The sequence below is a fragment of the Populus alba genome, chromosome 1 (assembly GCF_005239225.2).
Source record: "Populus alba chromosome 1, ASM523922v2, whole genome shotgun sequence".
NCBI classification, from domain to species: domain Eukaryota; kingdom Viridiplantae; phylum Streptophyta; class Magnoliopsida; order Malpighiales; family Salicaceae; genus Populus; species Populus alba.
In genome coordinates this window covers 39,050,865-39,122,953 of record NC_133284.1, presented here as the reverse complement: position 1 = coordinate 39,122,953, position 72,089 = coordinate 39,050,865, and the positions used below count along the sequence as shown (strand labels likewise).

The window sequence follows — 72,089 nt, the reverse complement described above, 5'->3', positions numbered from 1 at the left end:
GAGGTGGGATTTGAATCATTCTTTTTCGTTGGGATGCTCATCAGTCAAAATTATACTCAATACATTTGTCTCTTTTGATTTTCCACCAAAAAAAAAAATAAGAAACACAATGAATATAATGTCACATCATCACAAATTGATCCAACTTCCACATATTTAATTAAAACCATTGCTGATAAATAGATTTGATTCCCATATTAAATAAAGAAGCCATAAAAGTTCTTTTTCATTAATGTTAAAATTAATAAATTAAACATGCTTCTCTAAAATATGAGTCCCCGGGACACAAATTGAAAGAGAATTCTCTATGTTTCATCTATAGGATCTATTATATATACGATGCTATGTATGTTGTATTTTTATATTTTTATTGAATTCTTAATCGTAAGGAAAATCAACTTTTAAGAGTCAATTTTAATGTTAATTGAAACAAGTCAAGTTTGGGGACCGAAATTGGATTTTGAAAAGTTTAATTGGTCAAATCAAGGGCTTAATTGCATTAAATTCAAAGTCTGGTGAGCAATTGAAGACTTAATTGAACAATTCATGAACCAAGAACCAACTTGGAAAAACATGCGCAACTTCATGGACAACAATTAGGCGAATCAAGGGTCAAATCAAAGAAAATAGTAGTTTGATAGTCATCTAGGGATTCAATTGAACAAATCAAAGACTAAGGATCAAATTGTAAAAGGCGCTCAAATTTAGGGCTGACAATTGAATATGACAGGGATGTAATTGTATGAAATTAGGAGTTTAGAAGGAAATTAAGGGTAAAATTAAACAAAATTAAAAAAATAAAGATCAAATTAAAAATTGTCAAATCTTAAATCAAAAAACCTAATCTATAGGGATTAGCCAAAACGACGTCGTTTAAGATACTATACATCTTCTTCTTCAACTTTTAATTGATCAGGTAGGCACTTTTAGGCAAATGAATGCGGCGTTTATAACCACTATAGAGAATGCAACAGCCACCATTCAACTGAGAAACACCCTCTCTACAACCCCATGTCTTTAAAATCAAACGTTTATGCCCATATTCTTTATTGATCTCCATAATATTTAATCCCTAATCAGTTAACACCACAATTTCAATTATCAAGCTGATTGAGTGAACATTTTTAAATGTTTGAATATAGAGTTACATACCTCCAAATAAAATAAAAAAATTGGATTGAAAAGTGTGCACCCCCTCTACCAAGTCCAGATGGTCTTAGGTAACGTTGATATCGGAGTTGTTCCAGCGAAGCCATAGAAGTGATCAACCAATTCAGCCTTAACTGATACACTCATTTGCAGAAAATCACTTAACTATTTCTTGTTTTCCATTTCAAAAACCCCAAAGGATTCCTATCAAGGGTCTAAAACCCTTCTCTAAAGACCAAAACACCTCACCTTGATCTCTAAGTTTCTTACAAAACCACCTAAACCCAAAATCATTGCTTCTGTGGAAAAAGAAGCTAGATTTTAGTTTGTTAAAACCCTAACAAACCCATCTAGAAAACCTAAATCCGCTTATAAAAGAAGGGGCATCCAGAAGCAAATGAAGAAGAAAGCAAAGAGGGAAAAAGACAGCAAAAGAGAGAAGAAGAGAGAAACTTTGGCTAAGGTGTAAGTGATTCAATCTAGAAGGACTTGGAAGCTTCAGCTCTGTCTGGTGAGGTTTGAAAATAAAGAAGAAGGAAGGCAATGTTAAAAAAACTTGATTCAAATTTGAAGATTTCTAAGCTAAAAAGGTATATACTTTCAAACCTTGAAAGTGGAATCCATAAGGCATGCTAGATTGATCTCTTGTGTTCAATGCAAAGTTTTGAATGTTGTGACATGTTAATTAATTGCCTTTACACATTATATTACATGTTATTTTGGTTAAATGAATGCAAAAAATGGCAATAAAAGGAGGTTTATTTTCTGTTAATGGAAAGATACTTCTAGGTTTTAAGTTACTGGTTTGGTCCTTAGAAATGACAAAAGTTGGATTTTGAAGCTCATTTTGTCCAAACATGCCTTCTATTTTTTAGTTGCTAGTTTTTTGGATTGAAAATCAATGCATTTTCTGAGTTTTTTTTTTTTTTTCTTTGGTTCCAATTATATTCGTCATTGATAATGTGGTCTATTGAAATAAGAAAAACATGTCTTAGAGGCTCAAAATATTTGTTCTGGGCTTGTTTTGTCATTATGGACTAGGTTGGTTTTTTTTGTGTTTCAGATAGATTCATTTGTTAAATCTTGCATTGTGCACTAAATTTCAAACAAAACCATACCCTTCTTTGTACGAGAGCTAGTCTAGATTGAGGTTTACATTTACAAAATGACAATGGATGTTCATCATTTTTTTGTTTGTCTTTTTTCATTAGATCTGTTTTGACTAAAAGATTTTTTATTTTTTTATGTTTTTGTGAAGTTTGATCTGTTTTGGTTTTGGTTTTTTTTTTTTTTGTTTGTTTTTAGTCAACCCAATCAAGTCAACCAGTCGGGTTTGCCCAACCAGGTAAAAAAAAATTTCAGATTTGTCTTTAGACTTTGGATTTTTTTTTTAATTGAAGTTTTCATTTAACAATGTGTTTGGCAAGACCTATTTAATTTTTGGGTAGTTTTTATTCCACGGAGTCTATATATATAAAATTCTTTTTGTGTGTTGCATACAACCATGTTTTCTCAAAAATAAAATAAAAAATTATATCTTCTTAAAGAAAATAAAATACATGTATGTCTTATTTTTTTTATCATGCATCTTGGATTTAATAATCAATTTATTGAATCTATGATAATGTAGCCAATATTCCAATAATCACTAATTTTTTAATTCATGAGGATTAATGGTTAAATATTATGTTATAAATGTTGGACCTCTACGTAAGGCTGGTATTTAAATATCAAGAGCTGACCAAAAAATTCTCAGAGTTATTCTAAATATTCATCAATTTTAATTAAAAATAATTTTCACCGTAACATACAAATTATTAAAAACCTTTTTCATAAGAATTTATTTGGGTATACGAACCCATAATAAATTCTTAACATCAGATTTATTCATACGAATAAATCTCAATCTTAAGCCACGAATAGACCATCAATCAGAAAATCATTAAAATATCTAAACCACATAAAGCAGCTTACATCAAGTAGGGTGCGTTAGGAGTGTTAATATCTTCTCTAGGCACAATTCGTCTTTTACCCTTTGAATCTCCAATAAAACTAGTATACACAGATTTCCTAGCGACTTTAAACCGAACAACTAGGTGGCGACTCCTTCAAACCCCCCAACACCTATCGGCCATGTGCAATAATATACAAGATCAAATGTATCTTATGCTTTAAGCATAATGAGTAGATATCAGTCTAATCCAAGTAAAAGTTGCTAAAAGATAGTTAAAAGTATTTTAAAGTACTTTAAAAACAACTAAGAATGTTTTTCTGACCTATAGGGCATATGAACTGGAAGTTCATGGTTATTCAGATATTAGTATTCAATCAGATGTTGATGATAGAAAATCTCAGTCAAAATACGTTCTTACTATAAATGGTTTCAAATTGATTTTCTTAACATTTGAGGAATTATAACAGGTTGTTGCACATTGTACTTGATCTTTAAATATAAATTCAATCAATTATTGAATTGATAATAAATTAAATTGTTTAATTTATTTAATATTATTTTATTTAGAATTATATTTTATATTTGGGCCAACTTATTAAATAACTTAATGGGTCATACATATAAGAACCATCGGTCAAAAATTAAAATAGGATGATTAATCAACTATGACTTGATTGTAAATAAATTTTAGAAATTTAAGATAATTAATACATGAGATAACAACTCTAGACCTATAAAAAATTAAGTAGAGATTTGATTGAATAAATTTCTAAAATTATCCTAAAATAATATATGTAATATTATTTAAGGAGAAAATTGATATTTTAAAATTTAAAAGGTTTTTAGATTTATCTATAAATAGAATATTATGCTTCTTTTTTGTACATTAGATGATAGTATAACGGTATAGAAACATCTAAACACAAATAAAAAGGTCTAACACCAAAAGATATATATCTCTCTTTTCTAAAAAAATATAAGAGATTTTTTTATTGATATATCGTATGGATTACTGTTAATGACTAGGTACTTAGACGATTTATAATTTGTAACAATCCAGCCTTGAAATAATTATTCAAAGTTATAAAAAATATATAATCTTTAGATAATTTTTGTATAAGCTTAAACAACTCTAAATATATTTAGAAATATTTCTGAAAAAATTTTAAATTTAGTATTTCTACTCCATGCATATGATTTAGAAAACCGAACAAGGAAAATTCATGGGCAATTATAATTGTTGGCACTGAAACATCGCAAACAAACATCGATGGTAACCCGGGGAAAAGCAAATTGTCGTTGTAAGCTACAACATTGGAAAACGAAGATAAACTATTATCCCAGAAAATATGAAACTGGACTAAAATTGAGAACTCATTCCATTTAAACAATACAGATCCGATACATATGGTTTCATGGGAAAGCAATTTAAAAGACAGCTCCATAAATCCTGATGGAACCTGCTCTAACAAAGCATGCCAGGAAACAGGTGTTGCTGCCAATATGCTGATAGTCCTTTTCTCAACACCATCACTGGCATCATCTTCATCCAAACAAGTTGTGTTACTGAGTTTTCTGCACCATAGAAGAACTACATTCTACCATATGTACATGCAACGATTCTGTGAATCTCTTAAATTTTTATGCTCCTATAAGGAAAAGGCACGCTTGTTCAATGAAAAACAACCAAATAAAGTTCAAAGCACTATCTTATTTTTCTAGCATCATCAGAATTGTGGTGACATAAACGCAGAAGATCAGCCATCAGAGCTCCTCGTCCTGGACCCAGCTCAACTAGGTTAACTTTTTATGGCTGTCCCATTTGCTCCCATAGGCAACATTGCCCACACACCAACCATCTGGCTTTACATTGAAACGGTCAAAGTGAAATTATTTTGTCAGGCAGCAATCCACCAAAAAATGACAATTGAGGTGACCAGAATCCAATATCTAACAAGTACAAATGCTGTTCCAATGCAATAGCTCTCTTGCCGCCTTGATGACCTTAAAAATGACACAAGGTTTCCAAGTTCCATGGAACTCAACCAGACAAGATTCAAAAGCTTAGCGATAACTCATTTACCGCACCAAACAAATGGCTTACTTCAGGAGATGTAATGAAACCTCTTTCTACCCCAAACACATCTCGATTAATATAGAACCCAAATCTAGGATTCATCAAAACTTCTTCCTTATACTCTGCCACTGAGATTGGGCCACCTCGGAACTGAAAAACCATCCATAACTTACAAGCAAGGTTTTTTCAAGGACATCAGCACAAAAACATAGTTTCATTGACAACATTATGAAATTTAGCATCCGCTTCTGCCAAGAGTTTCAAAATCACATGTATCTAAGTTCCAACTACAGCATTTCCTGATATTGTTAGATCTTGAAACTGGACGTCTTTAATAAATCCATCAACGTAACTCTATTTAATTGTAAAATCTGAATCAAACAGAGTATCTCCATTTCAAAAACAATAAAAATAAATTAGTGGGCCACCTTGATAATGCCGTTAAGGTGCTTGACAAGCTCAGACTCTGATGTGGGTTCATGAGAATGCTCTAAAAAACAACAATTACCAATGAGTATAAAAGAAAACTAATTCAAAAAACACCGCAAAATTTTAATTTGAAAAAAGAAAGAAAACAAAAAAAGTGAAGAGAAGAGAAATGGGACCAGGTGGATTATAGAGGGCTGAACGTTCAATGGAGATGGAGGTGCAAGTAGGAGTCTGGTCGAGGTGCAAGTAGGAGTCTGGTCGGTATTCTTGCCCTTCAAGTGTTCGATGAAAGTACTCTTAGCGCTTTGTGATTCTGGAGAAGAAGAGAAAAGAAGACATTTGGCTAGGAAAAGAGTTGAACTTGTTAATGTTGTTCTTGTTTATCGGTATAAAAGAGGAAATGATGGCAGGTTCAAGCTTGCTTTGGTAAGTGGTAACTGTCATGCAAGCATTTTTTGTTGAGCTTTCTTTCTTTGATTTGTTTTTTTTTTTTTTTTTTTTTTGGGTTTTGTATAATTGATGAACAAGAATAACCTTAGAGCGTTCATCTGCGTTCTTCAATATATAATATTTATAAGTAAATATTGAAACCTAAGCATAATGTGGGGATGTAGCTCAGATGGTAGAGCGCTCGCTTAGCATGCGAGAGGTACGGGGATCGATACCCCGCATCTCCATTTTTATTCGACGTGTGATTTATCTCTTATTTGTTAATTGTTGAAACTTGAAAGAGGATCTTCGAGCCAACTAGCTAGTAGAATTTAAACACAATAGCCCGTTGGCACGTGCTCGGGTCGGGTAAAAAACAATTTAAACACAAAAAATGAATCTGCATTTATTGTTAAAGCATTTTCTAGTATAAGAAAATTCTATAACAAAATAGATCCATAGTATCCATTAATAAATGTTAAAAATAAGTTGTAGATGCTCATTAAAATATTTAATATTGTATCTCCGGGAAGTCTTTAATTTTTTATTTATTTATATGGAAATAATATTATATATATATATATATAAAGAGTAATAGTTTAAATTTTATAAAAAAAATACTAATTTGCTAGTATAATTCCTTATTTTCTTATTAATACCTTTTGTCTCTAAAAAAAAAAAATTTCTATGCCATTCATTTAATAATAAAAAAACATTAAAAAATAGACAATTTAAAATAACTATAAAAAAGATATTTTTTAATTAAAACCTATTTATCATATTAACACGCTATACTTTTTTTACATTTTTTATAATAGAATATATGTGTTTTAGACACCATCTTCTTGTAATCATGAAAAAACTTATTGCAGGAATAATATTCTGAATTTTGACATGAATGTATAAAAAAACATAAGAATAGTAAACCACTTCATACGTTGTTGTTGTTGTTGTCGGGGACTATTTGGAAGTATTATTAACCCAAGTCCAACTCCTTGATTAACTTGGGTTTGAAATTAAACCATGTAAAAGTTGATTAAAACGAATTAACAAGCTCAAATGCTACCTAATAGATCAAGTCAAAACTTTGTTTGACTTAAAAAAAATTAAGACAAAATCTATATATATATATATATATATATATATATATTGAGAGAATGATATTTTGGATTAACATGTGTCTTTAAAACACCATTATTTTGATTTTTAAAAAAAATATCGACATAACAATATTTTGAATTGATTTGGGTTAGTTAGAGTTAACCCACCAAACTAACAATCTAGGTCATGAAATAGTTGAGTTTAATAAGTTTTTTCGAAAAAAACTTATTTTTTATTTAATTATACAATAATAACAAAAGGCATGCAAAGGAAAGCCACCAAACTAAATTTAAAAATAATAATCATAAAGGGTTGTATTAAAATAGTGATTGCTAATATTATAAAAAAGAATGTTATAAACTTATGTGAAACTAAAATAAAAATTAAATGGTATTAAATAAAATAATATTCTAAATCTATTTAAATAAGTTTTTATTAAAATCGATAGAGTACATATTAAAAAATAAAGGTTAAAACAAGGCTAGCAACTAGGCTTGGATGGACCTGCATGCTTGGACCATTAAACAAAGGCTAAGCACATGGGCTGCAAGTCCAGGTCTGCATATTTGTCCTTTCTATGTTATTTTTCTTAAAATGATAGTACAACACATCATTCATCTATTTTTGTTTTAAAAAAGAAAAACAAAACAAAAGATGCATTGTCTATAGTGGTATACAACACATCTTTTATAGTGGTCAATGACATGTTTATCAACTAGTTGCATTTTGGCCACCTTAGGTGGCCAAAAAATAGCTAAAAATCTAGTAGCAACTCCTTGCACTCAAAAAACTTGTTTTCAACCTTTTCTGATCTAAAAATCATGAGAAACCCTTATAAACCTCGATAAACTCGTATCTATCCTCAATACAACTTTTAATTAATTTAAAAACCAAACATTTACCAAATTCAAAAACCAATCCTAAACCCTAATATACTTTTTATGGCAAGATAAGTAGTAAAAAACATCATAATAGAGCTTTTATTTTCAAATAGAATTCATTGATACCAATAGCGGGTTTTTTTTATCGTTGAAATATGGTCAACTAACCATTTTATCTCTCCTCCCTTTTTTCCCAGTGAATTCATCTCTCCTCTTTCAAGCTTAGGGATGGAAAAGGGAACAAAATGAAGTTTTGAACCAAAACATAAAAGTCTCAACAAACAGGGATCAAATATAAAACAAAAAAACTTTGGGGACCAAAACTTTTTTTAAAAAAATGTGCCTCATGAATAGTTAAAAAAGGTTGCATATTTGTTTCACATTTATATTTAGTCCTTGAAGTTTCAATTTATTTTAAGCAATAAAATTGAATTTTATCTTGCCAAATCAAGTATAAACTTAATGCTTGAAAGTATTTTTTTTACACTACAAGAATCTGGTTAAAAGCATGCATGGAAAATTAGTATATTCATATTATATGAAAATAACAAGGCCTTCACATTAGCAAATAAGGGTAAAACATTTTTTTATTATTATTATTTCCACTAACAAGTTTTTATAATGGATCACAAGTACAAAAAAATAAAAAACAGAAGGGACTTCTTTGTTGGTAGAGTTGAAAGGGATGTTACATCTTCATTACCATCAAATGAAGAATTATATGATGTTGTGTCATAATACGATGACATTGTGTTTGATTTTCAGTCTGGTTAGCAAAAGTTTTCTGGTTTTAGTGCGACCCATAGTTAGGTAAAGTAAAGTATTTTATGGGAGCTTCCTTATTGGAAGACCAATCTCTTTTGTCATAACCTTGATTTCATGCATATTGAAAATAATATGTTTGAAAATATTTTTAACATGATTTTGGACTTGAAAGGAAAGACAAATAACAACATGAAAGCTATAATAGATTTTTTTTTTTTTTGACACTATAAAAATATGGAGTTGGTATATGATGGGTCACGAGTCGCAAAGTCTAAAGTCGGTTTTGCCTTAAACAAGAATACACAGTTACTTGTCTACCAATAGCTTAAGAGTTTGAGTTTTCATGATGAAAAGGTTTCGAACATATCTAACTTGGTGAATTTGGAGGATTGCATATTACATGCAATGAACAGTCATTATTGCCATACGTTTATACAAACATTCATTCCATTAGCTTACCATACATTTATCATTTGATGCAAAAGTTGAAGGCCCAGTCCGGTATGGATGAATGTGTCCATTCAAGAGGTTAGAGATTAGCATGCATTATAATTAAATTTCTATTGTTTTTTTAATTCAAAACATTCATTTAATTTCATGAAGGTATTTGTTCAATCTTAAGAGAAAAGTGAAAAAACAAAGCATGTGTTAAGGTTTCGATATGTGAGACTTATATTGTTGAAAAAATTTCAACATTTATCTCGTACTATTTTAAGTCTCACTTGAAAACAAAAATCAACTGTGTTCTAAGGCATGAAGATGGTGGGGACGTGCCTCTAAGTGAAAACTTGTCAATATTCTCTCATCTTGGACGACATGTACAAAAAAATGTTATGAGAGGATGTTACTTGACAAAAGTTAAATTTAGACATGCACATAATTATGTGTTATTTAACTACGATGAACTAAGACCTTTTATTCAATAAGTATCATATACTATAATAAACTGATAGATTGAACAATTCCTCATAGGCAACATCATTAATTTTTACTATTTTAAAACTCACAGCTCACTGAATCTCAAATCTTTTGATTACAAAATGAACAATTTTTCACGGGGTTCAGAACACATATAAGGACTGTTTAATCATTCTTATCTCTAGGAATACTAAATTTCATTACATATTTCTTGTTAATTGTTAATAGTTTTAATTTATGTATCAGGTTTATTAATTGGGAGAGAATGATATTGTTACTTTGAATTTACCATGTTTAAGTCTTGAAAAAAAGGTGAAGTGGTATAATGGGTATTTCATCAATTAACATGTTTTTCATACTAAAGAGCATGGTCAAAGTAAAAAGACATATAACAGTGAAGTTTGTATTAAGAGATCAACTTTTAAATATGTCTTAAATATAACATGGAAAAGCACCATCACTCATGCATAGTATATGTTTTAAATATTTATAATGATGTTAAATCAGTTCTTCGGATTTTGTTTAAGTCTTAAAATTGAAATCTAACTAACTAACTACACACACACACACATGCACAAATTATTGTGTTCTAAGTCAAAAGAAATATACATTACCTTTCTTTTTTATATGTTCCAATTTCTTCTTTTAAAAATTACTCTAATCTTCTGAAAACTTGAATATGACAATATATTTCCTCTCGTTTTAAAAAATTACATTATACATTGGTCAATATAAAATTTTAATTTTGATTAAACTATAAAAACACCCTTATAAATAATATAACCTAAAATCCCAATTTAATTTCCATTCTCTCTTTAGGTCTATTGAACAAAGCAAATAATACATCAAAGTCTCTTTCCCCAACTATAATTTCTTTCCATAATGAACAAAAAAAAACCCTTTTAAAAAACAATTATTTCAGACAAAAACCAATATCACCACCAAGTATTAAAAGGGCTGTTACATCACCGCTACCGTCAAATGAAAAATTGTATGATGAAATCAGTTATACAAACAATTGTAATGTATTAGTTTTATTTTGATTTTGATTTCTTGAACTAATAGTGATGATATTTTTAGGTTTACTTTATCTTGAATTAATTTTTAAGAGTAGGGATGTGGAAACAAAGAACTTTAAACTCTTTTTTTAAGAAATAATATGTCAATCTCCTGGAAAACAATGCATTTGTTATAGCTACTATTCAAACATAGCAACTCTTTTCCAAGATCTTGACAAAATAACCATGAATTTGAGGAACTCAATGAACTTTCTTCTAAAGCCAAAAAATCAGTATGAAAAAATGAATGCTACTTTTTTAGAACGTGATCCAGCACTATGTCTAATGATGTTGAATTTTCCCGTTAACCAAATAACAAAAATCCATCGTGCTTATCTTAAAATTGGTCCATTCCAACCTATCCTTTCATAGTATTCTTTTTCAAAATATGAGAATCATCATCATTGATTTCAAGGTTCTTGGTTTAAAGCATATCTAAGTTGGCTAGAGTACTCAAATATAGTGAAAGCTATATTTTATCTACTTTACTATCTTTTTGGAAAGTCAACAAGAAGGTCAGGATCAAATGCTTTTGTATTCAGGGTCAAGGATATAATGATGTAAGCAATATATAGGGTAAGTGGGAAGGACTCCAAGCTTTGTTTCATAAAGATTGTCATTTTGCTTATTATGTACATTGTCTAGCCCATAAGTTATAATTAGCTCTTATTATTGCATTTAAAGAATGACGAGTTACAACTTGCTCAAGCAATTAAAACCAGCTATAGGAATGATCAAGATGAACTAGAGACATGAAAAGGAGTAAACAATACTAGTACCTTACAACAACCTAGTGATACTTGATGAGGTTCTCATTTTCAATCAATTTGTAGCTTGTTAACAATGTTTAGTGCAACTTGTAAATTTATTGATATTGTCTCTAAAGATGGAGCAAATTATTCTTAAAGATGAGATGTGAATACAGCTTATTTGGCATTAACATATTTTGAATTGTTTTTCATATTGCATATGATGAAACAATTATAGGAATTACTGATGTTTTATACCAATCTTTGCATCAACAAGATTAAGATTTTACCAATGCCATAAGTTTAGTTTCAACTATAAAGTCATTGATTCAAGAGTTTTGGAATGATGGATAAGAACTTTTACTTCAAAACGTTAAAAGCATTTCATGCACAAAATGATATTGATATTCTTGATTTGAAAGCACAATATACAAGAGCTCGTGGCAAATTTCATTATCAAATTGAAGTTCTCACAACTTTAGAAAATCATTTTAAAGTTGATATATTTATAAATGCTATTAATTTTCAATTATAAAAGTTTCAATTCCAACATTATAAGCTTGATATACCAAAACATCTAAAGTTTGACTACTATTTATGAGTTGTATAAAGCAATGACAACTTCTAGTAGATTAAAAAAAAAACTATCATTTATTTGATATATTAATTCAACCAATCCTAACTCTTCATATATTTATGACAATTACAAAACTAGCATTTTCTACCATGAAGTTGATGAGAACAAGGCTCTCTAGCAAAATAAATTATGGTTTTCTTGCCAACGATTTAGTTGTTTGTGTATAAAAAGAAATTAGTATAAACTTCACAACATATATTATTATGAATGAGTTTCACTCAATAAAAAATCATCGAAGATGACTTAATTTAGATCTTTTTTTTGTGTTATATATATATATATATATATATATATATATATATATATATATATATATATATATATAATATATTTGCCATCGAAAAAACAGAAGGAGACGACAGAGAAACGCCACCAATTCACAGCTGCGGGTAGCAGGAAACCGTGGGCCTTAACCCTGATTCATCTAATTTCCTAGCTGTGTTGCATGGCTGGATGCCGAGTTAGCCGTTAATTTGGAAACTTCTAGGAACCCCACATGCATGCTCTAGGTGGGACCGCCTGCGCACATGCACATGTCCCCTAATCTTTGCGGTGTAGACTTTAGGACGCTTTTCTTGCATATTTTCTTTGCGGTGCTAGTCTTCTTTCTGATCTGGCCACATGATGGTTGTTAATTTGTGGAATTCAAGGGTTCAAGAAAATTTATTCATTTTCTGATTATTAATTTTTTAGATTTGAATTTTGAAATTAATATTTAGATTAATTTATTCTTCTTAAATCATCAAATCAATATTAAATATACATCGTTTAAGATTATACAGGAAAAAAAAAATCTCAATCAACATATAAAATGACTCAGATATAAACGGACTCGAACATATTTTTTACTAAATCAATAAAAAATAAAATTAAAGAGCCGTGTCCTATGCCTTGTTTTTGTTGCGGCAAAAGAACAACCAGATATCTTCTACCGACATTTTTATATACAAAGCCGTTTTATTTTTTATTTTTTATTTTTTTAAAATCACTAGATATTTTGGAGGAAAGAAAAGAGAGAGAGAGCGCGCAAAGCATGCCAAAACTCCGAGGCCAAACTTGTCCTATTCCATTCCATTGGTAAGACTTATTCAACTAGTCTTTCCAAACCACCTTTTTTTTTTTTCCCTTTAAATCCCATGATATCTCTAGCAATTTAAGAATAAAATTGAATAAAACAAATAATTAATTATTTTTTCTAAAACAAAAATAATTATTTCAAAAAGTCTAAAATCTTTTTTTAACAATAAAATATTGTATTATATTTCTTAGATAAATTAAAATTATGTATTTATTTATTTTTTAAAATAAATAAAACTTATTTTACAACACTTAGCTTATAAAATAAATAATTTAATTAATTTTTTTATCCATGACTTATGAAGTCATGTAAAAAATAATTAATTTATTCTTAAAAAAAATATACCAATAAGGATAATTAATATCTTAAAAAATAAACTGGTTAGTTTTATTTCTTAAACTTATAAATAAAATATAAAAAATTAAATTAATTATTTTAAACATGAATCTCATAGAAATAAAATTATGTATTTTTAGTTATTACTTGACATAGAAAACTAACTAAATCAATGACATGAAAAATTATTATTTTTATTATCAAACAAACAATAACAAATCAATAACATAATTATTTTTCAAATTAATAATTAAATGATTATTTATAATTTATAAGAAATTATATTATCAGTATATCTCTATATAAATAATATAGGATAAGGTATCATTATCATTATAACAAGTTGTTTTGTCCTATTCAACATTAAAAACTAGCTATGTGATCCAGTGTATTTTTTAATATAAAAAATTATTAATTACAAACCGAGATGTTTATACACATATATAATTAAATAAATTGATATTTAATTAATAAATAACTAATATTAAGATATTTGATCATAAAAAACAATAAAACAAGATTCTTAATAATAAAAAATTAGAGAACCTAGGTTGAGATAACCCCACATAAATGAAAGTGAAGAAAAAAGCATGAATATCAATTCAAAAAATTAAATATTGAAGAATAAATTGAAAATAAATAAATTTTATAAAAGAATTTAAAAAATCAAATTCAACTGGGTTAACCTTTAAAATATATAACCCTAGCCATGAGGCAGGAACTAGCCCTATAGAAGGGGAAAAAAACAACATAGAAAATTATCAACAAAAAAAATGCCAATGGATTAAATTGGAAGAAATACAATTAAAACAAAACATTCAAAACAAAACAAACAATAATAAAAAACAATGTAGAACATATTTGACAAAATAATAAATTTAAAATAAATGTTAAGAGATGAAATTGAAAAAATAATAAAGGGAAATAAAATAAGGACCAAACTTGACATGCAAAATGAAGAAAATAATTAATCAAATAAGATAAAAACAACGTATAATAATCCAAAAAATAAGGACTAAACTGGATATAAAAAATAAATGATATGAGACATTTATACTCTAGCATGAAGAAGAGAGAGAAAAAAAAAAGTTCATCAGAGCCGAAACAAAGCTCTATCATGCTCACATGTCACACCACCACATGGAAGACATTAGCATGCTTTCAACACCACCTTTGACGGTGGTGTTTGATAGCAGGACATCACTGCTTGCACTGTCTACTTGCTGGCGCGAGCCGTGCATATACAAACAACCTTTTTTTTTAATATTTTATATTATACTAAAATTCCAAAGGGCTCTTTAGCCCCCGGAGAATAACCAAAAAAAAAAAAAACAAGAAGACAAGATCAAAAGACAAAAAAGTCCCTCCAATACATTAAAAATTGAAATTTCAAAGAAGCTCCTCCACCGACCTATTATTACAAAAACACCATTGTGAAAATACCAAAACACCTCTGACCATTAGTGAAATAAGACTGAACATTTTAGGGGTAATTTAGATATTTTACTATATATATGAAATCAAAAGGATAAAAATGCCTTTTGGCACCAATTTAAAAATTTTTTATTCCTAGGGTAGTGAATTCATTTTGCTATGCATAACATATGTAAAAAGATTGATCTATCTCGTATAAATGTGGTAATGATAAATGAACCCTCGTTAAATGATAAAAAAAAAAATACCCCCAAAAGCTATTTAATCAAGTGTTTTTGATAGGGGTAGAATGAGAAAAACATTGTGGATCATCGATAATGTTTTTCCCACATAATTTAAGGTGTGTTTGAGATTGTGGTAACGATGATGGTTAAAAGTGCTTTTCGTTTAGAAATGCATCCAAATAAAATTTTTTATTTTTAAAAAATTATTTTTGATATCAACACATTAAAACGATCTGAAAACATAAAAAACAATTCAAAATTTGAGCCCTAAAGGGGACCTTAGAATTTCTTATAATAATAAAACAATAACCTTTTAACTTGTGTATGAAAAGTATAATAAAATATTACCTTTTAGTATTTAATCTAGTTATATATATATATATATATATATATATATATATATATATATATATAACCCTTTTTTAGTATTATTTTATATTTTACTAAAAATTCCAAAGGGCATTTTAGCTCTCTTGAGAATAACATAAAAATAAAATAAAAAAAAGTTGAGATCAAAAGATAAAAACATCTGTGCAAAAAAGCTTTAATTTATTTTGTTTTTTTTATCTCGAGGGTAGTTAAGTAACTTTATTTTACATTAAAAATTGAAATTTCAATGCAGTTCCTCCACCGACCTATCATTTTTAAAACACCATTATGAAAAATACCAAAATGCCCCTGATCATTAGTGAAATAAGACTGAATATTTTATGGGTAATTTAGTAATTTTATAGTGTATATAAAATCAAAAGGATAAAAATGCCCCTTGGCACCAATTTGTTTTTAAAAAATATTCCAATTATGGTGAAGTCATTTTAGTATGCATAACATACGTAAAGGCTGATTTATCCCGTATAAATATGGTGATGATAAATAAGTCCCTGTAAAATAATAAAAATACCCCCAAAAACTATTTAACAGGGTGTTTTTGATAGGGGTAGAATGAGAAAAACATCGTGGACCATCAACAATGTTTTTTCCACACATTTTAGTATTTGTTATAATAATAAAACAATTACCTTTTAACTTGTGTATGAAAAATATAATAAAATAATTACCTTTTAGTATTTAATCTAGTTATAAAAAAAAATGTTAATTGTAGTATACATGAATGATATGCATGAAATCAACAACTTAGCTTTGAAACAAACCCAACCCCACCACATGTCCGAGAATCAAATTGATAATCTATTCTTTTCAAGCTTTATTGCAACCTCCATATATAATATATATATATATATATATATATATATATATATATATATATGTTTGTGCTACTAGTTCTATAGAATTAAACAACATGCAGTTAATAAAAGCATGACTCCAACTTTAATTACTCAAGTTTAAAGGGGCAACTCATATTCCTAGGTGATTTATAAATTTGGATAAATTGAGCGGGCTTGAGAAGTATGAAATGTAATGGAGATTGTTTTTAAAGTTTTTTTATAAATAAATTAAAATAATATTTTTTAAAATTTATTTTTAATATTAACTTATTAAAACGATAAAAAATAAATAAAAAATTTTTAAAATCTCCATTGATGCGTGTGTTCACGTAGAAATTCAATAGCAGAGGATACCCATTGGATTACAGATTTATGTATTTGCCTATGGGTGTTGTGTTGGTACAGCTTCACGAACTTCAAGTGTACTGAAACATGGGAGAAAGAGGTGGGAAAGCTTCTTACAGTTTGCAAATTATGTTGATTGTCTCCTCTGCTCCATGCCGCCTTGTAAATGCCCACCGCCGACATCTTGCTCTTTTCACGCTCCACTCTTTCCCAATTATTAAGAGAATAGTCACGTGCTTCTCTCTCTTCTGACTGTCACAGTTCCTCTCCACTTATGGGCCTCGAATCAATCTTCCATTACCAAATAATTGTTTGGGCTTTGTGAGACAAACCCATCAACACAACTCTTACTACTCTCTTGGGCTTGGCCCAACATGGGGTATAACTGCTAGTAAGATTGGATGGAAGGTTTAAATGGCTGGATTGCCCTTTATTGTGATCTTTCTTCTTCTTTTATTATAAACGTGTTTTATATTTTTTTCATAAAGTTTATTTATTTATAAAAAATTAAAAATCTTAAAAGATAAAAAAAAATCCAGCAATAATTCATAATTTTTTTTCTTATTTCTTTACTTTATAAAACAAAACATTTTTCCTGGATAAAAAACCTAAACTGGTAAATAATTATAATATCGGCTAGAAAAGATTAAAAGAATACAATAAAAATATAAAAAATTCAGAAAAAAAAATTTCTCACTAGATTCTTTAATTTTTTTTTTACTTTATAAAATAATGTAGAAAAAATCCTACATAAATAATTTGAAATTAGTGATGTGGGATTTTTTTAAAAATATATTTTAAAAAACTCCAATGATAAGTAAATAATTTTTTTATTAGTTTTTAGAATTTTTAATCAGTTTTCTTTTATATGAAATTAGAATCAATACAAAAATAAAGGAATTCCTGTTTTTAATGAACCAAACCACATGCATGCACGCATCCTTTTACTAAAATTAAAATACATCCGTATATTTATATTTATAAACAAACCTATACCATATGTCACTACAGTGATGAGAAATTATATGGTATTTAAAGAATAATTAATGATAATCTATCTGTAATTTGCTATAAAAAACAGATATAAAAAAATAAAATAAAAATACATTATTCACAAAAAAATAATAAAAACTTAAAAATAAGGTTGGTAATCTAGTTTCATTCAATTATTTTAACAATGATATTGAAAAAGTATTTGAAAATATAGTTGTGATTTTTTTTTTAAATATTTTTTACTTAAAAATATTTTAAGATAATATTAATTATTTTAAAAAATTATTTTTGACATCAATATATTAAAATAATTTAAAAAATATTAAAAAAAAAATTATTTAAAATAAAATAAAAATCTAAAACCCAGAAACACGAATCTCTCTTTTATTTTTATTTAATGAGAGGGAGGCACGCAATTTACTTATCTCAGTTGGCGTACCTAGGAGCATGAACCCCGTGATTGGTGGTGAAGAGAGTGGTGCGTGCTCCCTCTTCTGTCTCTCACTCAAAAGCCAGAAGTAAAAGGTTTAGTAAAATACTGCCATCTACCCCAGTCCCTTGAGTACTTTCCCATTCAGAATAACACTTAGCTGCTTGCTCATTTTGCAGCTAAAAAGCGCCGCCTCACCACCACCAGGCCCGCTTCCTCTCTGGAGAAGGAGTAATTAGCAGCATGGCAATGCCAAAGGAGCAATTCTTCCTTATTCTCATTTCCTTCTCTTCTCTCATATACCCCTCCCAGTCCAGACTCTCCTACGACTACTACTCCAAATCCTGTCCAAACTTCAACAAAATCATTCAAGAAACAGTAACCAGCAAGCAGATCACCAGCCCCAGCACCGCAGCTGGCACTCTCCGCCTCTTCTTCCATGACTGCTTACCCAATGGCTGCGATGCCTCCATCCTAATCTCCTCCACCCCCTTCAACTCCGCCGAGCGTGATGCTGACATCAACCTTTCCTTACCCGGCGACGCCTTCGACCTTGTCACTCGCGCCAAGACCGCCCTCGAGCTCTCCTGCCCCAACACCGTCTCCTGCGCCGACATCCTCGCCACCGCCACCCGTGATCTCGTAACCATGGTCGGTGGCCCGTACTACAATGTCCTCCTCGGGCGCAAAGACTACCGCATCAGTAATACTTCTTATGTTGAAGGAAATCTGCCAAGACCCACCATGCCTATGTCTAAAATTATCAGCTTGTTTGCTGCTAAAGGTTTCAGTGTCCAAGAAATGGTGGCACTGAGCGGTGCTCATACAATTGGTTTCTCTCATTGCAAGGAGTTCAAGAGTTATTTGTATAACGACACACATTATAATCAGAGATTTGCTCAGGCGTTGCGAAATGCTTGTGCAGATTATCCAAAGAACCCAACTCTGTCGGTGTTCAATGATATAATGACACCAAATAACTTTGATAATGTGTATTTCGATAATTTGGGTAAAGGGTTGGGGCTATTAGAGTCAGATCATGGGTTATACAACAACCCAATTACAAATCCTTTTGTGCAGATTTATGCCAAGGATGAGAAGAAATTCTTTCAGGATTTTGCAAGAGCCATGGAGAAGCTAAGTGTTTATGGGATCAAGACTGGGAGGAGAGGCGAGATTAGGCGCAGGTGTGATGCCATTAATTAACTCAGCCCTCTCTTTTCCATATTTTTAATTATTGATTGTGATTGAGAAGAGAGTGATTTTAGATGATGCATGGTGTTTTGTTTTTCCTATTACAATTCTTTCTTTTTCTTGATAATCTATGTATACCAATGTTTGCACCGGTTGGAGGAGCATGATAATTTATATGATATCAAAGCTTCATTATTTATTATTTACCTTGTTTTATTAAACTGCTCAAAAGTTTCAGTCTCTGTGAAAATTGCTTGTGCTTTTGGTTCTGCTTCGTCTCTGTGTTCCAAATATGAGAGTGGCTAGAGTTCTTGCCTGCCATAATTCCTACTCAAGTTAAACTAATTTGAGCAGTATTGATGGATGGTGTGGCCAAAATCTCTGCCCCCGCCCCCCTGCAACTCTTAAGTCCTTTGAATGCTGACGGATTTAAGCCCCGACATGGTGCCCGGAAGCCCTCTCTGGTTAATAATTAGGGAACTGCTATTGGCATATCCGCCGTGCTCTTTCTCTCGATTTGCGTCTTTTAGGGGCTTCATCTATCTGTCATCTTTCAAGTTTAATTCAATAATTTGAACCGTGAAAGAAATAAAATAATGAGTTAAGATGTTATTGTGCATTAAATCATATCTATTCAAGTTGAATTCAAAGATTTAGATTTAATAAACATCATGGCATGATAGGATCTCAATCTTCTCATTAAATTTTGTCCAAATAAAAAATAAATTAACCTATAAAATAATTGCTTTGTTTCAGACCAGATTCCATAAACCCAGAGTGACCTCCCCCCCTCCCTCTCTCCCCCTCACCCACTTCACTTTTTACATGTTCTTTTTTATTTTCTTTTTCTTTGTTCCTTTTCTTGTATCCTTTGAATAATAGGCTTTCTTGTGTCTAGATTGTGTAGGTTTATTTGATGCTATATCTATTTGATTGCTAGTTTGCTAGATGATTTGTTAGTTTTACCATGTTTTTTTTTAGCATGAAATTAATTTGTATGCCCCCATTATGTTGTGGGGGACCTAGTAAAAAAAAAAATATATAGTTCATTGTTGTTAACCTTGAAAATAAAATCCTTTTGAAAAAAATTTTATACGTCAAGAAATTGTTTTAGCATAATCATTAAGCTACAAAATACATTTGTTTTGAAATTTTTTTATGATGATAAATTTTTCTATTAATGTATATCTTGTCTATCTTAACCAATTTAACTAAAATTATTGTTTATGTTGAGAAACAACCATTTTATGATTGTTAAAGTAAGTATCAAAATAGTATGTTTATATTTTGAAAACTTAAAAAATCTTAAATGTGATAAAAATATGTTTAAAATATATTTAAAAATTATAATAATAAAACATCTATTTTAATCAAATTTTCAACATTTTATTATTATTATTATTATTATTATTATTATTATTATTAGTAGTAGTAGTAGTAGTAGTAGTAATAGTAATGGTAATAGTTATAATAGTAGTAGTAGTAGTTTTTATTATTATTATTAAGTAGCAGCAGTAGTATTTTCATGTTAGATAGATAATAATTGGAAAAAATTATTAGAATTCAAATAAAAATTTATAATAGTATTTAAGATTCGGGTAAAAAATAAAGAGTGAGTGATGCTAATAAACATTTTTTGTAGGGTAAAAAAAGACAAAAAACTAAAAAGAAAACGAGTAAAGGGCTAGGTCCGACACTTAGTCCAGTAGTTTCTTTTGAATGTCTCACACACTTACATATATTTGACTTAGTGCCTAACTTTTTATATATAATATGCTTTAGATTATATCAGATTTCCTAATCTTTAAAAATGATAGGTTCGATCTTATACATTTTCATATCTCATAAAGAATCTCATCAATATATTTTATTGGAAACCTAATTTAAAGGTAAGCGGTAAGTTATAGGGCATAACCTCAAAAACTAAAAAAAGATAGAATATCTAAATAGCTCATCACAGACCATGCCATATTTAATAGAATGCAATTTCTCTTTTCAATAACTCCATTTTGTTGTGTTGCTCCAAGACAGGTACATTGTGAAATAATCCTAACTTTGTTTAGATAATTATGAAATTCTTGACTTAAATATTTACCATTTTGATCTAGTCGAAGAATCTTGATATATTTTCTAGTTGATTTTCCAACTTCCCCTTTGAATTCTTTGAATATTTTAAACGATTATGACTTGTGTTTCATCAAATACACATAATCATATCTAAAATGGTCATTAATAAATATAATAAAATACATGTATTTATTTATAACACATTATTATTAGTCCATATACATATGTATGTATTAGATCTAACAATTCTCTAAGTCTTTCATATTTTTTCAGTAAAAAGTATTTTGATTATCTTACTTAATAAACAAGCTTCACAAGTTTCATATTATTCATAATCAATATGACCAAAATATTTTTTTATGTACCTTGATATGATTCTTATTTTATTGATATGACTTAATCTACAATGTCATAAATAAGATGAATATTGATTATCTAATTTGTTTTGTGTTGTTGTTTGTATTGAACATAGATATTTTTCAAAACCAAGTATATATAAATAATTTGTATAAATACCAAATCCTTAATAAACATTATTATTATATAACGAGCAACATTTTCTATTGATAATAAATTGAAATACATCCAAAGTTAAGAAAGAAATGGATATGATATTTATAGAAAGTACTAGAACAAAATAATAATTATCAAGTTATAGTATCAATTCACTTGAAAAAAATTAAAAAATAAGTTCATATAATTAATGCAATAACTCTTGCTCATTGCCAACACATAAGTCTACTTCACCTTTACACAATCGTTTATTTTATTTTAGTTATTGCATATTATTGCAAATATGAAACCATATTTTATATTCAATACCCAAAAACCAAGTATGTGAAGTAAAAAAATAATTTTCAATCATAAACAAAAATGAGTGTTCATAAATAAACTTTTTGTAATCTTAAAGCGAACAATTCTAAAGATATCATTTTGCTATTATAATCCTTTTTTCTCTTATTAAATGATTTTTCTCAATAAAAAAATATAGGCTTTTTTTTAGCAATGTACTTCATCTAATAAAAATCAAAGGCAATTTGAATAAATATCCAAAAGACTTTAGTCGATAATAAAAAAAATACATCTTTTTAATTAAAACTTCATTATCCTGATTCATTTATTGATTATTTGTTTATTAGAATCTTTAGTTTTTTAAGCAAAAAAAATTCAGAATCATGGAAGAAAATTTTAATAAAAAACCTTTTGTTTTCATTATTATGCATGGATGTATTAAGAAATATAAAAATAACACATAAAAAAAAAAAAAAGATAAAATCAATGATAAATCACGAAGGGATGCATAAAATAAGTGATTGATAATTAAAAAAAAAAAATTGCACATAAAACACAAAAGGATAAAATCTAAGAAAAAACAAAGACAAATCACGACGGGATGCACAAGATAAGTGATTGATAATTAAAAAAACACTATAATCTTATTAAAAAAACCAAATATAAATTGAATAACTCTTAATTAAATGAAATCGAACAAAAATCATAATGGGCTTGGTAAACAAATGTCAAGTGACTAGGCTTGTATGGCTTAGCGTACCCAACCATCAAAAGAAGAGGTCACATGTTTGGGATTGCAAGGCCTGATTTTATTTTCTTGCCAAAAATTTCATTTTTAAAAAGCAGAGCTTGCTTGCCCAGTTTTGAAACCATTGAGGTGGTGATTAAAAAATCAAGTTAGTGTTTTTCTATCTAAAAAAAATATTTTTAACTTATTTTCATGCAAAAACACAATAAATATCCTTATAACCACAACTCAAAACACCTCGAATTGTTTTTAAAAATACAAATTCAAACTAGAAAAAAAAATTCTCAACTCCGATTTATTTTTTTCAACATGATAAATAATAAAAAAAAACACCTTAATAAAACTTTTTTTTATCAAATTAAATATATGTTAACACCAAAAATAAATTTTTTTTATTGCAACTTTTTATCTCATTATTCACTTTCTAATGAGTTTCTCTCCTCTTTCAAATAAAAAAATAAATAAAAAATAAACAAAATAAGAATTGAGACCAAAACTAAAATTTTAAAAAAACTTAAGGGATAAGGAATGTAAAACAAAGTCAACGTAGAAAATAAAAACTAAATAAAACTTTTGCAGGTGAATTTTAGATAAGCCACCCAATTTGTTTTTTTTTTTTTCCCAGTTTGATTCTTAATTTTTTTTAATTATATCCTAACAGCACAAATTAAAACCACATCATTAAAAATTGACCTCTAATTAAACTCCAAGATCTTATTTAAACTTTAATATCTCAAGGAAATATAAATAATAGAAATTATCAACAGAAAAAAAAAAAAAAAAAGATGAAATAAAAAAATTGATAATTAAATAAAAAAATAAACCACTGAGAGAAAACTCACTGAAAATAATCACATTAAAAATACTTGAAACGGCTTGACAAGGTTTTAGAAATCATCTTGTAAACAAACTCACAGACTGGCTGGTCTATACTACTGTATGGTTTCTGGGTTTTTACCTCGGGGATTGAAGCAATCTGGATGTGGTTTAGGTCCTTTGATAGGACTACTCTTTCAAATAGCAAAATCATCTGACTACCTTCATCACCTACACACAATATCCCAAAATTTATGGAAGAATAAACCAGGGATGCCATACCTGGAGCTTTCACAGACCCCATACTGAATGCAGCCCCGACTATTCGAATATGTCAACAATTTAGGGCTCATCTCCTATGATAGGCATGCAACTTTCCTATGAACATCCTCTATTCGAATATATGTCAACAAGTCATTGCCATGCAAAAGCTTTTGTGGAATATGTCAGGGGGTACAGATTAAGAACTCAGATCTCTTGTTTGCTCTCCTTTTTTTTCCCTTTTAATTAGCAAGTATAGCATATGATATACATACACATGATAAGTACAGAATGTTTATGTTAAATGCAAAGCGATAACTCATTAAATGAGCAATTCAATACACAAGACGTCACATATTTGCTGTGGTTTCCCTGATTTCTTCCAATGAGATTGTCTGCAAACCAAGAAAACCATCAAATTGCATTAGGAGTGGGAAAATGAAAAACTCAAGTCATTTTTTTGATGAAGAAAGAAATCCTACTAGAAAGAAAGTGTACAAAAAAATTATTGAAACATAAGACATCTTCCAATCCAACAAAACAAACAAAATGGAAGTGGTTAAAAGTCCCTTATAACAAATTGTTATTATGGTGTCGGCTATTTTGTGGTGCACGCAAAAAACTGTGGGTGTTATGTACGCCTGAAATGTTCCTCAATTTTGAGATTCTTATCATGACTCTCACAAATAAGAAAAACAAAGAAACTCCATTCACTTCATAAGGATTACAACAGCCACTTCAAAATTTTCAAAACATTATATTTGAGAGGCTAATTAGTAATAAACCAAAATAAGGTATTTAGAATTACCTGATCCTTTCCAGCAAAATCATTATCCGGAGTGAGAAAGAGCATGCAGTGGCACTCCTTCCTGCAGCATGAAGAACTGGTTAACATTAAAAAAATTCATGCATTGGACAAATAGATGAATGCCAATTTGTAGAAGCTCAAACTACATAAGAACAAAGAAGACATTACCTCTCTCAAGCAAAGTTCAGGCTAGTATAGAGTTCAAAATTATGTCTTGCAAGAATTTAGATGCCCTTTATGCATATGGATAACATGTCAAAGAAGGGCACAATGGAGTTTTTCTTTAGCCAAGACAAAAGATCAGCACTTTAACCCTAGAATGCATTTTTATATCTTAAGCAGTTATGTTTATGAATGGAGTTATTTGTATAAGCATATTACATGTTGAAATTCAACTGTTTTTCAGGGTTTTCTTCTCGTAAGTTCTAGGCTGCAAGAAGTTTTAAGGGGGAAGATCTACACATTTTCCACAGTACTATTAATATCACCAAAACATGATGGTGATTATATAGAGGCTGCTACACTCAGTACCTAATTAAATCATGGAAAGGAGCAGTCCTGCTAACATGAAGTGTCAGCTAAGCATTCAATTCACTTGATTAAAACCTTTTCCTTCATCCCTTTCATTTGGTTAAGACCTTGACCAAAGTACAAAGATGAAAAATTGCAACATATATAATCCAGTACGTCCTTTAAAAGCTATGATCAGTGCTTGGCTTAAATTGCCAGTAGCATCTCAAGGCTGTTTAACAACATGTATCCTCTTTTACTATCTGATCTATCCAAGAATACATAGTTTTAAGGAAAGTTGTTGGTAAATGCCAATTATTGTCAACTTCAACCATATCACTAGTGAGGACCCATTAATGCTCTTGATTGCAAATACAACCCAACCAAACTTCCAGTATGTGATTCCAATCAGTGTATCACAAAATTCCACTCAAATTAGTTTAAAAATCTGTTGGTTGTTCTTGCTATCCTGCTATTGTACTATCCTTGCCACGTGTTGCCTATTGTGATGGGAGATTAGTATGCTTGTTTTTTAGGCGAGCATTTTCTTGAGTTTCTACAAACTAATATTTGATTTCAAGGATAGTGACTTGTAGTAAGCATGCTCTAGATGCCTGGCATAAACATCAATGCTGCTGCTATAATGAAGTGGATTCATGGTATGTACAATAATCACATGTGCTAGTGCCAAATGCCTGATATGTTGTTCTTAGCCCCCCCACGGTTTGCCATCTTCCTTTGGCTTCATCTTGTATTCAGTGCTACTGTCTTTTGGCCATGGGTGTAATTTTTTTTTCCTTGTAAAAAAAATGGTGATTTACCAAAAACAACAAAGAAAAAGAAAAACTGTTCGCCTCAATAAATCACCAAAGGGAAAAATTTTAAATGCTCTCATGCTACTTGTCAGGCAATAGATGGAGAAAAAGGACATTCATGCACAGTTGTTTCCTAAAATGATCTTGGAAGCATTGCAATTACCAACAGTCATCTATTCAAAGATATTCACTACTATTATTAGAATCAGAACAGCCATGATTACTAAATTCTCTAATTAAAAGCAAAATTAGCTGTAACAAGTGTGCAACTTGATGGGTCTAACCCAATATAGGCAGAATATTGAAAACATGCTTCACAGATAACTCCAAACAAGTATCTATATTAAGATGTGCATTATATAGCTCCAGTCTATCCTCCATACTACTCATAACCTAACTATAAGACAGATACTAGTTCACATAGATACAGGTATATCTACCTCTCTCTCATGGGGACACATGGACAGTTCCAAAAGCCCTGCCCAGCCTCTGCAGCTTTGTCATCATAATGCCTGTTCACCGTAAAATCAAGCTTGGACAGTTATGACAGGACATAATCAACCCCGTGAGATCACTAGAAGTACAAATTAAATGCTGATAATTCTGAACCAAATAGCATGATGTAGAAAATATTACCTACAAGGGCAAAGAGGTGCACCCAGTGAATCCTTATGGTCAGCCAACCCCTGTTTACATATCAAAATGGTTTTGCAAATTGTCCGTTTAATCTTATTCAACTAATAAAACAGTAGGGTGGAGAATCAAAAGTCAGCAGAGAAATCATAACACAAAAGGTCAAATTACAGCATCCGCTTTTCACGAGCATAGTTCATTCAAAAATGAAAACTCAACAGGGAAAGCATAACCAAAGAAAATCAACTTACAATATTTCAATAATGCACCAACTAGATTTCAGACGTTCACCAAAATGGCTCAGCCATATCAGAAGAGCACTCAGACAAGTGCACCACAGGGAAGCGATTCATTTTAAAAGCGAACCACAAGCATGATCAATAGAGAGTCATGAATAATCAGTTCCAAATCTCAAGCAAACCATTTTCCAAATTCACGCCATAGAAGTTAGAGATTGACTTAAGCATTGGAGGGATGAGCGGAGGATTTGATTCTAGTGGAAAAGCACTTTTAACGCCCATATAATTAATAGGTAAAAAAGAAGAGGGAAAAACATAATTAGGGAACAAATTAAGTATGTGGTGGTGTAATAAAGAAGAGAGGAATACTGATAATCGTTGTTACCTTAATGACAACAGAAGTGACTCCTTTATCGACGCAGAAATAAGTTCCGGATTTACGAGCATACTGCTCCGAGAACTTCCTCATTATCTCCACCGACTTATCCGACGGTTCCACTGTATATACATCAATAATAGATCAAATTAGCACCACCAGCAGCGGCAGCAGAAAAGAGAGGCAGGTACCTTTAGATGCTCGAATTACGGCGCGGAAAGAAGGGGTTTTGGGCGGGCAAGAAAAGCAGGAGGAGGAAGAAGAAATGCCACAAGTGGTGGCGGTGGAGCAGCTCCAATTCATCTTTGATTTAATCTATTACTTTCTTACGCCTCCTATTTCCCGTTTTTTCTTATTTACTCTCCTCACCTCTGGTTTGAACCTTTATTTCCCGAATCCTGATCCAGTGAGTCTGAGGATATAAATTATATTTGTTTTGTTTTTTTGTTTTGATTTCTCATTACTTGCCCGCCACACGTTGTAAATATCGGCTAGCAAATTACACCAACCACACCCCTCTCAGATGGGCCGCCTCAGTTTTTTTTTTTTTTTTTTCCTAAAAAAAAAAAAAAAGATTTCACTCAATCAAGCATCACAAAGCCATATCCTGTAATCTTTATCAATTATTATTATCAATACTATTTGTGAGGTATAAAACGTCAAACATCTTAATTCTTTTTTTTTTTCATTTAATTTCTCTTTTTTTTTTTTTTTTCAACAACCCCAACTCTATTTTTTTTCATTCAAGTCCTTTTTTATTATATTTTTTTTTATTCAAGTTTTTTTTTTTTTTTTAATTAGTTGCTTTTACTTCTCATTTAACAAACCTCAATCTTTTCTCTTCCTTTCAAGGCTTGAATTTTCAAAGAGTTCGTAAAGACCTCCCTCAATTTCACAAATAGGAGTAACATGATATTAGTAATATAACACCATAAAAGACAAGAACTCAATAGATATTAAAGAAACAATATTAAAGATAAAGATAAAAAAAGAGAAATGATAATTTTCTACAAAGGATTATCCTTACCTATAAGGATTTGCACTATGGCTTAGTGATCATCACAATCCTAAAGAATAATTATTGATTTTCTTAACCATATAATCCATATATGGTGGTTATATAATTGAGATTTCTTAAAAGCATAGCTTTTTCCTGTATTATATGTTATGAATAAAGATGTTCATGTAAAATAATATTCATGATCTAGATAAGAATATAAAAGTATATGATAAATCATTCTCTAAATTCATATTAGTAATTGTTACCCCCAAGTTTGATGGGATTCTTAGCAAAAAAAAAAAAAACTTTAAAACACAAGGGGTTGATCGACCATGATAAATATTGTTAGTTATAAATTTTAGTACTAAGAAAAGATACATAAAGCATGGACAAGCCAAAAGGATGGCATGATAGGCTCAAGATATTCCTTGTAATAAGCTGTATAAATACTTTAGATACCATACAATTCTCCCAAAAAGATGAAGACTTGAGGGGAAAAAGTGAGCAAATAGTAGCTCAGCAACAAACCAAGACATTTAACCTTAAAAAACCAACTAATAATGATTAGGATAAACATCAACCATAATATAAATCTTGTAGGCCCAATGATAAGGAGGATGATGACCTCGTTAATAATCATAAACAACTCCTATATTTTAAAAGGAGATAAAAACTATGATAGTTGCTCAAAGCCTAGTTTAGAAGAATACAAAGCCTAAATACTTTGGTAAGGAAAATTGATGCAAAACTATACATTATGTCAAAGAAACAAGTTTTAAAAGCTGAATTGACCAATAAAATGGTTAGTAACAAACAATCTCAAGCATCATTCAAGCTATTAACAAAAGACACCCAAATCGATCAACTTTATATGGGATTTATCTTTATTTGAACAAACAAATATTATTGTTAATTATAGATCAATTTATATAAAAGTAATTTATATAACAACTAAGAAACTTAATAAAAAAGGTGTAGAGAGTTCTCATATTTATATAATATATATCTTAGAATATTGTAATAGACCATGATCTACTAAAAAGATAGATCATTGAGGAAATCTATTGAGAATTAGTTAAAGTTATTGTTGTGATAATAAAAAAAAAGTCTATAAAGCAACAATCCAAGAGTCATAGAAGTAAGAACTAGGCCAAATACCAAAGTATGACTAGAGGTTCAATAAAAATATGATAAGCTTGTCGAATGTGCTAAACCAATACTTAAAAAGCTTGAATATAGGAAACAAACACTGCAACATTGGCTCAAGTTACTTTTTGTTATATTATAAACCCCTAACCTAAAACTGGTAAATCAATACTAGAAATGGTAAATTTCAATTGAAAAATGATAAATAAGAAGAAAAGTTATTATAGATAGTGATGAAAAAAATTAGTAAAGTAACATAAATTTTGATGAAATAAAATAATAAAATCGATACGTGACATATTAATTAGTGATAAATCATGTAAACTTTTCAATTTGGTAAAATAATTATTTTAATAAAGATTTTTTTTTATAAATTTAGAGTGAAAATTTTTTAGAAGAAAGATAAAAGGAAATTCTAAATAAATTAATGTGTGACTTTCTATGCAAATAAACATTAACTGCTAATATAAACCATGTACAATCGCATAGTTTTTAATAAAAAAATGAATGAAATCTAAAAGAAATTTTTTTATTATGAATAGGGATGAAATTCCTCAATTAGATATTTTGAAAATCCTGATGATTTGAGTAAATAAAACAGTATGCCAAAAATTCAGATTTTTGGTGTTAACTTTTTTATTGTCTAGTCTTACAATTTTGAATATATCTCTCAATTCGATCATTAGATTAAGCTAAACTTTTACAAGGAGTCTCCTAATATATATTTATATCTTAGGTTAAGCTTTCATGTTAATCGGAATTTAATAAGGCTCCATAAAGATACTGATTATAGGACAGAAATATAGAATATAACATATGGACTAAGCAGTGGTATTTTTATAAATAAATGCAAACAACCCCCTTGTTTTTATGATCTGGCCAAATGTATAGTGCTAGAAAAGAAAGAGAAAAGGCTCAAAACTTCTTATATGTTTTTTTTCTCCCTTTTTCTATCTAACATAGATGAAAATTTATGTTAGGAATATAAAAAGTGAAGTTTTATAGAGAAATTAAACCAAAAAAGGAGTAAGATGAGAAGAACAATGGGGACTATAACCTAGAGAGAGAAATGAGCACTGGTTAAGGGAAGAAGAAGACTTGAGGGAAGATTTATAAAATAACTCACAAATTGAGTTCAAATTTCATGGGTAAGTTGATTTTTATGTTGTATTGTCTTGTTTTTCTTGTGTTGTGGATGGAAGGATGAAAATCTTTAATATACATGTCTAGGGTTCTTGTAAAAATTTTAGGGAAATGGTTTTTTTATGCATTTTTTTCCTTATTTGCATTACAATGGTTAGGATAACAATATCTAAAAGGATAGATTTTGATAGAAACTATGAATTTTTATGGTATTTGGCCAGCTATATGAGAAAAATGATGGGAGATTAAAGTTTATCTTATTTTTATGATATTGGTGATTAGAAACTAACGGGAAAGCTCAATATAATGTTTTGATATAGAATTCTTGTTAGCGAATAAAAGTTACATGCATGGAAGTTAAGATATTTGTTAAACCTTATGAAAATATGTGGTTATTCAATAAGTATGAGAAATTGCAATGAAATAAGTAGGGGTGAGCAACAAAATCAAAAAACCAATTAAACTGAGAAAAAAAATAACCAAAAAAATCAAACCATGAAAAAAAAAACTAACCTGGTTCGATTCGATTTTGGTTTTATAAGCTTGAAATCAAAAAAACCAAACCGAACCGAACCGAAACCAGAAAAAACAAGCAAAACAAAAAAAAAAACAAGCCAAACCGGTTTGAATCGGTTTTTGTTCAAAAAAATCGAACCAAACCGAAATCGTTCGGTTTGAACCAGTTTCGGTTCAGTTTTGATTTTTTAAAAAAAATAATTTTGGTTTGATTTCTTTTATATATATATAAAAACCAAACCAAACTGAAAATGATCACTCCTAGAAATAAGCTTAAAGCTAAATATAAAAAATATATGTTTAGTATATGATAGAAGATGATAACCAAGAAATTGTAGGACATAATGTTGATATGTGAAAATGTTAGAAACCAGATGGATTTATGAGTTGGTTATATGTGAATGAATGAGTTGAAAACAAATTGAAGAAAAGAACATGAAAATTTTGACATTTTAAGGCTGACCATAGAGGAGGTCTTAGGGAATGAGATTAATTGATGAGAATTTTTATGAATTGTTATTAATTTTTATGTATTATTGATGTGATAATATTTGGAAGAGTCTTGATTAATATTATTCATTGAATTAAAACTATTAGTATACTTTCAAGTAAAGGTTATAAGTAAGAAAATTGAAAAATGGAGATGTAAGATGATTTCCATATTTGTTTACATATATAGTGTTTATAGTAATTATTTTAAACGTGTAAGTGGTTGTGTAGATGTTAAGGGCGAAACTAATATTATTCATTATAACTTGTTAAGTCACTTAAGATTACTATTAATTGAAAATGTTTAATGATATATAATAGGGTTCTACTTAACTAAACCTATAGGATTTTAAATGACCACTCATGATTATATAAGATTAGAGATAATAATGAATCAAACTATATATGATATATTTAGATAAAGAGTTGTCAACTAATTGATCTAGAAGTTACGTAGAGATATGATTAATAAGTTATGTTATTTATTTAATTTAATTTATTTTGATTTATTGAGTCATTAAAGGTTGGATAAATTAAATGGGATTCTAGCCCATTAAGATACTTAAGCGATAATTTTCAAATTAATATGAGGAGTTGTTAATTTGCAAGAAAATATTAGAAGATCAAATTATGATTAAAATTCTTATCTAAATTTGATTCATGATAGTAAACTCAAAATAGTCAATCAAATATAAAAACATGATTATTTAAGATAATGGATACACAAGCATACAAAGGTTATCTTAAATAACTCTTTCCATAGAATGATGCCAAAGTGATATAATGGAACTAAATAAGGGAAAAAAAAGATTCTAGTGAATAATATTTTATGAATGTGTATGTAGTTATTTAGCTACACTCTTTAGTATTTTGTTAATTCAAATTTTAAATTATTATAAAAGATGGCCAACCTTATATATGTAATTTCAATCTAATTTTTTCTTATTTTAATTTTCATTACTTTCCTTAAAGAGCACTTTTTACTAATTGTTCTTAATTTTTGCACTTTGTAGTTCTTGCTATTAATCTCTCTTTCTTTATATTCTCTTTCCTGATATTAATCAGGACAAATTATCTTCTTCCTTTTCAAGTTGTGAAATCTTAATATTCCATATTCCACTTCATTTTATGAGATTGTTACATGTTTTTTATTAGGGTTGAGTTTTTATTTTGTAGTTTCTTCTCATTACAAGGGAGAAATAATTAACTGGTAGCATAATTTATTAGAAAATTATTTGATAAATTAGTGAAGGGTAGAGATGATAATAGATAAAGCTAGAGCTTATTTTATTCAACCTTCTCTAATTTTAAATATCTAAATCCATTATTTATCTTCGCCCTAATCTAGTCGAATTGAATCAAGTAAAGAGAACTTCTACACCATACAGTACTCTATTTGAGTCTTATTTTTTAAGATTAATTTTATAAAAATAAAACATAAGTTTAATATACACACACACCATCCATGAATTATAAAATCATTAAATATAATTTAAACTTTCAAATCTATGCAAACAACCATAAAAATCCTACATGAATTATATAAAAAACCATGCATTATATTAAAAAAAAAATTATAAATAAAAAAAAAAGTTTAATAACTAGATCACAACTAGTTAAATGAAAATGCATATGAGGATCGAACTCTGGGTTAAACTCAATGGAGTTTTTTTTGTTTTAGTTTGACCTGATCAAATTAGATAATAATTCAATCCAATTAGATCAAATGAAATCAAATAATAAATAAATTATAGCTATATTTTTTTTTCATATATTGAAACATAGAAATAAAAGAATTACACATCATTAAATATCAAAATACTTTTCATTTTTTACTAATGAAAGACTTAATTTAGATACTATAAGGTGTGTAAAACAATTCATGTACTATAAATAAAGTTTTCAAGGTTAAAGTGACCTTAATATTGGTTGACCTAATATTTAATACATTTCGAATGTATATCTTAATCTAAAGCTTATAACATGATTTTTTTTTATTTGATTTAAAGATAAATAAATAACAACTATATTGGAAGAAATTTTCACTCAATGATTTGTTTGAAAAAGAAATTCATTAGTTTTAAGAAAAATAATTAACAACTATATTGGAAGAAATTTTAAGCCTTTTTGAGCGAACGAAACAGATGCAAGGGAATCGAGGGGAAAAAAAAAACTTTTTCCTCTAGCTGTTTAGATTTTAAGATTAAATTGTAAAATATCCCCTAGACTTAAACGAAAACACAAATACTCAAAATTCCTGATTTTAATTATAATTCTTATATACGAACATCATATAAAAAAAATCTGTATATATATATATATATATATATGATCGTAATCTCGAACGAGACTTTCTCGTTTGTTTTTCCTTCCCATCTTATTCTTGAAGCAAAAGTCTATGCAGTAGAAACACAGATGCCTTCATTTTTCTTGATCCAAAGGAATCCGAACATGCGGCTCATTCGTGAAGATGGAAACCAAGTTTCTGTCAAGCATCTTACACGAGCAAAATCATTGTTGCTCTTTGCTGAACTATCCAAAATCATCTGAGAACGAGTACTTTCCACTACGCAGACAGCGTGAAGAGGGATGATCTTTCACCAAGTTGTTAATATGCATTTTGTAGTACAAGCACTGATCATGGCCATGGATGCAATTCTTCAGGCACATTCTCAAATTTATACAGATGAAGTTGGTCTGTTAGCTTGACGGTTGTGCTGTAGCCCACATTCAAGTCTGATTGCTTCCATGAGCTCAAGAGACACAGCATGCCGACTCCTGCCCTTTGCTCTAGATGCCTCCCCAGCATTTTGCTTATTTTCCTTGCCCTTGTGGCCTGGTTCACCTGCACCCCAACCCCGGTAAAGTATGACCTTGCTGGGCTCCTGAGAGACTAGAACTGCACCTGTTGCTTCCTGTGGATTAAACAGAAGCAGAAGATTCTTACCAATTAATTTATTCAGGTTTAAATTAACCAAATGAACATGAAATTAGTGTTCAGACCTCCAACTTGGAAACCACCTCCTGGACAGAAGTTCCTTTGGCTCTGCCTTTGACATGTACAATAGCAAAAGGATGCCTCTGAAAGTGGGCCTTTATTGTTTTTGCAACACCAGTGACAATGTTGCTCCTCCCTAGAAAACAATTGCAGTAGCAGAGATACAAGACTCAGTAAGTTCCTATGTTTAGTTTATGCCTTACGGAAGAAAGAATGTGGGGAGTAGAGGGGCTAAGGTTGGAAACTGGGAGCATATAACATGTTCAGAAAGGAATATGTAACATTTTCCTCATGTATTGTTGTATCGTCCACAAACAAAAGTGGAAAGATCACCAAATTTGAAATGCCACGTTTGGTTGGCAATTTGCCTATTAAACATGCAAAAAGTAGAAAATTGAGGTTCAAAGTTTTCAACATTTTTGGGTCATGCCGAAAGTTCAACAAAAAATACATCAACCCAAGGAAAGAAAGTTAGCACAGTTCAAGTATGCAGCAAAATAACTTCACTAACAACTAAATCCTGGGGTCTTGGTGCATATAAGACAATAATTCACATCCATCACCTATCATGGGGTAGTTTAAAGTTTCTTTTTATCGCAGGACCAGCTCATTAACAGCATGGTTACCCCACTTGACTACTGGAGAAAGTCCCTTAACTTGGGGTCCACTTTTTTTACCAGAAAACAAAGCCATGACTAGCAGATTCAGCTGATGAACAAAAGCACATTTTGGGGCTTCATAAAGCTAGGTTTTTTGGGTTTCATAGTGGCAACAAAAAAGAGTGTACTCGTGGTAGAAGATTATTCTCACTACAGAGGATTTTCTTGCAATGGAAGCTGATTCTTATACATCATTTATTAATAGTTTGAATGGACTACAAAGAATGCTTGTCAGAATGTAAACATACATAAAATGAGAGGGTAAATAAACTGGAAGGTGTCTCCATTGCTTATACTCTAAATTAAGAAGATTGGGATGCTGAACTCCTAATTCTTTGTCTCTATAAAACATGTAATCATTCATAAATTATAAACTTTGTATGTCAAGAGCGAAATGAAGAGTAATTGTATATTAAGACAAGTTAGCCATAGAGAGAATTCAGTCATTGATCCAAGCCCTTCAAAGTTGTCTCAAGAAATTAAAAAAAGGCTTGAAAGAGCGGGGAGAAAGAGCAGGAGTCACTTCATTTAGAATAAACAAACTACAATGATTTGAAGAGTACAGAAAATAAACTAAGGCAAACAAAACTACATTTAACATCTGAAAAGTGGATCACACAAAATTGATGTCCTCCAATAGAATTAAGAGGGTTAAACCATGATGTCAACGAAAATAAGAACCTGTGCTTTAATGGCATTTTTCATCCCCTGACTATTATAATTTTAGCACATTACATCCGGTGGCTTTGAAAAATGCAATATTTTGTCCAATTGTGTTTTTGAAACTGTCAGGTTTAATGTGAGATATTTTACTGGTGGGCGATGGTGTGGCAACAAGTCCTTGTGCTATTGTAACATGGCAACTTTCATCCTTCCATCCACGTCCATTAAAATTCCTATTGACATTTGAATTTGAGATATTTTATGGAAGCAGACAATAGTCATGTTCCAATTTTATTGGGTACTTTAGGAACCATTGCCACACTAGCACCCACTGATAAATACCTAAACCTGATTGTCAAATACTCTAAAAGAATTAAAATTATATTAAGTAATAAATGGATTTGTCAAATATAAAATCTAATAAATCTAAATTGTAAAAAGAAAATTGAAAATATCAACTCAAAGTCTAAACCTTCAATTTTAAGTATAAATAAATTAGAAATGAAAAGGCCATCATCAACTTCACTTCCTCTAAACCAACTCCCCCTCCTCCTTAAACACTTCAAAGGAATGTCTTCACCAGGCATGACTGACTTTCAGTTTCTTCTTTCAAGTGACAACGATCCACTAAAGCTGTATATTTTGTTCCCACACATACATTCCTACAAGAATCTGACCCAAAAGCCAACTAACTTGTTCAGATTTTGACGATTTAAAGAGTTCCTCCATTCCCAAATCTAGCTTCTCTTCAATTTCTACCCTCCACCATCAAACTGTATAGCAAAATTGCTGAACAAAATATAGCCATGGGGAAAAATGGAGGAACAGAGAAACCACCATCAAACACTCCAACAATGTCTCACAAGTTAAACACAGTGAGTACAAAAAACTGTCAGTAATCACACAGCTTAACTGAAACTGTTGTGCTTGCGGAATCTCATAGCATGGGCCGCTTAAGAAGTTTCATGTCTTGCTGCATTGTTAGTTGACTCCCAACAGTTTTTTTTTTTTTTAATATTTTGTTTTTCAATCGTGTGTTAAATAGGGGTTCAATTTGAAACCTAATTTGATGTAGTTGTTCACAGTACTAGATTTAGGTTTGTGTTTTGCTTGTGGAGGGCGTCAGAGGACAAATTTGATACAGTAGTTATGAGCTTCATTTGTTGTTGTTTGATTTTGACTTTTAGTTTTTTTTTCAATTTTTAATGTGTTTTTTTTCAATTTTTAATGAACTTTAGTTAATTTTACAAAATAGCCCAAATTCAAATCTTGGTGGAAATGGATGGTAGACAACTTGTCATGATTATGATAGTACAAAGACCTATTTGTGTTTTTTGGAACCACCAGGTTCATTGTGCCATTATTGCAAATGTTGCAAGACAAAACGCCATTAAACCATCACAGGGTTTGAGAATAGCACCCTTAGAAACCACATTAGTTGAAGGGGAATGCAAACCATGATGTAAAAGAAAGTAGAATAAAAAAAAAATCAGAAAATGAGATGACAGGAATAGAATATCACCTACTGCAAGCACTGGACGGTTTTTCATCTTGAGGGCTTGCTTTCGTAGAAGAAGTCTGTCTCTATTGGAAAGACAAACAACGCTGGAAGGCTTTCTATTGTCCTCTTCCACCGCAATTGGAACTGATTCTCCCGACTGATTTTCAGCTGATTTGACTGATGATCCCATTTCCTCAGTGAAAGAAACACAGTTCTTGGCATTAAGGTGAGACACATTCTTTTCATTTGACTGAAATGTCAATAAGCAATACCAGATTAGAAGCTACAGATATGTATTATAAAACATAGAAGACTATTACAGGTTTCATTTCTCACGAATTCAGGTGAAGAATTAGGTTCATTTTCACCAGTCCTATTCCCATCAAATGTTGGATAAAGATCAGTCCAATTAGACCGCTGAGCAGGTTGAAGTTGCTTATGATTCGCTGATGCACCCAGGCTATCATTTTGATTAACAGCAGTTGAATCAACTCCATGTTCATCCCTAGTCTTAAATAATACAAAATGCCAAACTCCATATTAGATGTTATAATGACAAAAAAAAGGAATGGGAAATTTAAAACCAATGTTATGTAATAAAGAAGAATAGAAGTGCATTAATTAAATGTGATCAGAATGCATATATACTATTATTTGGCCTTCAGTTCAAAATGAATAACATGCAATCTTAAAATGCCAAGCGAAAACGTAAAATTAGCTCTGACAAGGTATGTTTCACTTTCAAATATGTTATTGATATGCTTCTTTTCTCTTTTGAGGTGGATATGTATCTTACCTCAATAATCGCATTACAATCAGCAGGAATGGTTGAATATGAATGACAATCAGGCTTCAGTTCAGAATCTGTTCTTGCAGGTTCTTCTAATTCATCTTTAACCTGAAACAGAAGGCAGATGTGTAATTTAGCCTTTTACAGATGGAAAATGATTTACATGTAAAATATTTTTCAATGGTAGTGATAGTTGAAATAGTTGAATAATATTGTAAGTGGGATTACTTTACGGAAACTTCATAGGCTGAAAAAAATTTCCAGCAAATAAACTAATTTTAAAGGTTGACTATAAAATATTTTTCATTGACCAATTTTTTGTAAAATATTTTACGCAAAACAAACAGAGCCTTAAGTAAAACAATAAAATGTTCAATTTAGTATTGATCAAACAGTGAACATAGTTGGGCAGTGTGTAGACCAAAGCCAGCAGGCACTAAACTAAGAGTTGTGTTAGTGTATGTGCGTGCAAGGTGCACAACATGTTTCTGGGTGCGAGAGGGAGGGAAAGCCAATCACCTGAAGTTTTGATTCATCAAAGCACTGTACATTATAGGCTTCCTTGTCTTTAACCTGCGTCAAACATCATATGCAAATTTTATAAGACAATGTACTTGGCTAATAAAAACCATCAAATGAGTTTAGGAAAGTGAGATACTCACTAATTGAAGTTTCAAGTGGTCTATGTTACTGGTGAGCCGCAAAACATGAAGCTTCAATGACTTCATTAAGAAAACAAGGAAACAAAATCAAACTCTTTAAAAATTAGGTCACTAAGCAGGAATAGTAATCAGCATATTAGGTCAGATATCAGAAGGACCAACTATTTGAATGTTTCAAAAGGCTGCCAGTAATCTTGATCAATGCCAAAATGTCATCACTTGGTTTATAAGATAGGGAAAATGGCAACTTAATTCGACAGGGCATGCAAAGAAAAAAGAAAAAGGAAAAAGAAATCACCACACAATATTTTAATGGGCAAGGTTTTAACATAAAATCTACTCCAACCAAAGCCCAACTCAGAAAATCCAAAGGATAACGTAGATATCATACTGAGTCAAAGGAGATAGAAACGAGTAAAAAACAATGATTGAAAAGCTTGCATAAAGGCAAGCACAACATCATCAAAGGGCTCTCAAGGTTCTCATATCATGGCAAGGGTGATAAGCCAGGACAACTCTTCTCTTTACTTTCCAGATAGTCAACAGACCTTGAAAGCTAAAAATTAATCGTTAATGGATGACCCTTATCATTAATATTCGTTGTGGAAATAGACCAAGAATCAACAATCAAACAAGAACACATAAAAACATATATACGGTTTGGCAACCTTGGCTTACATCCATGAGCAAGCATAGTAAGAAAAATGCAACATGTGAAAACAGAGATTACAAGGAATCGCACATATTATTCTCTCAAACAAAACCCATTTACACCAAAAATCACTCTCTCACACACTATTCTTTTCTCTTACAACTCTACCTCACACATATAAAACAAATCTCTATCCAACTCACTCTTATCTTTAGCAACCAAGCTCTAGAGAATGAGAGCTTGAAAATAAGGCAACCCTGAGATATGACATCCTTGGGCTTTTAGACAAGCTAAACCTCTTGGCTTCTCAAATAAGTTAATTTATTTAGAATTTCTTTGTAAGCTAAATTAACAAGCACATGGGTTATTTCTTTTCTAGCTTGAGCACCCAATTTTAAGACATCACAACAATATGTTCACCTCTAAAATGTATTGATATAAACGTGCACACACAAGGGCGCAGGGAAAAATACATGCACTTTCTATCATACAAGCCAAGTTTACCTCTCGTCGTTGTGCCTCTAAAGAGCGTTTCATTGCTTGCCTTTTACTCAGGAGTGTTGGAGGCCTTAAACATGCAGGTCGTGTATAATTCTTCCCTCGATACAGGATAATAGCATAACCCTTACTGACACCCTCCACTGCCACTAATATTCCACCACTTTCAGCCTCCAAGGTCCGTGCTACTGCTTGAACAGCCTGAAAGCTCTTCTCTTTACATATTATCTTTACAAGCTCCCTATATTTCCAGTGAAGGTGCATGTTTTCAATTGTTCCATCAAAAACCCCCCGTCTACCTGAGAAAAGAAGAGAAAACATTCATCAGGGGCCATCTTGGTGGGATAATTCATTTTGACAAGTTAAAAGCCCTTTAATCTGAAAGAAAGAATATAAAGATACATGCAACAGTGCTTTCTTGCAAAGAACTCACCCATTAAAAGGAAAGGCTTCATTTTCAAGCCAATCTTCCGTAACATATATCTTTCTTCTTCAGTTATCCCCTCTTTATCTATTTCTGGCTGCTGGGACATCTCTGATTTCTCTAGCTCTGAAAGAAGTTTCTCGGCTTTGGCTTTCTTTTCTAGTGCCTGTGATAACATGCCTCGTGTTAATATAAATAAGAGTTTGTGACAAGTGCAAGTCAATTCTTAACAGCTATGGCACCTCCACAACATCATACCATGGACAATTTGATGCTAGTCCTTTTAATTGCTGCATCAGTGGACCTCAAGTCTTTATTTTCAGAGAGATCACATTTCCGGTCATTGGTACCATCAATTTCATCTGTGAATTTAGCATTTGTAGTCCTCCAACTCCTGTCTTTAAGCTCCTCTGAAGTTTCATTTGATGTAATACAGTCTGTCCATCGTTTATCCATATCTCCACGCTTTCTTCGATCTTCAATTGCAGAGGAAACTGCAGATGGTAGGAAATCCTTTCCCCGATACAATACAATAAATTCTCTATCCCGTGAAAGCAAAGTTCCTCCGGTCAGCCACTACAATAAATTGTTTTAAGCTTAGCATGTATCTACAATTAGAGTAATCAACATTCTCTGTGGTGTGATCAAATAAAGGTTTTTAAAATAACAAACTTTGATACTATTTTGCAATGTGTAATTTATGAATAATGCAATGATTAATAAATCCACTTAAGTTGTTGTAAAAACTTCTGCATGGATAGGAGTCCATACAACATATTGAAAATTCCATACCAGGACTGGACCAAAATTTGTCAGAAGAGGGAAAGTGAGATCAAATAGCTGAAACCATAAGCTAATAATTCTAACTTGATAAGATAGCTCAAAAAATAACTAACAGATGGAGGGGGTTTAAAAAGGAAGTATCTTAGATAACCAATGTTTAAGTGCGTAGAGTTTTGAGTTTATGTTCATTGGTTGAAGACAGACATAGTCATCCATCTATCAAGTGTCAATTTATAGAGATTAATACTTGGAGATGCAAGTTGCTCTCACAAGAAGGTATGCATGAGCGAGCCACCAATTAAACAGAGTCATAACAACTTCAAAATTTGTTGTCAAGTTCATCATTGTTAGAATGGTATAATTCTAAATTAGTATCAATTTGATTCAAGAATCAAAGGTTTCATATCTATAATAATTGAAATCATCAGAAACCATAGACAAATTACACAAGTCATAACCCAAACCATACAAGTCCAAAGAGTTTTTTGTCACAAGATGTTGGGTTTGATACTGAGAAGTTAGAAAAGAAGAATTTGAATTTGGTTGTCTTTGCCTCGTGTTGTTGGGTCTTTTAACTAATTATGGAAAGTTGCATTTTGGATGGTAATGTTAAGTCAGTTTTATTTTCCTTTCTGTTTGTATCAGTATTGTAGTGACTGTTCACATTGTCAAAAACCCATCTCAACCCAATAACTTAAGCTATTAGATGAGGTTCTAGAATATGATTTATATTATTTCCTAACAAACCCTCTCAAGTGAAAGCCCTTTAGGCTTAAAACTTGCACAAGCTCACATTAACTTGTGTTTAATTTTTTTATTAAATAAATGGGATGGTGAGATTCGAACTCGCGACCGCTTGGTCATCAAGGCTTTGATACCATGTCAAAGAATCATCTCAACCCAATAACTTAAGTTGTTAGGTGAAGTTCCAAGATATGATTTATATTATTCTCTAACACACATCATAGAGGAGGGTCAGTAGGTTATTTACTTGTGTTCTCTTTTATTCTTTTCTAGAAGGTGGTCCTAATTAGTCTATGTAACCACCTGCACCACTGTAGCTGGCATGAGAAAAGAGAACATAATTCCCAGCTCTCACCAACAACACCCCCCCCCCCTCTCAATCCCCAACCTGTGGACATGCCAGCAGCACCAAATCTCAAGATATCATCAACATAGATGAGTCCATCAAGGCTCTCTTCAAAGAAAGCCAACAAGGTAATTAAGAGATTGGATGTAAACAATGCCAAGTGGGAGGAGACAAACTTAAAGCAGGCTACTAGTTTTGATGAGATAAAAAAGAAAAACTAATCACAGACTTTGCCTACAAGCTACCACAGTAAAGCAACAATCCCAGGGATCTGGAGGTGCTAGAAGCTCCAATTCAGGCAGATCTGCAAAAATCCACCTGTAAAACTACTTCGGGGAATAAAAGGTGGGGATAAAACCCTCTGTCCTTGTTTGGTTCTCACTAAGGAAAGGGTGTGGAAGTCCACAAGTGTAAAGCAGGTTACTAGTTTTGATGAGATAAAATGAACTGATCATAGACTTTGCCTATAAGCCATCACAATAATGCAGCAATCCCAGGAAGCTGCAGGTGCTAGAAGCTCCAGTACAGCCAGATCTGCAATAATCCAGCTCTAAATATACTTAGGGAAAGAAAAGGTTTAGGAGTGTTCAAACCCCTCAAATAATTAAAAATCTTAACACCCCAGATTGGGGTGTTTAGAGGGTTTAAGACTATTAAATGACATAAACATCCTTAACTTAAAATTTTTTAAAAAAAAAAAAAAAAACTTGGACAACATATGCAACATAGAGAGCAGGTTCTTATTATAGCTTGTTTATAGCAGGCTATCTGGGCCATTTAGTTTTCAGAACTTCTATAAGTAGTTGATTTAATAACAGTTGAAGAACAACTGGCAGAAATTATTGCAGCATTAAATGAGATTACAGCACTAGGCTTCAGGCAACTTTGTGAGGAAAAACTGCTTGAATAAAGGGCAAAATTAAGACGGGCACTAAACAAATTAATATTAAGCATAAATTCCTTCCACTCATTAAGGCTATTTTGCAATTTATAATTAATCTCATGTTCTCCTAACCCTCTCATTCTCTTCCCTTCCCTTCTCATCCCTTGCATATCCAAAGAAGAGAAATGTTGAAACACGACCACTCCCTTCCTTTATTTGTCCTTACTAACCCTATTCTTGCTTACCCTTCTTTCAACCAAATATAATGTTAAGGGAGCTTGCGACACAAATGTGAAACACACAGCAAATTCTCTAACTACACCACTTGCTAATAATATTTACTCTCGCAAGAATGAAATCATATGAAAATCACACTACAATATACAACTGGTTTAGTCTTTTAGCAAAACTTAAGAAAAAAGTGGAAAACATTATTTTGGCTACAAAGCCAGAAAAATGTTTTATGAGTGAAAAAATTACTTATTAATATTTAGTGTAAAGTTTCACCAATAAAAGACACTAAATAACAATTTTTTAAATGTTTCTTTGGGTATTATAGGAAGTATAAAAATAAAAGTTGACTAGAAAATTAAAAAAAAAAATTGAACTTATCAGTCTTAAAAAAATCATGATAGAACTTAATGAGATTATAACTCCTCTGTACTTTTTTCAGAAAAGAATAGAATATGTCCTTGCAGAATTTCATTCACTGTGTGTTCAAGTTAATTATGCAGTCTATTTTTAAGAAGAATAGATCTTAGTGTGGCTTAGACACAATCCCAAACAAACAAATTTCCAAGTGGCCTCACAACCACTCAATTAATGTAGTACAAAACTGCATAGAAAACTTTTACCCAATCTTACTATTTGCTCTAATTAATACTCGACTTTCATAATTGGGATCTTAATTCATAAATTCGGATATTAATTTGCCATCCATGGTCCAGGTTCTATAACAGAAGAGGGAATTCAACAAACATAAGAAAGAAGTCCAAATCTAAGAGCACATACCAGAATACAAGTTCAGAGAGAGAGATAGGTGAATATACCACGCTAGAAGGATTTACACTTTGATGATATGCAACTAGAGGTGCTATGATATGATCTAATGGAAATAAAGTAGAACACCGCAATAAGGAAAGCCAATTGCTCAAGAATCTCATTTATGATTTTGTGAGAAAGACCTTAACCTGTTAGCCGCTTCAATCAGTGTAAGAAAGACTTGAGAAATGGGAAATTATTTCCAAAAGATTGGCTAAATAGCTAATTCCTTAGATTTCCAAATATACTAGTCTTCACTCTTAACACCTAAAAGAAATGAAGAATCTATGGATACAAGGACTTAAGCATCGATTGGCGAAGATACATAACAAAGCACCATAATTTATGAACTGAAAATTCATAACAGAAAGAAAAGGCATAAATAGGTGTAATTACTAACTTTTAATTCTTGAGCCATCAACTCACTATTAGTATTCTGCACTCCCCTCTTAACTGCAATTTTAGCAATCTCACATTTTTCCCAAAGCTTGACAATTGCAGCAGCCAATCCTTTATGTTTCGTATTTCGACCTGATATAAAAAAGGAAACAAGTCATCAGATTTCAACCATAAGACTTCAAGATAGAAAATTGAAGAGAAGCCCACCTAAGGCAAAATGGCAAGGCAGGGGTCGACTAAGCCTCTTTAATGTGGTCATTTCATCATTTGTCAGAGTGGGGCTGACACCATATGGAAGAAGACGGAAGGGTCTCCGATATCCAGAAACAACAGCAGGTAAGAGATCAGCATCAACTGGGAGTGGATCATATCCCCACCAGTCATTAAATCGGGGGCCTAGTCCATCCAACAACTGATCAGCTTCTTCTGTAAGTTGTGCCTCCCCCGGCAATTGAAACCGTACTCTATTGGGGGAACCAACCCCTTGGACTAAGCTCGGTCTAACTATTTCATCGGATGATCTTGGTTCAGGTGGAGCTGCGCCATCCACGGCAGACAGGACACTCCCCTCCTCATCAACTTCTTTATCATCCACGTCTATGTTTTGTACAGCATCAGGAGAAGTTTCATTCACTGAACTAGTTTCTGCAAGGAAGTAGGGATACTTATAATCGGCACCTCTATACAACACTATTTTACTGCCAACCCTCCACACAACTAACCCTCCAGTTTTTCTCTGCATAGCAAACCAAAAAGAAAAACGTAGTCAACAAACAAATAATAATAATAGTAATAATAATAATTCACTAAACTAAAGAATATCAATCAAGAAATCCTATCCAACCTCCAATAAATCATGAGTCCTCTTCATGTTCATTCTACACAAATCCTCACAGACAATCTTAACAACCTCGGACCTCCTCCACCTCTCATGAATACCATTCACTATCCCTTCCGTAATTCCTGCTTTCCCGACCTTCAATTTCCTTTTTTCCGCAATCCCAATTGTCCTCAGCCTCCTCAATTCCTCATTGGGTAAACTCAATTCCGCCAATGACGGGACTTTTGCCTCTCCTTTCTTTGCTTCTCTTTCTCTCTTCACCTCTCTTCTCAGTTCATGATACCTAGATATAGCCTTCCCGGACCCCGGAACCGGTACCGGATTCTCCGGCGTGCTCCAGCTCGGGTCGAGAGTTTGCCCGACCCGGTACTTGGGCAATCGATTTGGTAAAGGGATGAAGATTTCTCCAGCAGTGGTTGGCGCTTTGGTTTCGGTTTCTTCGGTGAAGCCCAGGGAGCGGAGCTTGTCGGCAATGCGTTGGATGGCGGAATGAGGGAGGGTTTGGGGGTTGTCGGCACTGGAGCTCCGGACGAGGAATTTGAGTGAGGGATTATTATTACTACTACTGCTATTATGGTACTCGAAAATTAAGGTTTTGGGGATTGGGCAGATGAGAGAAGAAGAGTGTGTTCTAGGTGAAGGACAAGCATAGCTAATGTGGTTAAGGGAAAGCAACATTTCATGGATGATGAGAAATTTTGAGAATGAGAAACTGGATAGAACATCACAAAAAATATACTACAACGAAGGAAAAGCGTGGGAGCGCCAGACTCATTTCGCTTCACAGTGAATTTTAACAGTGAAAGGACGGTTTTACATCCTACTGAAATAACAATTCGCCTATCCTGGGGTAAGAGGGTCTTTTTCTTTTTCATAACAGTAAAAACACCAAAATGCAAATACATGTCCACGGGACGGTTCTTGTTTCTTGGTTGAATATCCATTTAAATTACTTAAATATTCCTCAAGTTAAAAAATAAAAAAATAAAAAAATTGTATGGCACTATGGCTAAGGGGTTTTTTTTTTTTCATCTTATTTTTTGTTATTTGTTATTTTGATGAAGGGGCTGTTTTTTTTTTTTTTCATCTTAGTTTTTGTTATTTGTTATTTTGATGAAGGTATTATGGTATTATAAATTAAATAATATTATAATTTAAAAAGTTATTAATGTGCATATAACACCTAATAATTATCAAAACTACTTTTTGAAGTGTTGCTACATTTTTTTTCTATTGGTGCGGTACATGTTAATGGAAGTTAAGTAGTTTGTTGTCTATCATCTATCTTTTAAATTCTGTTGGTTTTTTATAAAAGTTTTATTTTTTTCAATTTAATTCTTCAATTTTAATTTATCATATATTAATGTTTTCAATCTGGTCTTTATTCCTTTGAATCTGATTTTTTTTCCTTAACTATTTTATAAAAGTTTTATTATTTTTAATTTTATTCTTCAATTCAAGTTTATAGTGTATTATTTTTTTAATATGCTCATCATTTTTTTATTTTTGTTTACCTTATTATTCTTTTCAATTTAGCCCTCAAATTAAAAAATTATTTTTGCCTTCTAATTTATTTTTTATTTTGATTTTAACTCATTCTTTTAACTTTTATTTTTTATTTTGAGTTTTTTTTATAATTATTTTTTCGATTTCATCCTTTAACATTTTATTTCTTAGGGATTGGCCTTTATAGTTTTTTATGTATGGTGTTTCTGGTTTGATGACCCGAGTCATTGTTTTTTCTGTTTCATGTTTGTTTTAAAAATAAATGGCTTTGTGATTTTCTTCAAAAAAAACATTTTTCTATTATATTATCTCGACCTCGTTACCTTGAATGCGGGTTTGAAGGATTAACCCAAACTTATTTACCTTTTAATGTTTAGATTACATGTTTATCATGTTAACTTAAGTCAACTCACAACTAGTGTTTTTTTTTTTTCTCTTCTAATTCAAATAAAACTAGTTTATTTGGTTGTTTGAGACTACAACTTTGGTTATTGCATTTAAAAATATATATATTTGTGACACCCAAATATTTTACTTGAAAAATACATGAGTATTGACGTAATGCGGGCTCATCTAGTTAATTAACAAATAGCGAGCTCAAATTTGATATATTTCATTATTTTTTTTTCTTTTTCGTTTTCTTTTTCTTAGTTTAATTTTAGGTGCTAAAATCCTTATCTGTTTTCTCTCAACTTTTACTAGATTTGGATTAAAATCACCAGATATGTCTTTACTTTAGTAATGCAAACAAACTACTTTATTTCAACTTAATCTGAAAGATCATTTAATAAAATACTATTATTTAAATAAATCCTTTATCATAATTTAAAATTTTATCATTTCCATGAATAAACTTGATTCTGAATTGAAATATTCATAAACATGAAATGTATTTTAAAATAATTATTTTGGAAAAAAATTATTAAAACACAATATTCTGTTACAAAATCTATTACAAAATGAATGCAAATTAACTATAAATATGCATACAAGATGAAGTGCAAAATGGTTTAAATATTCAAATGGAGGTTAATATAATTGCAATAAAGAAATATTTTTTATGAATATTTTATTTGATTTTGTTTTGTTTTGCATGTGAAGAAACTTGAGTTCGATTGATAAATAAAGTAACAGACCATGCTTCAACAATATTTTGGAGCTTGATATGATACTCGAACTCGATTTAATTTATACGAGTCGATCTTGAGCATTATAATACCTGGTGTGTGTTTACAATTCTACATGTACTATGTTGATTTAGTCTAATGTCAACTAAAATGCGCGGGGAATTTATTGTGCAAAATGCATTGTAGATCCTCTTATATGACATTGTGGACAGACTGTTCATGGTGCTATTTTTTTTTATTTTTTTTAAGTTGGCTCTTATTAGATGAATTCTAAATCAATTTATTGTTGGGGTAATGTGATTGAAAGATAAAGGATCTATTTTTCTTTTTTTTTATTCGTTAATGTTAGGTTTTATAAAATTAATTAAAAAGTGCATAAACTAATTCAGATACTTAATAAAACTTAAATTAATAATCTCTATAAAATAAATCTAGAGTATGATAAATTAATCTAAACCCTTCAAAGTTAAATAATCTCAACGATCCTGCCTGCAAGTGGTATGACACTCATGCCCGGGAGAAGCAACATCCCTCTGGAGTGAAGCAGATAAAACATGGTGAAAACTCTCTATTGCTTATTCTTTACCTAGGCAGCTCCATTCTTTTTAACCAGGACTCATTGGTTATTTTTCATCTCCTTCATGAAGTGCTCTTTTCTTCTTCATATACGGTATCTCTTAAACCACCAGACTCGTCAATTTTAAATGTGTTTACGAGTAAGATTGGTTTTTTAAAAAAAAATTTTTATTTGAAAATAAATTAAAATAATATATATTTTTATTTTTAAAAAAAATTATTTTTTATATCAAAATAATATTAGTTTAAAATTAAAAAAAAAATCAATATTTTTTAAAAATACTTTTAAAACATAAAAACAAATAAGCCATTTGTTTTTTCTGTCTTCATCTTGCACCTCTGTTTTTTTTTTTTTATTGAATCTCACTTCTCTATCCACACACTCTTGAATCTACTACTCATATGCCTTTTGAACTTGTCCATTCTTTCTATACACATGCTGCAATCCTTTTATCGCTCCATTAAACCAATCTAGCTCCATTAAGAAAAAAAAAAATGGAGGAGAAAGACGGGAGTGGACTTGGATTGCAACTCTTTCAAGATTAATATTTTTATCAGTCTTTCATTATTGGTAATACTAAAAAATAACCACATCATGAATACATTACACCTGCCGGCACTTGGAAAAATTAAAAAAACTCCCTCGAAAACTCACTTTTACTACATTTTTAAAAAAAATATTTCAATTTAATTCCAACGACCTTACCTGGCATTCTCCCTTTAAGCACCATTTCTAGGTTCCTACTTGTATTTTATATATACAAAGACGTTTAGAATGAAAATAAAACAAGTACATCTCCAAAGATCAACATTGAGAAATTGTCTCCAAGAAAATTTGACAGCCAAACATACAAATTCCTGAATTCTTCAAAGCAAGTTGGAATAGATAAAGCTTCGAGCACCTCGCACGGCACAAACTCCTGGCTTGTACCACAAATAGTTAACAGTCCAAAATAAATAAGTAATGTTCCTAGTTCCAAGTTCCAAATGCAAATGATATTTTGCTCAGAGACGTTCAAGGACAACGATATATACCAGAACCGGGGAAAAATATAAGAGAGGAAGGGAAGGGAAGAATCAGAGGACAGTGAAAGAGTAAGCAATTAGCTAGTGTCTAAAGCAGTCATTCAAAGTTCTTCAGTGGCATATTCATCAGTTAAAAATCAGTACAAATGGATAATGGTAAACTCACCTGTCTAGGTAAGACCGGTATCAAAATTCAGCTTTACTCTTTTGTATAATGGAACTGGAAGGAACTTGGAAAATCCCCAAATGGTCAACAGCTCGTTTGTATGCACAAGAAGCATTGGAATTCAGATGAATCAATGACCAAAAAGAATGAAACAACGTAGCTGTTCTTAATCCATTAAAGCTGTCATACGAGTGCAACAAAATCACCTTGCAGTAAACCTTGTTGCAAAAAGTGATTTCTTAATTAGCACTTCGAGGGTTAAGCTGCTTTCTGAGATGACGAGCCAGCTGATCCAATTTGGATGTCTTTTGTGTATGTGTTTGTGAGTGCAAAAAGTAACAGCACAAACACAACTTGGGCACTCACAATCCCAAAATGGCTGATGCTGTTACCAATTTCCATCCAGCTGCCTGTATTTCTGACCTGTTTCTCATCAAAAACATAAATTTATAAGTTGCCCAGAAAGAGACTAACATATTGGTTGTGTTTCTTAATGCCCAATTCTCTAAAACAGTATAAATCTATTCAGATAGTAATACTTCAATTTCAGTTTTTAAAAAAAAAGAATGGAACTTCTGTTCAAATGCAATATTTCTACATCCATTTTTCCAGATTTTTAAATTTGTATTTGAAAAATACAATTTAGAGATTTTTCACGGTCTTTCTTTACAGGTATTTCTTATGTTATCTATATGAAGAAAAACATGAACACATTTTTTCCCACTTTTTAGCAATTGTAAAAGATTAAAATTATTTTTCTCTTAAACTTTTGTATTTAGTTAGTGTTATAAATTTATTTTTTATTATAAATATAATATAAGGATTTTTTTATATAGCAATACAACTTTTTCATGATAATTATAAATTAAATGAAATAAAATTAATATTCTACAATCAAATGTCACAAGATTAAGATGACTATTATAAATTATGATTTTGAAATTTCTATGAAAGATAAAGAAAAAAACTAGCCGTCTTCTAGCAAGTTGCCAAAAAGTAATATTTTCAACAAGTTCAAAAGGAAGATCAATGTGACCATAACCTCATTAGGTCAAACTTTGTACCTGTACTCTTTTTTTGTTTTTTTCTCAATGCCATCCTTGTACAATTTGTTTAGCCTAATACCATAATATCCAGTACAGATTTGATTTAGCATCCAGCTAAGTATTCAAGGTGAGCTAGGGTTGGAGAAGGAGAGAGTTTAAGTATATGGAATTGGGATGGATTAAGGATGTTAGATTCCAATAAAAATGCAATTTCAAGTATTTTTCAACAAATAAACATATTATAACACTTTCATCAATCTCATAAACATATATCAAAACCACGTTTTCAAACAATCAAAACAACACAAAAATTCAATTTTTTAAGTTTTTTAGATCAAAAACTTCAAATCCACATCTCCGAAACCCCTTGATGAAATTGTATAATTTGTCTATGAATTCATTGAGATGAGAGCTTTCATTTGATGATAGTAAAAACTAGCTAGATTATGTCTCTCCCTCTTTCTTCTTACTACTTTTCATACTTTTATACATTTTTTCTTTTAGATCTTTGAGTTTTCAAATCCAATGATGGGAATTAACTCATGTAAATTAAATGGTTCAGATTTGAAGATAGGGTAGAGATGGGAAATGTTTAAAGAGACATTATTAAAAACAAATAATTCACTTAAACTGTCCTCAAGACATGTCTCTCGTGCTCCATTTTGGAGGGACAACAATTGGCCCCAACCAATCAAGTTCCTATTTCATTTATCCTAAGACAGGAGCAAAACACAACTTTTGGGACAAGTCCACGTAGCTAATGATTGACATGACTCCATTACTAACAAATCATGCAGTATATGATGGCATTCAGGGGAAAAAATTATAAGGATGAGTTTAAGAAAAATAATAAAATGTTATTTAAAGAGTAGAAGATGATCATACCAAGAAGAAAAAGTGGATGGTCATCACATCTGAAAATAGGATAACAAGGAAATAGCATCCAACCCGTGGAACTTGAAGTAATTTGGTTATAGCACTGAATACACATCTGCATTTGAATTCAGAACACCCAGAAATAACAATCAAAAGAGCAGCGGAATCCCATAAAGATTTGATTGCCTATTTATAATGCTCTAGAAATCGATCAGCATACTACAAATGGAAAAAATCCCTCTAGGGGAGTAGCTGAATCTCCAAAGTCAGGGCTTGGATTCATACCCTACAATAGGAATTCTATTGGTGTGGCCAAATCTCTCTAGCATTTTGAAGTGCATGGAATGCACATTATTGTGCTGGAAAAAAGACATAGTATATGATGATGCTATTGCGGAATTGTTATCTTTTAGGCATGCTATTGCCAATCAAAAAATGAAGTTTCGGTGAGATGACTGAGACCTTTATTTAATTTAATCTTGTAAAGTAAACAGCAATCACATTTTAAAAAACTTACATGACAAGCATAAATGGTATGAATAGTTTGAAGATAAGAAGCGTGGCCATCAAAAAAGGCTGCAATTAAGAGGAAATCATATCAATTCAATAACTGATTTTAAACTGTAAACCAGCATGTACTTTAAGAGTTTGAAGTTGAACTTCACTTACACTGAAGACAGTAATAAACCGGTAGACCGATGAAATCTCAAAACTTGCAATACTTGCAAAATTTCCAGTCCCAAAGAAAGCAACATTAAACAAAATCAGCTGAAAAGTGCAAACCATCAAGGCCATATAAATTTCATCACCGCTTAGATTATCAACTAGTACAATAATAAAGTTTCTCGATGAAAAAAATATCACAGTTAAGCTATTCACATTCATTAAAAATCAGAAATCCTTAAACAATTTTACATTTCCTTTAATAAAAGCACAGTAAACTCCTCTCTTGTCATTCTTTTCTTTTTGTTACACCTCTCAGGTTTCTGCCATCATACACTGTTTTCGTTTAACATACCAAAAACAAACAATGGAAGAAACTCCCCTAAACTTTTAATCAATGCAGAGTAGAGGAAAACAATATGAAACAGAAAATAAAGTGAAAGAAAGGCTAGAAAATAAAGCATATTGAAGTTGGAACAAGATAAAAAGGTTTAGGGTCCACCAAGAAACCCCTAAAATCTAAATAAACTGAAAAAATAAGATAGAATGTCTTCATAAATAACCTTAGCAGCGATATAAACTAATTGAAGCCCTAAATACTTGTGAGAAAGGATTCACCAGTCTTGGTCTCCAAGCAAAACAACTTGACCTCCAAGAAAAATAATTAGAAAGTCACATCCTAATCACATGACCTTAAATTAATTAAATAAACCTAATATCAGAAACAAAATAAAATAAACTATAAGGAAAGCTCCTACATCATTCTTTTTAGGGTGGGAGAAACTCATCTTTGAGTCAAAACCATTATTGTCCTGATATCATAGGTGTCAAATCAAGACTCATTAATCCCTCTTTTTAGAACTCTTGTAAGCAACATCATTATCAATGTTGTCAGCATTGTAAGATCATCATCCAAGTGAACATCAAATATTGGTTGAGAATCCCAATCCACATCCACTTCATCATAGATTGACAAAAGATTCCAGCCCATAACTATTTCTTTCCCAACATATAAAGTATCTTGTCATTGGTGCTACACTTCAACTATCTTTCTCCAGCACATCCTACTATAGTTAAGGGTTGAAAACCACATCACAATTTGAAGATCTTATTGCTCAGGTTTAATGCTTTGCACTTGGTTCTTTTGTTAAAAGATCCCTTAATTATTTTGTTATCTTAATATCAATCATGCACATTATGTTTTCATCTGTGTTATATTTTTTCATTAGCTGGTGTCACTAACACAGTTCAAATTTGAAACATGTCACAAGCATGGTCATAGCATGAAATTTTTGCTAATATATATTTCAGTCCTTAAAATTTCTTTAAAATTTACTTTGGTCTCAATATTTCATTTGTTTTACAAAGAAGTACTTAATTGAAATTTTTCGATCATATTTTACAATGAATACAATTTAATTCATTAAGTTTCTACATGATGAATCATAAAATTGATCAAAATTATATATATAAAAAAGTTGATGGACAAGGTAAGGCGGTTTAGATAGGTGGTTTGCGTTACGCCGCAGGTTGGGTCATAAAAAACCAGGAAAAAAAATGTCAATGACTAATAAAAAAAAATAAACACTAGCCAATATTATGAAAAAATACCTTCTAAATATTTTTAAAAGTTCTCAACAATTTTTAATTGATAACAAAGCAAAAATTAAACAAGAATGGGATAATCTCATAAAGAGAAAAATAAAAGAAATCTGAAGTTCAATTAAAAAAAAATCAATTTTAAGAAATGACCAAAAAATATCTTGAGTCAGTGAGCCAAATTCATAACTCAATTATGAGACTAGGATAACCCGCACAAAAGAAATTGAATAAAACAATGGAGGTCAACTCTCAAGCTAACTAAATGATGAAAGACAAAACTAAAAAAAAAAAAAAAAGTTAATTTGAAAATCCAAGTTAACCCGTGTTAACTCAACTAACTGACCTCCCAGGATATGAGATCAGGATAACCCCACAGGGAAAAAAAAAAAAAAAAAAAACCACAAAGCTCAAGACCCAATAACCTAATATTGAAAGATAAAATTGAAAAAAAAATCAATTTAAAAAAAAAACTACATAAAATGAAGTTGAATAACTAACTTTGGAACTTATGACTCGAGTCATGAGATTAAATTGCCTCAGAGAAGGCAAACATGGAAAAACCATGAAGCAAAATTTTTAATCATCCAAATTTAAAAACAAAATAAATAGCAATCAGAACAATCAAGACCAAATCTAAGTATAAAAATCAAATTCATGAAAATAATGAGGGACTAAATTGAAAAACAAATCAAGAAAATGATAAAAATACAAAAAAAAATAGCAATCAAAAGAATGAGAACCAAATTGGATAAAAAAAAATTAAATGAAATAAAATGCTAAGAGACTAACTTGAAAAACAAATAAATCAAGAAAAAGATTAAAAAACTAGCAATCAAAATAATAAGAAGGATCCAATTGAATAAGAAAATTAAATGAAATAAAATACTGCGAGACGAAATTGAAAAAATAAATCAAATTAAAAAAAAAATTATAAGCAAATCAAATAACAATCAACAATCGTAAGAATTGAGAAATAAAATTGATACAAATACAAACTAACAAGACACATTTAATTTTTGAAAGAGCTAGCCCAACACGGAAAAGAAAAACAATTCATCGCAACCCAACCACTGCTCTATCATGCATAAGTGCCTAACCACTAGGAAAAGGATGGCGCAATGCATCCAAGCCATCGAGGAAGATAGTGTTTGATTGTTGAGAAACGCCACACGCTCTCAAAGAGCATGGACACCTCCCACTCGTTGCACAAGCCAATTACTTTTAGTTTTTGAATTATATTTATATTTTTTAAAAGACTAAATTGTCTCTCATTCAAATTAATTATAACTAAAAAAAATGATGAAAATATGAAAATGCTCATGGACATCAGTTATAATTTTTTATCTTTTAAGAGCAATGTAGTCATTTCATTGTGCAATCAAAGCATTAAAGACCTAAAAGCCCTTGGACCATAGTTTTAGTTTTTTTTGCTTTTAAAGGTATTTAAGTCATTTCATTGTGCATCTAAAATGTTAAAAGACTGATTTGACATTGATCAATATGATAACCCTAAAGTAAAAGGCTGATCTCTTTGAGCTTTTGTTTTCATACCCATTTAAATTTTTTGTTATCTATCATTATAAAAAAAAAAATATTAATTTTTTTTTCTAATTTAAACCTAAAAAATCAAGACAAATTATAAAAAAATAAAAGAAAAACAATTCTTGAAATAGATATATGATACCATGGGAAACAAAGTTTTCTTAAAAACAATATATGTATGATAATATGAGAAAAAAAGTCAAAATCAAAGTAATAACACTTCAAAATACATCAATCTATCTAAATTATTTTAACTAATTTTGACCAAGTTTACAATTTGACATGAACTTAATTGGAAAAAAAAATTCATTTAAGGACTAAATTATATTTACTGTATAGTACAATGACCAAAAAACTTTCAATGAAAGTCTTAATGAAAAAAAAATACAAGGATCAAATTGAATTTTCAAGAAATTTTAGAATCAAATGTATATCAATGAAAAATTCCATGCTATAGCCACATGACACAAGTCACATGTCAATAACACCAACTGATATAAGAGGGTAACAATGGTTTAAATGTAATGTATAAGATTGATATTTAGACAAAATTGTAGTGGGACCTTTAAGGAATATTAAGAGTATAGGGGCGTACGAAAACATTAACCATTTTTGCCTTGCTCTGCTGCCAATTTGTGTAGTGCGGGAAGAGGTTAACAATCCAAACAGCAAATAAAGGAAAATCAAGGCTAAAACATGAATAATATTGAAGTTGGAAAAAGATAAACCTGTTTAGAGTTCACCAAGAAACCTCTAAAATCTAAATAGATTGATAAATTCTTTGAAATAATTTTGTCGGCCTATTTATACTAGTTTAGGCTCTAGATCCTAATAGCAAGAGGATTCACTAGTCTTGATCACCAAGTAAAACAACTTAACCTCCAAGAAAAATATTCAAAAAGTCAAATGCTAACCAAATGACCTAAATTAATTAAATACCCCTAATATGAGAAATAATAAAAATAAATTCTAAGGAAAGCACCAACTTCACTAATCTACTACGTTCCTACAAATTATGCACCACTCTAAATTAAACCCATAAACTAAATCTCAATTTTTGTATACTAATTGTTAAGGGCTTTGCTTAAATCAATAAACATAATTTGCGGAATTATAAAGATTTAAGATATTCACAATGAGCATATATGGCATCATACCATACACATTGCATGAATTGGAATATCTACTTCATGTTTATTCACCATATCAATCCCAATTATGGAAGAAATTTGGAAGAGGAAGTCAAGGTGAAATGGGATGAGACTTACAAAAATTAATGGAATTCTCACATCAGAAAGCTGCAAGTATCTAACATCATTTTCAAGCATGGTTTTTTCACCAGTTCTTTTCATGGAAGCTGACAATTTCGAGACCTTCGTCAAATGGAGAATTGTGTTCTCAAATAGTATCCATGCCACAAGCACAAGTGCAAGTGCACCATAAAAGACAGCTTCATATCTGCTTGGATTTCAAGAAAAAGCACCCAGTGAAAGAAAATCATAAATGTGTATTTTAACTTTTTGCATATAACAAAAGTGCTATATTAGAATCGAAGCTTAAAATCTTTGGACATACCCAATAGATAGAAGCAGGAATGTGGGTGCAAAACCAAGAAATATAGAAGTCAACCGTGATAAAAGGCTCTTCTCTGAGAAAAGTGGGAGAACCATTGAGAAACCTGTAATAAGACAATTCCAAGAAGTAACAAATGACATGTCATTTAAATGGTTTAAGTATGGCATCACAGCCTTTACCTTTATAAAAGGCAATAAAAAGAAAACTGATATGTATTATACACAGTGAGTTGGGTTTGATGTTCCCTATACATGAGTCGTCACCAGCAAATGCAGATCATTCACTAAAAAATAACCGTAGATGACATTAAAATACATTGGCTCTGTGGTACAAACTTTTTCCCTAGGTAAACACAGAGGCTTGAGTTATAAACATACATTATATATTCAAAGGACGAGAAAACACCATAATAATTGGTAGGGGTTGAGTTGTAAGAAGGATATGGTGTTTTTAAAAAAACATAAAAGGAAAATGGAATTTTTGCATACAAATTTGAAGAAACTTTACACAAAAGCCTGAATAACACTAGAGAAAAGCAGAAATGAGTCAAAAGTATACCGGAAATAGACCAATTTATTAATTGGTGTATGGCATGCAATTCTTGTTTCTCTTTTCTGTGAGATGTTGATAATGACACCATCACTGATGATAATCCAACCAAAAGAACCTAATTTTCATGTAAAACATGAGATGACCTTCAGAGATGTTAGGCAATTGAATTATGGAACATCTGTTTCAAAAAAAAATTAAAGACATGTTATACCTGCAAGAAAAATAGAACTGGGGACCTGGGTTTCTCCATTTTGTGGTAGCAGATCCGCAGCCAATACTTATTCCCTTCAGAATGCTGATCTAGCCACCTTGCAGCTGCTCCTATAATGACAATAATAGCTCCACTCGCAATCCTACATACAAGGTGATTAACATCCATACAGCATGACCACCTCAAATGAAAGTAATAAACCTGATAAAAATGATTTACCATTTTTCAACTTTTCACACGTTTCAATTTTTAAGACTTTTCTGACATAGTAGACAATCAATCAAATAACATGTTTGATACATTTACATTACTCATATTGAGCAGAAGTCTTTGGAGATATTTTTTTTCCTTTTGATAGTAAGATCAGAGTTGTTGATTGCAGTAGGAATTTCAATACAGAATTTATGTTCAATTATAAGCTTATCATTAATAAGAACATTTGTTTATCAAAATTGCAAGAACTTTACCATCATATCAATATAGAAGTTCACCCCTCTTTTCCACTACAATAATTAATCATCAAGGAAATCAAAGGAGACAAATTTTAGACGACTCAAAGATTATTGATATGCAGATAATGTTATAATTCCTTTGAAAACATTTTGACCAAAGCAAGACTTCATAACTAACCAACCAAATGAAGAAACTCAAAAGGGCTTACACTAGTCCATTATTATCAGGAATGTCCGCTGGCATCAAAGTAAAAACAGACAGAAACCAGCACGCACAGCAGACATAAATCGGTATCCCAGATCTCCAGGGAATTGCATGAAAAAGATAAAAAGCAGCTATAATCCCCATAATAAAAAAACACCATGTGTAGAGCTTCCTCTCTGTGAAACTATTCACCTGAACAAAATACAAATAATGTAGCCTCAGAAAACTGAACTTACAACCTACACATGGTTAGATAGGAAATAGCATGATCGATGCCCTTACCAGGAATTCAAGGATGAATATTGATACAGCAGAAGCAGCCAAAATCTTAATTATATAATTATACTTTCCCCAACTTAACCATCGGCACAAAGTTTTTATAAACTGATATTCACCCACTATCTGGGTCCACAGAAAAACTGTCATGGAAAAGTATGCATGGTACAAGGGAGGAGAGTGCTCCATGAATAATAAAACAGAAATTGCTCCCATCAACAGACATCCAAACAGATATACCTGCTAAAAAGAATTTGATAAGCCAGAAACATAATGCATAATCTCAAGAAACAAAACTTAGTGACAGTTAAACCAACACTTGGCATAAATAGATCCCACTAGAGAGCCTTGCAACAAAAACAAGAAATTTTATGCAACAAAAACCACATGTTGGAATAAGACTTGCAGACCATAATACTCATTGTCAAATAAGAAGAGGAAAGTGTTTTCAACATTTGAAGTTGAAAAAAAAAAATGATTACAAAGATAAGAAAAGAGGGATGACGAATGATGACTGCATTTCTTCACTCTCATTCAGTTTTGTGCTGACATTAATGTATATTATTAGGTATATTTACATCTTTCTGTGAATTAAGATAACAAAAAACAATATTTTCTATTTTCTCCACTGAAATGCTTGTGACCATTCAAAAACATTTTTCAGCTAGCATCATCGACAGGGAAACAGGTTGAAAAATGACCAAGAACCCAGAGTGTTTAATGTTCAAGGATTATTGCATTCTTGATGAAAAACCATTGATATCAAACAAACAAACTTCCTTTGCTAGCCAAGTAGTGATGAAAATAGTGATATTAGGATTGGTAAACAAGCCAACAGAAATGAAACAAGAAATATTCATCATTTTCTCTTATTCTTTTAACATAACATACACTTTATAAGAGGTTAAGCTTTTTTAGATATTACCTTCGTTTTATTATTTCTCTGCCATGCATCATGAGGATTCTTAAATACATCTGCCAATGAAGTGTAAGATTGCAGAATATGGAGAAGAAGACAGATTATCCAACCAATGTACCCAAGAGTAATTACAGTCATCAGCATAAGCCAGTCATAGGTTTGAAAATATTGAAGTCCTTTGAGAGCCAAGGTTCTGAGGTTCTGAGCCAGCATCATTGCACTTCCATAGTCTTTGATAGATATCAGATGCTCAATGTGTTCTAATGCAGCAGAATGATGAGCCAGTAGTTTAAAAGGCTTGAAATATAAGGAGTTTGACTGTTTTATTTCTAAGTTTGTTAAGAAATCACATAGCAAACTCAATTGCACCATTGGACAATTTTTTGCAAGCACCTAAGGACAATATGTTGAAGATACTATGGACAGCACAGATTATAAAGTTTTGCAGGGGACTGTTCAATAAGTTTCAGCAACACATGAATTTTACAACTTCAGTTTGATTATTTTAGTAATTTGGGATCAAAGTACAAGAAGAAAAATTTCATTCAAATAAACTTCTAACTAGTTGGTTTCGAAATATTCAAACTGAGAAGAATCAACCAATTGTTTTTTTCTTCTTTTTTCCAAGTATATATTTTCCCTAAAATGCCATGAGCACAAAACTTACTAGGACACAGTCTATTAAAAGTTGTACTGATACGTAATTAGAGAAGTGTTACTATATACAAACTAGAAAAGTATGGGTGCACATGGAAACAATACAACAGATGAAGGAAACAAACTCAGTTCAAAAGCCAAAGCTGTATCCCATTAAAAAGAAAAAAAAAAAACTAAGAGATGTGAGGCCATTTAATTACCATCATGGCACTGCCTTGCATTTTAGAGTTCAAAATCAAGGTAACTGAAAAGAAGATTCAAAAAACAAGCATAAGCTACCTGCTTTTTGTGATGCAAAATAACATATTCAAAATTTCTTTAGTTTGATAGTAACAGAAAACCAAACCAAAACACTTTGAGAAAAACTGGTTCAATTACTTTCAAATGTTAGTTCGTATTTGTCTTTTGATGTAAAACCACCATCAAGAACACAAGGACAAAGAATTAGGAGAAACAATTCTCCATAAAACTATTCATAGCATTACTTGAATTTCTAGGTAGGGTTGTTGGAATCTAAACAAATAGAAATACAAAAAGTAAATCCCAATAACAGCAGAAAAAGTAAAATCCTAATCTGAATAGGAAAACCTACCAAAATAATAAATCCACTACATTCTTATTTTATCCAATAAATAATAAATACTAATATTCCTGAATAACAATAAAATTCTAAATAAATAAAATCCTTAAATAATCAAATATTAATTCACATTTTTGTCTTTCTTCACTCCTCATCATTTTGCAATGTATATCTGAATATAAAATGCATGCCACTGAACCAAAAAAAATTGCACTCCTAATTACCAAAAGCACACAAATATTTTGAGTTTTTGGTAAGAACTGAAAGATATTGAGTTTAAGGCTGCATGCAATGTGCTTGTAATGTCAATGACAAGTAAAACTGATAAAGGATACTTGATTTGCAAAGAAACTGGTTGAGGATTTGCTTTGTATTAGCTAGAACAGCTTCAACTTCTTCATCCTGGATTTTAGAAGTAGAAAATGTCAATTTAAGTGTTGTATTTAGTTTGACAAGTTCAATTCATAAATGAAATTCTCATAAATGATGCTGCATTCTTCTCCCTGGAAATTATAGCAAATAAATAACATCCTTCACTTTTCTATTCACTTGCAGTCACTATGGTTTCGATCTATAGTACAATGCATCCAATGCAAAAATAACATTCTAGCACCCTTAAGATAACAATGACTTCTTTTCATCATCACTCATTTAAGGCATGCTGACCTCAATCATATCCACATAACCAAGCGGCAGATTTCCAACTGAGTTTACAGGACATGGCAGGCCAAGAAGTGTTGACTGGCAGAAAAGATGATCAGTATATCAGACAGGTAACAAACAAGGAGATATAAAGAATTAAATAACGCTCAAACATGACATTTCAAAGAGGAAAATGTAAAACCATGAGGGGTGCAATATCAGCTTGATTCACATCCACCCTTTCAATGCCATTCAAGCCCCAGTCTACAGGAGTTGGCATGTCATGTGCATGTTCATCAACAAAAACACCATGATCAGAATTGTTGCTACTGGAGATTGGCTTGGGAAATTTGACACCTGCCCCCCAGACAACAAGGGGAGTATCTGTATTCGAAGGATGCCCATCTCCATGACTACCTGGGTAGAACCATAGCATGTCAGCATCTGTAACTCGGAAGGTCACCATAAACAGAATTCTTTGAGATGAAAAATGACCCGACCAAAAGGTATAAAGTAGCATATGGACAGAAAATCAGAGAGCATCTTAATCATGTTGAATTTAGGCCTTGGAAGTCACACTTTAAATTATGGCCCTGACATGAATTTGGTGAAGTTATTGGAAACCAGCTCAGTCCATTCACATACGAATAAGTGCACAATCATTCATGAAATTACCATGTAAACGGTCGGAAAACACAGAAACTGATGAATTGCAAAGAAGCAGAGAAAACTCTCAAGCAGAAATACAAGATAGTACCAACCTTTGTCACTCATTCCATGATCGGCTGTAAATATATATGATGTGCGATTGTCCTTGTAGTAATGTTCAAGGAGAGAATAGACTCGTTCCGCAATGTGGTCCACAACTTTGACATTATTGAGATAAATGGAAGAAAAGGGGCGATGTGCATGACCATTTGAATCACAGCCAAGTAAATGCAGAAATATAACAAGATTATCCTGTAGAAGTAACTCCTTCAACTCTGGGTCCTCGTTGGACCTATTCAGAAGGCTCTGAAATTGATCAAAAGACCACTCATCCAAAAAGGAAGCATCTGCATTGACACTATTGTATTGATAAAACGTTGGACAAGAGGTAAAAACAGCTTGATTCGTAATATTATATTTATTGCTAATGAGCTTTCCCATTTGAGAGTTCAGACAATAAATGAATTGATTAATTTGTGTAGAAGTTGAGACAAACCAGTTGCGAAGTCTTCAAATTCATGAGGGTAGGTTTTCCATGTGCTGTGTGGCAAGGCACCGCAGAATATTGGAACAATATCTGGGCTACCATAGGCAAATGTATGCCTGCTTTGGTTGAAGACTGAATCAAATTCAACTGGATTAGCCTTCCATCCTGCAAATGTAAATCAATACCAAATCATCAATGGAAGGTGAAATGCAGAAGATATATATAAAATCGATTGATAGCAGTAACTAAATCCACCTTTTGTGACAGCACTAGGATCCTCGTAGAAACCAGCAATTATAGAAACGTGTCCGGGCCTTGACTCCGTAGGAGGGCGGGCATGAGACACCCCCCATCTACCTCGGTTTTTAATAATATTCCTCAGAAATGGTGCTCTGTGATTACCCTCCGAATCGGGCTCGAAAAACTTATCAGCGCGTAAACCATCCGCTGACAAAAATTAGTATCACTATCAGGATATAACTAAAGGCGAGTGTTCTTCGAAAACAAAACACAAATTGCTATTTTTACCAACTAAGAGAACAAGACGCTTAGCAGGAGGGTCCTTGAAGCGAGGCTTGACAGGATGCATGCCATGAACAATTGGGGTCTTGAAGTAGATATCGAATATGCTTAGCATATAAACTGCGTGAAGGACTATACCAAGTATTACTAACCATCTCTCTCGTCTTTTTACCAATTTTTCACGGCTTTTTCTTTCCCCTCCTTTCATCCCCAAGATCCCATCGCTGCCTCCCATGCTTTTCTTCCCTTCGCCGGATCTTCGGGTTTAGAGTACGGACTTTTTGGACTCTGGTGACCTGCTGGCTGCAGCTTAATTTTGAATCCTTTTGGCCAACTTGTCGTTCCGTTACATGAGTGCCATGTCGTTCGTGGAAAAATTATACGATAGCGGGGTCCATTAAACTTTAAATAAAAATTAGATACAGAATAAAAGGCGTAGTAGGCTGGGTACTGTTGAATCGTTAAAGATTATTTTCATCATGTGATCAATTACATGAACTCTGAGTATGAGTATAGAGAATCAGAGTCAAGCTTAAATCTTGGGACAAGACCAAGCCGAGTTATAGAATTATCGTTTGGAAAAAATATATCGAGAAAATAAAATAAAAAACACAAAATATTATTATAGTTAATAGTATTTTGTAGTGATGGTCATAATAATTTAATTATATCTTTAATATTTTGTTAATATAACCATCTTTATTATCATTACGACTCTCTCTTACCAAAACCGTGAAGACTATCTCATCTCCATACTTTTCATACATATATAAAACATTATAGATAATATTGTGTATTTTTTATTAACTCATTTTGATTCTTAAAATTTTATTCTAAATAATTGCATTTTAATTGAAAACTAATGAATCTGAAACATTTTGACCCTGAACTTTAAAAATAACATATATTATATAATTTTAACATTTAAATATTTTTTTAGTTTGATTTTAGTATCAAAAAATTTTTTTTACTATTATTTTAATTTATAATTAAAAAAACAAAGAAGAAAACAGGTAGCTGGATTCCAGCAAAATTATTTAAGTGCTATCAGATTCTATTTAAAAATATGATTGCAGTTGTTTTTTCAAAATACTTTTAATTAGAATTATATCAAAATAAAAATAAAATTTATTTATGAAATTAGCGCATCTAAATAATATAAAAACACAAAAAATATATTAATTTTAAATTAAAAAATATAATTTTTTAAAAAATATTTTTAAAATATAGAAATAAAAGTATTTTAATATCTGCAGTTGAGGTTGCATGAACTAATCTGAAACTAGAACGGTAGAACCCCTTGCTTGGTATTCGGGTTGGTAAGTTCAGCATGCAAAGCTCGTAGCTGATAGCTGGACTGGTTTTCAGTTGCAGAACGGATCCCGACCACAGGGTCAAGGCTAATTGTCTCGTTTTCATCTGGTCTAGTCCTTGAGGGCCCATTCACCAGCTGCTGGTCCATGACTGTATGTCCTAGCTGAAGGTACATCATGATTCTGTTCCCCCTCGTATATATGTGTGGTGATACCTGCTTTTGATCATCTTATTCTTGAATTGGAAAGTAAATCCTCCTCAATGCCTCCTCTTACTAATGCAGTCAACATCGCTTGTTAAGTAACTTGAGGTATTGATCCAGTTATTGAATCAACTTGTTCCATTTCTCTGTATCCTGGATTCAAACTTCATTGTGCCCGTCTGTCACCTCCGCAATGCCTTACATGCTCATTGGGTTTGCAGAATGTTCAGTGAGCTGCGGGATTAGTCGTGGTGCGCGCAAGCTAACCCGGACACTCACGTAAATCAAAAAAAAAAAATCGCTTGGTAAGATTTTACATGTTAATATATATTTAATGTGTAAAATCAAATTAAAAATTAAAAAATTAATAAAATCAAGTGAAATTAGTTAAAATTTAAATTAATTAAACTTGATAAAATCAATAAACTAGATTGATTTTACAAGTTAAAAAAAAAAAAAATTAATTGACTCTTTACACTCTTTCTCCTTTCTCAAATCTCAATCTTAGCACCAGTATTGGTAACACAACTTCCACTTTCTCATTCTCTCTCAAAACACCCTTTTTTTTTTTTACTTTTGTCCGTCTTTGTTTTTTTTTTTTTTCTTGGTATACTTGAACGAAATGAAAAAAAAAAATAAAAATAAAGAATAGATTAAAAAATATATATATAATTCTAATTGCTAAAATTAAAATTAGAATATTATATTAAAATTCAAATATTAATAATTATAATAATTAATAGAATAATATATTATTAATATAATATCAAGGATTTGTTTCTAAAGATAGGTTTGCTGTAAATTTTTTTTTTTTCTAGATTATGAAGTATTGCTAACTAAAGAAAATAGGTAAAGTGAAAACAAAGAGAGAGATTAAAATCTTCAGTTCATTAAAATTCCTTAATTACTATTCTCAGTCTCTGTGCTCTAAAAGTTTCCTTCTAGTTCCATCTTGAATATGAGATTGAGGCTCTTATCGAGAAGTGGAGCTGGTAGTATCTGAGAGAAGAGGTAAAAATTAAAATAAAAGAGATATATTATTAAAAATTTTATTTATTTGAAATAAAAATATCATATTATTTTATATTTAAATACTAAATAAAAAAAAAATATTTTGGAGGGACCGGATTCTGCTTGCCTCCCCTGCTCTTACCAGCGATAATTAACCAAATTAATTCAAGAGGGGCTCCATATGCAGTTTTCCGAGGCAACACGAGTTTCTAGGCAAGTGTACCAATCGATGAAGACCCCAGCTTATTTTTGAATTTTAATTTTTTTATATAAAAAAGTTTAAATTTTTTTATTTTTTATATTTTTACATTATTTTAATATTAAAAATAATTTTAAAAAAATATAAAAAATATTATTTTAATATATTTCTGAATAATAAAAAAATTAACAAACGCCTCTCCGAGTCTCCACGTCTACTAACTTAATAAAAAATGAAACAAAAGATTAAAAGATGAGAGAGGGGGGTTTCATCACTATTATCAGCAACCGAAATAACATTATATTAATATATGCAATCAGTACAAGTGAAAGCCATGGACACCGGAGACCGAACGAGGGTTTGCATGGCACTGATTGCCGAGTTACAGCTGCTCGCTAGTAATTAAAATATAAGAAAAGTTTATTCTTAAACTATATAGAATAACATAGTAGCAATAACATATATCACAATCGAGATTTTTTAAAAAATTCAAGGGCACTTGGGCTTGTTGCGGCGGGTGGTCATGTCAGTCAGTATAGCACTTGCCACATTTCTCCCGGTTACCGGAAGTCCCCGGCGGCACGCATTTGCATCTGTCACAGCAAGTCATGCAAGCTCTAACACACAGTCTTTTCCTTGAATGTAGCTTACACCTCTGCCCACATAGCGGGGTGCAATCTGCCAATATAGCCACCAAACGTGTTAATCTATGATCTTATCTGTATAGCTAAAACAAGGGAAGAGGGCCATGTTAAGTTCATGTTAACTTCTGTAAGTGGTAGATATGTTACCCGATCTTGTCCTGACTGGCGGAGGCATTGGTCCAGTAGAGGGTGGCTTCACTGGAGGCACAGGTGTGGGTGCTGGAGATGGTGGCTTGTAGACCGGTGGGGAAGGAGTAGTGGGTGGCTTCACAGGAGGCACAGGTGTGGGGGGGTTGACTGGCGGTGCTGGAGATGGTGGCTTGTAGATCGGTGGGGCGGGAGTAGTGGGTGGCTTCACAGGAGGCACAGGTGTGGGGGGGTTGACTGGCGGTGCTGGAGGTGGTGGCTTGTAGACCGGTGGGGCGGGAGTAGTGGGTGGCTTCACAGGAGGCACAGGTGTGGGGGGGTTGACTGGCGGTGCTGGAGGTGGTGTCTTAACTGGTGGCGCAGGAGTTGGTGGCTTGTACAACGGTGTGGAAGGAGTGACCACTGGTGGGGCGGGGGCCGGTGACTTGACCCCTGGAGGAGCAGGAGTTGATGCAGGCACCACAGATTTGGAATAAACAGCCTGCTTCACCAGATTCAAAATTAAATAACGTTCTTCTCTGTACAAGTAAAAATCGGGGATTGTGCGAGGCTCAGTTGTATTTTTTTTCCCTTAACAAATGAATTGATTATTTTTGTTTCTTTTGCTAAAAAGGAGCAAATTAAATTCTTTAAAAAAGGAATTGACGATGAGTCTATGTATCAAACAATATTTGGATTTAAGGGGAAAAAGCCATTTTTTTGAAAATTAATTACCTTCTCCTTGAAGTCTCCATTCATGTATGAAGCCTGCAACATCAATAAAAGAACTAAAATTTTAGTAACCTAGTCAAGTAAATGTAGGTAGCTGTACGAGTGAGTGAGAGACCGGCACAGAGGGAGGAAGTGAAGGCCATACCTGTGCAGTAACCAAAACAAAAGCAACCACCATAAGACACACAGCTTTGAAAGCCATTGTCAGGACCAGAGGTGAAGCAGCAGCAAAGAAGTGAAAGATCTAACTACTTGGCCACATTCAAGGAGAAGCAACAGTACTGTGTGTATAAATAGAGCTGAGCAGTGGAAATTGATGCATTTATTGATTCGTAACTTGTTTGGTATCGTACTAATTATTTTTAAAATAATTTAAAAATATTAAAAAAAATTATACTATTTTCAAAACTATTTTTAAAATATAAATAAAAACAGCTCAGCATAACTCTTAAATATCACTTGTTACTGGCAGCCCAGAATCCCTGTTTATTTTTACATTTTAAAAAATATTTTATTTTATTTTATTTTTTATTTTAATTTAATATTTTTTGATGTTTTTATAGGTGATATGTTAATATCAAAAATAATTTTTTAAAATTAAAAATTTTTTTAATATATTTATTTAATGAAAATGTATTTTTAAAAAACATTTTAGCATGGCCCACTTGGCCATAGTAATAAAAGATATCTATTAGAGATATCATCCGTGTCGGTGTGAGCCCATGATTTATTCAATTAACGAGGCACGAGGTCTGTTCTTCGAAACTAGGAAACAAATCTACAATGGGTTGTGCCCACTTGTTCCAATCCCTCTTATTTTTTTCGTGTCGGACCTTCTAACCTTTTTATTTACTGATTAGGTTTTTCGTACAACATTTCATGTGCATTTAGTATTAAAAAAAAATGTTTTAAAAGATATATAAATAAAAGTATATTATCATATATCTAATATTAAAGGTAAAGGATATATATATATATAACCCACTATCATGACTTTTGGTCATTTTAGCATAGGATTTACATGAATCTTGCATAAATATTATTCTCAGGCTTCGTTTGTTATGGTGTGCCCTGTGACTGGGGATATTTTATGGTAATTACAACTAAAAAATTGTTTGGTTTTCATTATTTAAACATACTTTTCATTTAAAATGTGGTAAGAATCTAACTTTTCAAAATACTACCATAAAAACTACATACTAAACATATACTTAACCAAATATGGTTTGATGGGTTGATAATTTTATCCAAACATAATAAATATTTATAATTAAGTTTTTTATTACCTTTTATTCTTTAATTTTTAAAACTTATTTATAATTAAGTTGCATTTGATTAGTTGTTCCATTTTAATTTTTTATCAATGGTTTTTGATATATGTGACTCATTTGATTCATAATATATTGGCCAAATATAAATAAAAATTGTAATCAAAATAAGATTAAATAAATTAAACAATTTAACTTGTTATCAATTCAACAAATTAAATTAATATGTATATTTGAAGATCAAATGTACTGTCTAGCAACGCCTCATGATTCCTTTAATATTATAATAATCATATGTGATTTAACTTAACCTTTTAATAATCAGTTTTTTTAATTTAACTGTTATCTCTTTGCCAATACTATTCTAATTTGGACATTTAAGCATGTAGTATGTTTGTTCTAACAAATTATTTTTGTTCTTAGCACTATAATTATCAACTTTTTTTAATAAGATTTGAAATATTTTTCAACTCTCATTCCATCATGCACAAGGATTTTACAACCAATATTATTTGAAGACAAATAAAACATTTTCTCTAGTTTTACCTATGATGATGAATCCACTATTAATTACTTAAATACTTTAATATAGTTCAAGTTATAACAAATATATGCTTATTTGCTACATTTGATCAAGTCAGCACATAGTAAAGATCAAAATATAACATTTTCTATATATCTCAAATTAGAGATCTCAAATCTAAATATCTCTTATACAACTATCATGTGAGTTTTTTCATAAACAAATATGATCTCTTTATATAGAATCCTCATGCGAGTTGATTTTGTGTGCTTGCCATTTAACAAACTTTTACATATTAATTTTAAGTATCCCTTATGCCCTAATTTATAAGAACAATTATTTTTTTTTCATAAAGAAAAGAACATAATATATACTGATCTCAATAACACTAATTAATGTCTATTTTAAAAGAGCATTGACTAGGAATATTTAAGAACATTTTAAATTATTTTTAAGCACTTAAGAACATTTTTAACCATATTTTAGTGGCCTTTACTTGGACAAAATTGGTATCTACTCATTATGCTCATAACATAAGATACATATATTATAAATAGCATCATATATATGATAAATATATCTAGAGTAAGAATTATTGTCATCAACATCTAATTAAAACTAGCATTTGAATAACCATGAACTACTAGTTGATCTCTTTCATAAACTATAAAGACATTTGTAATTATTCTTAAGCACTTAAGAATATTTTTAATTATATTTTAGTGACATTTACTTGGACAAGATTGGTACCTACTTGTTATGTTCATAGTATGAGATACATATATTATAAATAACATCATATATATGATAAATCTTATAGCCGAAGTATAAGAAATCATTTTTATCATTTCTCTTTTAATTTGTTTTTAAGGCACAAATCCTTGAAAAGATGTATCTTATGTAAAATAAAAAAGTCTATCTTAAATTTTTCAATGCTAATCAATTTTAGCATCTTATCTATATATATATATGGACTGAAATAATATGATCAACCTTCTAATTCAATATTTATAGATCTTTATTTCTAATACATAAGTTTTTTTTTCCATATCGTTCATGAAGAAATTTTTGGACAATCAAATCTTTAAGTCTACAAAGCTTATAGATATCATAACATATACAACAAGTTATGATTCATTTTTTTAAAAACTATATTTTATTGTGTACTCTAAGAGGCGTCAATTATGAGATAATTTTATTTTCTTTTAAATAATCTTGAAATTCCTAGCTTAAATATTTATCATCTCGATCTAATCAAATTATATTGATACTCTTTTTTAATTTTATTTTTTAATTCTTTGATTCTTTGAAATGACTTAGACTTATGTTTCATCAAACATACATAACCATAAACATAATGATCATTAATAAATATAATGAAATATTTATATTCACCTGTGAAATGGATCATCATTGGTCCATAGACATATGAATATATTAGACCTAAAAATTAACTTGAGTTTTCACTATTTCCAGTAAATGATGTTTTGTTCATCTTACCCAATAAAACAAGTTTCACAATTAAAATATCATTTTTTATATAATTTAATGATTCTTGTTTTATTTATATGACCTAATCCATAAAGCTAAAAATATGGTGGGTATAAATTATCTAATTTATTTCTTCTTTCTATTTTATATAGAACATGTTCATTTCTAAATCAAGTATATAAAAATTATTTGTATAAATAACAAATCTATTATTATTATTATTATTATTATAAAAGAAACAATATTTGATTTTAATAATAAATTTAAATTCAATCAAAGCTAAGTAATAAATGAATATGGTATTTCTATAAAGTACTTATCTCTCATTTCCCCCGCGAATAAATTCTTCTTTTTAATTTTGAAAGGAATGATCTTATGTTGGCTTGAGCGGTGCGCTAATCCTTTGAATCCAGTACCAACGGGTATCATACCACCTAGAACGACGTTTTCTTTCAAGCCTTTCAGCCAATCGATACGACTGCGGAGAGCAGCTTTTGCTAAAACGCGAGCAGTTTCTTGAAAATTCGCTTTGGATATGAAATTTTGAGTACTCAGAGATGCTCTCGTTATTCCCAAGAATACGGTTCGATAACAACAATTATATAGTTAGAAAAATAATGCTCATTATAAACTTAAAAATAATGATTTTTTTTTTGTTTCAAATATTATAAGTTTTATGTTAATATATATTACTATCAAAATATTTTTTATTTTATTTTATGTCCCATGAACTAAACAAATATAAAAATATCCATCATGTCTTCTTTTTTGTCACAGTAGATTTTATCTGTCAAAACAATAACCAAATACTATATATATATATATATATATATATATATATATATATATATATATATAACCATTAAACCTAAAATTCCCATACAATAGACGAGGATCTCATCCAAGGTTGTCAAAAATGTTTTTTTTTACACAACACGAAAAATACAATATAAACTTAGATCGTAAAATCATAAAATTATAAGTAATTTTTTTTAACTAATTATATATTGATA

The 72,089-nt window shown here is 30.9% G+C and overlaps 5 protein-coding genes and 1 non-coding gene across 9 annotated transcripts; 2 read left to right on the top strand and 4 right to left on the bottom strand.

Annotated features, from left to right (window-relative positions):
• Positions 1-6,213: 6,213 nt before the first annotated feature.
• Positions 6,214-6,286, top strand: TRNAA-AGC (transfer RNA alanine (anticodon AGC)). Its single transcript has one exon. It is a non-coding gene; the product is annotated as a tRNA-Ala (tRNA).
• An 11,905-nt stretch (positions 6,287-18,191) lies between these two features.
• Positions 18,192-19,609, top strand: LOC118036913 (peroxidase 31). The gene is made up of 2 exons (XM_035042775.2): positions 18,192-18,308; positions 18,393-19,609. Exon 2 carries the CDS (start codon positions 18,457-18,459, stop codon positions 19,417-19,419), a length of 963 nt encoding a protein of 320 aa, XP_034898666.1. The 5' UTR covers positions 18,192-18,308; positions 18,393-18,456; the 3' UTR covers positions 19,420-19,609.
• Positions 19,610-24,222: 4,613 nt separating this feature from the next.
• LOC118036912 (ferredoxin-thioredoxin reductase catalytic chain, chloroplastic) lies at positions 24,223-27,928 on the bottom strand. The gene is made up of 6 exons (XM_035042774.2): positions 27,664-27,928; positions 27,482-27,594; positions 26,861-26,910; positions 26,665-26,736; positions 24,900-24,960; positions 24,223-24,486 (listed from the first exon to the last, which is right to left on the bottom strand). The coding sequence occupies exons 1-6, from the start codon at positions 27,773-27,775 to the stop codon at positions 24,442-24,444; spliced, it is 453 nt and encodes a 150-aa protein (XP_034898665.1). The 5' UTR covers positions 27,776-27,928; the 3' UTR covers positions 24,223-24,441.
• A 5,998-nt stretch (positions 27,929-33,926) lies between these two features.
• LOC118036911 (CRM-domain containing factor CFM2, chloroplastic) lies at positions 33,927-46,442 on the bottom strand. The gene is made up of 13 exons (XM_035042772.2): positions 45,654-46,442; positions 45,017-45,545; positions 44,811-44,941; positions 40,872-41,189; positions 40,623-40,779; positions 40,196-40,488; positions 39,040-39,099; positions 38,897-38,950; positions 38,384-38,485; positions 37,924-38,097; positions 37,609-37,837; positions 34,770-34,900; positions 33,927-34,681 (listed from the first exon to the last, which is right to left on the bottom strand). The coding sequence occupies exons 1-13, from the start codon at positions 46,326-46,328 to the stop codon at positions 34,445-34,447; spliced, it is 3,090 nt and encodes a 1,029-aa protein (XP_034898663.1). The 5' UTR covers positions 46,329-46,442; the 3' UTR covers positions 33,927-34,444.
• Positions 46,443-49,488: 3,046 nt separating this feature from the next.
• Positions 49,489-63,908, bottom strand: LOC118036910 (uncharacterized). Of its 4 annotated transcripts, none has more exons than XR_004685469.2 (19): positions 63,573-63,905; positions 63,300-63,491; positions 63,054-63,209; positions 62,611-62,904; positions 62,052-62,266; positions 61,874-61,948; positions 61,543-61,609; positions 59,977-60,299; positions 59,058-59,291; positions 58,780-58,967; positions 58,119-58,260; positions 57,914-58,022; positions 57,356-57,458; positions 57,049-57,238; positions 52,643-52,741; positions 52,491-52,549; positions 51,983-52,088; positions 50,052-50,474; positions 49,489-49,783 (listed from the first exon to the last, which is right to left on the bottom strand). XR_004685469.2 is itself a non-coding variant. In XM_035042771.2 (18 exons), exons 1-18 carry the CDS (start codon positions 63,799-63,801, stop codon positions 50,310-50,312), a joined length of 2,946 nt encoding a protein of 981 aa, XP_034898662.1. In that variant the 5' UTR covers positions 63,802-63,905; the 3' UTR covers positions 49,489-50,309. The 4 variants fall into 4 exon arrangements, 1 of the variants encoding a protein (XP_034898662.1); XR_012167594.1 differs by having other exon boundaries at positions 49,489-49,779; XM_035042771.2 differs by having other exon boundaries at positions 49,489-50,474.
• Positions 63,909-66,569: 2,661 nt separating this feature from the next.
• Positions 66,570-68,092, bottom strand: LOC118036909 (uncharacterized). Its single transcript, XM_035042769.2, has 4 exons — positions 67,940-68,092; positions 67,798-67,830; positions 67,084-67,564; positions 66,570-66,970 (listed from the first exon to the last, which is right to left on the bottom strand). The coding sequence occupies exons 1-4, from the start codon at positions 67,994-67,996 to the stop codon at positions 66,819-66,821; spliced, it is 723 nt and encodes a 240-aa protein (XP_034898660.1). The 5' UTR covers positions 67,997-68,092; the 3' UTR covers positions 66,570-66,818.
• Positions 68,093-72,089: the final 3,997 nt, after the last annotated feature.

Bases quoted from the DNA above. Each gene is read 5' to 3' on its own strand.
- LOC118036913 (XM_035042775.2), top strand. From the start codon at position 18,457: ATGGCAATGCCAAAGGAGCAATTCTTCCTTATTCTCATTTCCTTCTCT.
- LOC118036912 (XM_035042774.2), bottom strand. From the start codon at position 27,775: ATGAATTGGAGCTGCTCCACCGCCACCACTTGTGGCATTTCTTCTTCC. The intron at 26,911-27,481 runs GTAACAACGATT...ATATGTAAACAG, and splicing joins TCACTTCTGTTGTCATTAAG to GGGTTGGCTGACCATAAGGA. The intron at 24,487-24,899 runs GTAATTCTAAAT...CTTGGTTTGCAG, and splicing joins ATTTTGCTGGAAAGGATCAG to ACAATCTCATTGGAAGAAAT.
- LOC118036911 (XM_035042772.2), bottom strand. From the start codon at position 46,328: ATGTTGCTTTCCCTTAACCACATTAGCTATGCTTGTCCTTCACCTAGA. The intron at 38,486-38,896 runs GTGATTGGCTTT...CTTCTGTTTCAG, and splicing joins TTGATGAATCAAAACTTCAG to GTTAAAGATGAATTAGAAGA. The intron at 37,838-37,923 runs GTGAGAAATGAA...TTGACATTTCAG, and splicing joins CTAATTCTTCACCTGAATTC to TCAAATGAAAAGAATGTGTC.
- LOC118036909 (XM_035042769.2), bottom strand. From the start codon at position 67,996: ATGGCTTTCAAAGCTGTGTGTCTTATGGTGGTTGCTTTTGTTTTGGTT. The intron at 67,565-67,797 runs GTAATTAATTTT...CTGGTGAAGCAG, and splicing joins ATGGAGACTTCAAGGAGAAG to GCTGTTTATTCCAAATCTGT. The intron at 66,971-67,083 runs GTAACATATCTA...CTATATTGGCAG, and splicing joins GCCAGTCAGGACAAGATCGG to ATTGCACCCCGCTATGTGGG.
- LOC118036910 (XM_035042771.2), bottom strand. From the start codon at position 63,801: ATGGGAGGCAGCGATGGGATCTTGGGGATGAAAGGAGGGGAAAGAAAA. The intron at 57,239-57,355 runs GTATGTCCAAAG...AAATCCAAGCAG, and splicing joins TTCCTGCTTCTATCTATTGG to ATATGAAGCTGTCTTTTATG. The intron at 52,089-52,490 runs GTAAGTTTTTTA...ATTCAAATGCAG, and splicing joins ATACCATTTATGCTTGTCAT to ATGTGTATTCAGTGCTATAA.